Genomic DNA, 72,089 nt, shown 5'->3' on the forward strand with positions numbered 1-72,089 from the left:
TTGAATTTAATTTGCTTTGTCGATGCTCTCTATTACATCATGCAAGATTTCTTTGAGCATTTCGCTGACCTTCTCCTGGACCTTTTCCAAATTTATTATGACCCTTTTTGAACTACATTGACCAGTACTGCACAGACACAGTATTCCTGAATCTCTTATCTAGTTCCTCCTTTGGCTTGGTTCACTATGAATGAACCTGGTATAAAGGTGAGTTAATTACTAGCTTAATCTGAGTACAGCTATCAGCCCAAGCTTGACGTGGCTTGCTGTCCTATAAGATCTTTTGACCAAGTTAAGAAATCTTCTTGCCACGTAGTAATGTATAGTGACCTTTGTCCCATGGAGAAAATGGTCTCTGGATGGTAGAAGACAGGAAGCTGCCTTCTAGATGAAGTGGCCATTTCCACATCTTATCAGGGTATCAAGATATTGCCCTGTGAGGACTTGAAAAAATTGCTTATATCTTGCAATTTGTGAATTTGATCACTTATATTCCATGGTGATAAACCTCAGTGTTGTACTACCCACCTACCTAAGTTGAAATGCAATCATCTAGGCTTTTATAAGAAACCAAGGGCTCTATCTTTTAGAAGGTGGAATTGCCTTAAAATCCACAGTAAATTGGAAAAATCTTCTTAGATACTCAGCTATGGCTTCATTTTCAAGGCCTTCAAAGCTGCTTCTATGACTTTGGGCTCTTTCCTGGAACTGTAGCTTTGGAGATATGACTATATGTCTCTATTATATCCTGTCTCTGTCCTCAAAGAGTGTGCTTAACCTCCACAACCTTTCAGACTATAGCTCCTTTCTCTAAGATGAGGAATGATCCGAAACCCTCTGGGGCCACTTCAGAAGTACAGAGATGAAGCCTATTCAAAATCCAGTTGTGACTAGATCGGTAGACAAGTCTTTGAACTAGAGGCTTCTGTCCAGTCAGGGCAATAATCGTACTGATACAGTAACAATAGCAATAACAATGTAGCATAGGCTAGCATAAGCTCTGGCCCACTATCCCAACTCCCACATACATTAGGAGATTGAATCCCTAGACTGGTCACTAATTCCCTCAAGGGTGCTGGGGGCAAATCTAAGGAGTTGTCAAACCTACTAACTTCCTTATGAGCTCCCATCCTGTGTGTTTTCCCCAATATCATTCAACCAGTTAAAATCTCACCAACATCAATTAGTTAATTAACATCAATTTCCCTTTACAAAGGGATATTGACTGAGAAGGTATAGCAAGAATCAAAAAAAGAAGCAGCTCCCAGAACAGGGGCTCACTCTATCCTTTCCAAATCCACATGGTGCCTGGGAAGAGTGATCTCAAATTTAAAGTGGATGCAACCAACTATTCCCCATGCAACCTGGAGCAAGGGGACAATTTCCTGGACCAGGGAGTTCTTTTCTCTCTTTGCAATGTCTCTACCAAGTTCATTTTAGAGGATGATGTGCCTCACATGACACTATTGTTAAATTTTCAGTGTGAGCATTTGCATCTTAGAAATTAACAAATGCTACAAATCAGGGCTTGGTTTATTGTGTAAATGAGTGTTTAGAATTAAGGAAGTGATGGAGAAAATGTTAATAATTCAGATTATATTTAGAAAATTACTGAGCTGGGGGCAGCTGTGTGGTACAGTGGATAGAACACTAACCCTGGAGTCAGGAGGACCTGAATTCAAATCTGGTCGCAGACACTTACTAGTTGTGTGACCCTGGGCAAGTCAATTGCTCAATTGCCTCAAAAAAGAAAAGAGAGAAAGAAATGTTTTGAGCTTATTTTTTCCCTATAGAACTGGTTAGAAAATGTTTACCAGCGCACCATTGCTTCCAGCTCTAATCCTTTAATCCCATAACACTGCAGGACTGGTATAATCTTTGAGAAGAGACTTTGACTCAAAATCTACTTGGAAGAAGAAAATAAGAATGAGATGTAGGCAGCAGGGGAGGGAGCAGTGTCTCAGTATCAAATATCAGCCCCTCTAATTTACAGGACAGAATTCTTAAGCCTCTGAAAGTTAGCTAGTTTAGAACCTTTCCATCACACACTTATCTGCCACTTGTGGACAGCTGAGGCCACCTGAGTCCTGAATCCTGAGACAGATTCTCTTAGAAAATATTTAGTTGACACTAAAGTCAACACTAAACAAGTTCCAGGGGTAACTCTCCTCTTGGTATGAAGCACCACCTTCCTAATATTTCTACCTTGATAGCTGAAACAGCACAGCTCACTCCTTTGAGTTATGTACTGACCTCTCCACGTTGTGATTTAAAGCAAATGTCCCTATGAGGCATTAAATCCCTAAACTATGTTGTGAAGAAGTTTATCAGCTGCATCTTCCTAACAGCCAGTCATAGGGTTAGAGTTTTAGAGCTGGAAAGGACCTTAGGGGTCATTGAGTCCACTCCCTCATTTTAACAAAGGAAAATGAAACTCAACAAGACAAGATTCAAACCCAGGATTTCTTGCCTGCAATCTGGTTTATTCAATATATCACGTTCTCTCTCTTGTTCATAGAAATAGAAATTGTGATAGACCAGGAGGAGGAGACTTCAGAACCTAGAGCCCTAATGGAAAATAAGCATGCCTGGGTAGGGCATTTCAGGAGGGGTCTCCTGAGGGTGCTGGGTACCTAAGGAATAGGATGGAAAGACCAGGTAGTTGGAAGCAATGAAGTAAAGGGAAGTTCAGGACAGAAAAACAAACTCAACCTCCTTTAGGAAATGCTTAGTGGAAAGACACTGGATTTAGAGTTCAGAAGACCCAGTGTTTGAATCCAAGCTCTGATCCTTAACAATTGGATAGCCATGGATGATCAGTGAACCTCAGTTTCTCCTATGTATAAAATGAGAGGCTTGGTCTAAGTGAATCCTAACATGCCTTCATGATATCACAGATGTAGAAAACTTAGAGAATTTAGGAAACTTAGAGATCGTGCTATACAATCCTCTTAAAGACACAGAGAAATTAAGAAATTCACCCAAGGTTACATAGCTGGTAGAACTAGAATTTTGATCAAGGACTTCTGAGTCCTACATTAGCACTGTCCATTGCATCACACATGAATCTGTGGGAATAAGGGTAGGTGTGCACTACTGACAACACAATGAAGAAGAAACTCTTTGGTTACCCTTCATTAAAGCAGTGTAGAAATGTGGGCTATTACTCATCTAAAAATTGCCCAGTAGGAGCTGGATGAGTATTTCTTCACTCAGTGAAACTGTGGTTGTCCTGAGGTCCTCCCTGAGGGAGATGACAGCATGGCACACTGTGGAACTTGGACTTCAGTTTTCATTCTCTAACGTCAATATCATCAAAGTCCAGGGCTAATCTGACCTAGATAAGAGCCAACCGCTCTGGTGAGAACTTTTGGTCACAAAATAAGTACAATTACCTTGAGCTCTGCTATGCCACATTCTGACTGTTAATAGAAGAGATCACAGATCTCAAAGAGAGGGGTAGCATGGTATAATGAATGGGACCCTACACTTGGAGTCTGAAGGACTGGGTTTCAAATCTTGCCTCAGTTTCCTAATCTGGAATGAGGGTGTGAATGAAATTGATAACTGCTAAGATTCCCTTTTAGTTCTAAATATATAATCCTCTGAATGGGATAGTTTTCACCTTTTCTTGCCTACTAACCATTGAAGCAAATGGAGCCGACTTTGCACAGTAAAAATGTTGAACAAAACAACCATGCCCTATGCCAGCTCCATGGCAAAAAATACTTGATTTATCCATTGGTTTCTACTCTTGGGAAAGCATTAAGACATTTTGCATTCAAAAAAACCAAAGTTCTTCATAAGGAGGCTAGCTTGTCAATGGGATCTGAGAGTTCCTTTGGCCTCAGCTTCTCCTTTCTGCCTAGAGTGTACCAGAGTCCCATTCTCTGAGACTCAGCTTATTGGAATTGTGTATCTAGAAGACAGTGTGAAAATTCATCCAGTCCTACTCTCCCCATTATACAAATAAAGAAACTGAGACTGGAGGGAGGATATTCAATCATTTGACCAAGATCATATAGATGGCTAGTGGCAAAGCTAAGATTAGAATGCAGGATTTTTGAGGTACTCAATTAAACAAGCATTTATTAAACACATCCTGTGTTCCAAGCACTGTTCTAGGTGCTAGATATTCAAAGACAAAAGAAAAACATCTCTTGCCTTCAAGGGACTTATATTCTCTAGGGCCTTGGGGGCAGCATGAATATAGAAATTTTTTTTTAAATTCAGAATTTTTTTTGGCACTTAGAGTCTACATGATACAATAAAGCCTTTTATCCTATACTGTTTTATATCTGTTGCATGCATATTTGTCTTATCTACCCAACTAGATGGTAAGCTTCTTGAGGGCAGAGATTGTATCTTCTTCCTCAAAGTCTAGAACAGCAAAAGTTGCACAGTAGGCATTTAGGGAGTGTTTTTTGTTGAACTAATGTAACGGAATTTTTTCTAGAGTTTTTTCCTCTGGCTTATCACCAGTTTAGCTGCAAGGTGGTCAGAATCTGGCCATAGCAATTCTCAGAGACATTCTACCAAGTTGTAGAAGGGTTGCTGTTTGCATGAGTGCAGGAAACTTACAATGATGACGCCTTGGATTCTTTGAGTATTAAAGAAAACAGAAAATACATATATAGTGAATCTTTTTTAAACTAATTTGATTCTTTGAAAGGGAAATTCTCACCTACCTTTGTTCTTGTGATATGGGTTGTTCCTAGGGGAGTTTGATCTGGATTGTATGCTCCTAGATTTAGTTCTAAAAGAAACCTTAGAGGTCCTTGTGTGGAAAAACTGAGGCACAGGTAGATTAAGTAATCTATTTGGGGTCAAACAGCTAGCAAGTTTCTGAGGCAGGTTTTAAATATAGTTCTGATTCCAAATACAGCACTCTGTCCACGAGGCCACACAAGTTGGCAGTTGGCCAAGCAAGGGTAAGTGGGCATTAATGGGGAAGTGAGAAGCAAAAGATTTTTTGAAATTCATATTGGGGCTTTGACTTAAGTTCCTGATAAAAATAAAATCTTCCTTTCTTCTCCTTTCCTCATCTTATCCCTTCACTGTGCACCATGACTTCCAAAGAGGACTAGGGATTCTCAATAACCAGCAGTATGAGACTAGGACCCTATAATACAGAAATCACAATAGCTCTGGAAGAATAATAACCAAGTCTACACATAAGAAAGATTCATTTGACAGTTGCCAGTATGTGAAATTTAGATTCCATGGGTAGATTGTGAAGGCTTAGTGTCAGGGAAGAGAAAAAAAAAAATTCCCAAATAATGAAAGTTAACCAGAAGTACAATGGGTTCCTTTAAAAGGTAATGGATTCAGGAGATCATCCTGCATAATAATGACCAACTGTGAAAGACTTGGCTACTCTGATCAATCAATGATTCAAGACAATTTAAAAGGACTCATGATGAAAAAATTCTATCCACTTCCAGAGAGAGAACTGATGAACTCTGAGTACAATTAAAGTATAATTTTCTCATTTTTTTTCAATGAATTCTCACTTATTTGAGGACATCAGGCAAAATTTTGTTGGCCATGTTATAGTGGAGATTCTTCTTCAAGTATAGGTTAGACTTAATGGATAAGGAGTCCCCTTCCAGCTCTGAAATTCTGGGATTTGGTGCAGGTGATAAGACCTTTTAGGAAACTGTTGCTTGTACTAATCTGGTGGCAGAGATTTTGTGGAGGTTGTTAGTGGTGGTCCTTCAGGAAGGTGATGCCATGACGTACAAGTGAATTGGATTTAAGTGAGGGAGGACTGTGAAAGTCGCCAGCCTCACTTTCTCCTCCAGAGTCATCAGGGTCCAGCTGCAAGATATAGACCAGGACAACTGGAAATGGCCTTGGATGCAGAATCAAAAGGAAGTAATATCTGTTTGAAATATGAGGGTCTAAAGAGAAGGCAGAGTCAGAATGGAGAGGATGCGCAAGTTCAGAATGAAAATGATGGTGATGATCATCAATACGTCAATCAAGCATTTATTAAGTATGTTAGATATTGGGGATCAAAAGACAGAAACAAAACAGTCTGTGCCCAATAACCTATCTATACTGATGGAGGAAGCAACATGTAGGCAAATGGGTTCATACAAGGTAGAAATAGAGTACAATGCAGATAACCTTGGAAGGGAAGGTTCAAGTGACCCATGCATCTCTAACTGAACATGGCCAAAACTGAGCTCATCTTCTTTCCTCCAAAACCTTTCCTCTTCCAAACTTTCACATTACTATGACTCACATCATATTGTCAAATACTGCCATTTCTATGTTCATAATATTTCTCATTAGAATCTCAGTTTATGATTAACCTGATTTACAAGTAACCAGATTTACATATGCTTTAGTGGAGGGGAAAAATTTTTTGCAAAATGTGTCTTGCAGGAACAAACAAAAATTCACAGTATGAACATCAAAATTTTATTGAAAAATATCACCCAAATAAGGCTGTAGCACCAAGAGCCACGAATATATTTAACCATAATGCAATGTCACATTTATGTGACATTCTGAAAAAAATGTCAAAAACAAGTATCATTAGATAGATTCTCAGGCAGAAGCCAATGTAAAGAAAAACAAATCAGTGAGTCAAAATATGAAAGTGATTCTAAAAATTCTAAAAACTGAAAAATAAATGAAGCTCTTACTTTTAGTGAAAGTAGCATAATGGATAACACTCCCTTAGTTGAAATCCCTTACATTCTCATAGAAGGAGATTCTACTTCCAAGCAATAACCTTTCCTCTTCCTCCTTATTTGTCTCCCTCATGCTAGCCACAACTCTTCTCAAAGGTAAAGGGCAGGTTAATTTATTTTATTTTCAGTTTATATTGGGCACTGATCATTGCTATTGTATTTCAGGAACATTATGGACAAAAAACTTACTTAAAATTATAATTATTTTACATGAATATTTTTGGGGACGTGGTACCGATCATCCAACTTTACATTATTTCCTGTGGGAAAATTCTCTTTGCAAAATGAACAAATCACATGACAAACAGAATCTCAGAACGAATTAAATTCATAAACCAAGGTTCTACTGTATTCCCTTCTTTTTACTCAATAAGTTACCACCTTAATTCAAGCCCTCCATTACCTTTTACCCAGATTATTGTAATTGTCTTCTAATACCTGTCCCTGCCTCAAGTCTTTTCCCACTTGAACCCCTCCTCTCGATAGCTGCCAAAGTGATTTTCCTAAAGCAAAGGCATAAATAATGATGATCAACTGTGAAAGACTTGGCTGCTCTGATCAATCAATGATTCAAGACAATTTAAAAGGAGTCATGATGAAAAAATCCATCCCCCTCCAGAACCCCTTGTTCAAAAAACCTCATGAGCTTCCCATTACCTCCAGAACCAAATACAATATCCTCTGGTATTTTAAGGCTGTTAACAACCCTTGTACTCTTCTCATAACAATACATCCCTCTATGCACTCTAGAATCCAATAATGGCAAAATTGCTGTTCTTCACAAGGTTTGGGCAGCTAAGTGGTAGCAGACAGTTAGGCGGCACAGTGGCCTAGAGTCAGGAAGACCTGAGTTCCAATCTGGCCTCAGACACTTACTAGCTGTGTGACCCTGGGCAAGTCACTTAACTCTGTTTGCTTCAGTTTCTTCATCTGTAAAATGAACTGAAGGGAGAAATGGCAAAGCACACCAATATCTTTGCCAAGAAAACCCCAGTCTGAAAACCAAAGGAGAGATTAATAAAATTGAAATTAAGAAAACTATTGAATTAATAAATAAAACCAATAGTTGGTTTTATGAAAAAACTAATAAAATTGATAAACCTTTGGTCAATCTGATTAAAAAAAAGAAAGAAGAAAACCAAATTACTAATATTAAAAATGAAAGGGGTGAACTCACCTCCAATGAGGAGGAAATTAAAACAATAATTAGAAACTACTTTGCCCAACTTTATGCCCACAAATTCGTTAATCTAAACGAGATGGATGAATATTTGAAAAAATACAAATTGCCCAGATTAACAGAAGAGGAAGTTGAATACTTAAACAACCCCATCTCAGAAAAAGAAATTGAACAAGCCATCAATGAACTCCCTAGGAAAAAATCTCCAGGGCCAGATGGATTCACAAGTGAATTCTATCAAACATTTAAAGAACAGTTAATTCCAATACTACATACACTATTCTTGAAAATTGGGGAAGAAGGAGTCCTCCCAAATTCTTTCTATGATACAAATATGGTTTTGATACCCAAACCAGGAAGAGACAAAACAGAGAAAGAAAATTATAGACCAATTTCCATAATGAATATAGATGCAAAAATCTTAAATAAGATTCTAGCAAAACGAATACAGCATCTTATCACGAGACTAATACATTATGATCAGGTAGGATTCATACCAGGACTACAGGGCTGGTTCAATATTAGGAAAACTATTAGCATTATCGATCACATCAACAACAAAGCTAACAAAAACCACATGATTATCTCAATAGATGCAGAAAAAGCTTTTGACAAAATACAACATCCATTCCTACTAAAAACATTGGAGAATGTAGGAATAAAGGGAACTTTCCATAAAATAATAAGCAGTATCTATCTAAAACCTTCAGCAAGCATCATATGCAATGGGGATAAGCTAGATGCATTCCCAATAAGATCAGGGGTGAAACAAGGTTGTCCATTATCACCACTATTATTTAATATGGTACTAGAAATGTTAGCTGTAGCAATTAGACAAGATAAAGATATCCAAGGAATTAAAATAGCCAAAGAAGAAACTAAGTTATCACTCTTTGCAGATGATATGATGATTTACCTAGAGAATCCCAGAGATTCAAGTAAAAAATTACTAGAATTAATAAACAACTTTGGCAAAGTTGCAGGGTACAAAATAAACCCACACAAATCTTCTGCATTCCTATATATTAGCAACAAAGTCCAACAGCAAGAGATAGAAAGAGAAATCCCATTTAAAGTTAGGGTAGACAGTATAAAATACTTAGGAGTCTACCTGCCAAAACAAACCCAGGGATTATATGAACACAATTACAAGACACTTTTTGCACAAATAAAGTCAGATTTAAGTAAGTGGAAAAACATTAGTTGCTCATGGGTAGGCCGTGCTAATATAATAAAAATGACAATTCTACCCAAATTGATATACTTATTTAGTGCCATACCAATTAAACTATCAGACAATTACTTTCTAGAGCTGGACAAAATAATATCAATATTCATTTGGAAAAACAAAAGGTCCAGGATATCAAAGGGACTAATGAAAAGAAATGCTTGGGAAGGTGGCCTAGCGCTACCAGACCTCAAACTGTACTATAAAGCAGCAATTTTCAAAACCACTTGGTATTGGCTAAGAAACAGAGAGGTAGACAAGTGGAATAGACTTGGCACTCAAGATGCAGTAGGCAAGGAATATAGCAACCTTCTGTTTGATAAACCCAAGGACCCCAGCTTCTGGGATAAGAACTCATTGTTTGACAAAAATTGCTGGGAAAACTGGATAACAGTGTGGTGGAAATTAGGCATAGACCCATACCTGACACCGTACACAAGAATAAAGTCCAAATGGGTACATGATTTAGGTATAAAGATTGATACCATGAATAAACTGGAGAAGCAAGGAATAGTGTATTTATCAGATCTATGGAGAAGGGAAGAATTCTTTACTAAAGGAGAGATAGAATGCATTATGAAATGCAAAATGGATAACTTTGATTACATTAAACTGAGAAGTTTTTGCACAACCAAACCCAATGCAACCAAAATCCGGAGGGATGTAGTAAATTGGGAAAGAATTTTTACAGCTAAGCTCGGGGATAAAGGCCTCATTTCTAGAATATATAGAGAACTGACCCAAATGTATAATCATACAAGTCATTCCCCAATTGATAAATGGTCAAAGGATATGAACAGGCAATTTTCAGAGGAAGAAATTAAAGCTATCTATAATCATATGAAAAAATGCTCTAAATCACTATTGGTTAGAGAGATGCAAATCAAAACAACTCTGAGGTACCACATCACACCTATAAGATTGGCAAACATGACAGAACAAGAAAATGATAAATGCTGGAGAGGATGTGGGAGAGTTGGAACACTAATTCATTGTTGGTGGAGCTGCGAGCGCATCCAACCATTCTGGAGAGCAATTTGGAACTATGCCCAAAGGGCTACAAAAATGTGCATACCCTTTGACCCAGCAATATCGCTACTAGGACTATATCCCCAAGAGATCATAAAAATGGGAAAGGGTCCCACATGTACAAAAATATTTATAGCAGCACTCTATGTAGTTGCCAAAAACTGGAAGTCAAGGGGATGTCCATCAATTGGGGAATGGCTGAATAAATTATGGTATATGAATGTAATGGAGTACTATTGTGCCATAAGAAATGATGAACAAGAAGACTTCAGAGAGGCCTGGAAGGACTTATATGACCTGATGCTGAGTGAAAGGAGCAGAACCAGGAGAACTTTATGCACAGCAACAACCACAGTGTGTGAGAGTTTTTCCCGGTAGACTTAGATTTTTGTAATAACACAAGAACTTCTTACCAAAAAAAAAAAAAAATCCCAGTGGAGGATCTCAAGGCAAAATGCCTGCCACACTCAGAGAGAGAAATATGGAAGTCACTCACATATTGTAGCAGATCATGTTTGTGTATGTGTATGTGTTTGTGTATCATGTTCTGATTTGTTATACGATTTCTTTCATTTATCTTAGTCTGACTACATAGCATGACTATAGTGAAAATATACTCAATAGGAAAGTATATGTAGAATCTATACAGAATTGTATGCAGTCGTGGGGAGGGAGGGGGGTAGTGGGGAGTAGGTGGGGAGGGATAAAATGGCAATTGTATGGCAGTGATTGTTAAACATTACAAAATAAAAAAAAAAAAAAAAAAAGAAAACCCCAGTCATGAAGAGTCAGACATGACTGAAATGACTGAACAATACACAGGACACTACCACCCAGGCTCGCCCCCTGCACTGGTTGTCCCCCATGCCTCAAATATTCTCTCTCCTCCTCTCTGCTTCTTGAGATGCTCAACTTCTTTCAAGACCCAGCTCAAATATAACCTTCTATAGAAAGTCTTACTGATCTCCACAGTCACTTGAACCCATCCCCCCACCCCAAGATTACCTCAGTTCTATTCAGTATCTATAATCTATGAACCTGTTTTCTTACATGTTGTTACCTACATGAGTATAAAAACTTCTTGAAAGAAAAGGCAGTTTTTGTATGCTCTTTTTCTGCGTCCCCAATGCTTGGGGATTATATACCAGTGCCTATATGTAAGTGCTTAATGAATGCTTGTTAACTAATTGATGGAGATGAAAGGCAATATTACTAATGAATCCCTGGGGTAAGAGCAATTCTGTAAGGTATCTGTGAAGTCTAGGCTGGTTTTTCCTTAAAAGGTATTGAAACCATATTTCAAACTTAATTGTTACAGTTTCTAATGCCTTGGATCACTGACAAAGCTTGCTGGTAGCCTAGGTGCAAAGAATCCAGGGCACAAGAAATCATCTGGATCTTCTCTCAGGCTTCTGACCAATTGACCAACCTGACCACCCTAAGCACAGGGAAACTGCACTCAGGTGGGTGTGTGCTGTATCCTTGCTGAACATCCTTTTCTTGCTCTGAATGTTCTTTACTTGTTATGACTGATTAATCGATCAATCAGCAAGCATTTATTAAGCTCCTATTTGCCAGCATCTTCTCCCATTCTCCCTGTTGGGGTGCCCTCCCTTTTTTGAGGAATTGCTGAAACTGGCAGTATCAATTACTTGAAGACCCTTGGATTTGTGAACACTTACAAATACATTGAATGCTAGGGTGTTTTCATTATTGAAATAATTTCATATATGCCCCTACCAAACCTGAGTCCTCCATGTGGCCATATAGTACTTGAGACTTTGTCCTTTGCCATGTGTCACTGTAGCTATAGGACCAAGGAGGGACTATGCAATAGCAGGACACGATCCACACAGTCATTAGAATGCAACTCTTTGTGTCTCTCTTATGGGCAAGCGTTACCTTACCTTCCCCTACAAAATAGTAGCTCTAATACAGCTACTTAGCCAGATATATGGATCTTGTAACCCTCATTACCTGAGTGATGGGAGTCAGGCATGTGGGAGTCAGTGAGCTCTGGGACAGTGACTGCATTTGATATATTTTAAGCTATTTCTTATTTAACTATTTGGTTGTCATCACGTTACTTTCGGTTTTCAGTATATCTGGGGAGTTGTTCCTGTTACTGTATGACATCATCGGAAATATGTAGACTGATATTTTAAAAAAGGAGGGGAGGGACAGATTCAGCATGTAGGACCTCAAGAGCATCACTGTAAAGAGTTTTAACCCAATGCTGAGAAAATGCTTGGGGGAGCAGCTGGATGCTGTTATATGTGAAAAGCATGTTGCAAACCCTAAATAAAGCATTAGAAAAATGTCAGCTATCATTATTACTGTTATCACCATTTTACACAAGATGAAACAAAGAGATTGAGTGACTTAACTATGATCACACAGCCCATGTCAAGCTGGGTTCACACCAAGCTCTTCTGACTTTAATTCCTGTTTTCTTTTTGTAAACATCAAAGTAAAGTGAGTCTAAGGACACTTTTCATGACTAATGACTAGCTGTTAACAGTCAACATAAATATTACCAGATGAGCAGCTATCTGTAAAGGAAATGTTCAGTTGTAGGATCACTGCACCTGCCACAAGATTAGAATGATACATTATGGAATTTTGCACTGAATCCAGAAGCTAAAAGAATAGGACTGCCAAGGGTTCACAAAACCCAGGACCTTGAAGTAATTCATGCTCCTGGTTTCAGCAACTCCCACAGCGGGAGGACACCTCCATGGGAGGATAAGGGAGGATGTGGAGTTTAGGAGTCTGATGTTTTCATTATGGTTGTTTGAGTTACTGATATGGAAATGATAGTTCTCCCTGCAGATATTGATATAACTTACCCTGGGAACCAAAGAGAGGGCTGACTATGCCAGAAGCCCTGTCTGAATCCCTTTTTGTGTACATTCATTTTTCTTATTCTGACCCACTTTAGTGAATCTCTGCCTTATGGTGCTTGCTGAAGATGACCCTAACACTTTATCCCTAATAAATATTCCCTATTTGAAAAGCACAGTCTATTGGGGCAAACAGACTGAGCTTTTCAAATAGGGAATATTTACTAGGGGCAGGGGATTTAAGATGCTAAATAGTTAGAAGATGAGAATTCCTCAGTCTGGAATTTAAGTGCACTGGTTAATGAATCCTTTTCACCCCATCCCTTAAGAGAAGGATAATTTTGAGCTAGGAAATGCAGGTTGCTCAGTGCAGTAGAAACATTGCTGGATTTATGATTAGAAGATCTGGATTCAAATCCTGACTCAACCATCTTGGGGGGCATAAATTTAGTCATAGAAGGGACCTAAGAATGCCTAATTTAACCAATCCTTTCTAAGGAAATAGATCCAGAGGCCAAGGAAGTGACCAAGACAAGATTCGAACCAAGGTAAAGACTGCATGTCCAGCACTCCTGCCATGGGCACCATGCTATTCCCTGGACCAAGTTAAGCAACCTTCCCTGGGGAGCTTCACTGCTTTGCTCTATAAAATGAGCCTGGAAGAATTCAAAAGAGCAAATGCTTTGTATTTACTTGTAGCTTAGTCCAATGTACTTTGTTCTTATATTTGATTATTACTATATCATATACAGAAATTGAATTCTAACAAAATAGTTGTCACAATGCAGAAGTGATTCCTGTCGTTTAATATTCCATGCTTTAGCAGCCCAAAGTAGGCAGAAATCAGGGAAACTTAACCTTAAATAACAGAGTTGAGAATAGTTATGAGACTGTCAGGTTCCAAAGAGCCCTGACATAGAAATCCAAAAGCCTGGGTTTTAGCCTGAACTCTACCACTGAATTGCCAGGTAACCTTGGGCAAGTTACTTAACTTCTATGTTTCATATTTTTCCATTTGCCTGTGTTGATACTCTTTGCAATTTCCACCTCACAAGATTGTTTTATGTTTCAAATAAAGTCAAATCCATTATACTTTGCAGATTATAGAAGTACCATACAAGTATGAGTATGCAACAGGTAGAGTGCCAGGTCAGGAGTCAGGAAGACTAATCTTCCTAAGTTCAAATCTGGCCTCAGACTCTTACTAGCTGTGTGACCCTGGGCAGGTTATTTAATCCTTTTTGCCTCAGTTTTCTTATTTGTAAAATGAACTGAAGAAGGAAACGGTAAACCACTCTATTATCTCAGCCAAAAAAAACTCCAAATGGGGTCATGAAAAATCAGACACAACAAGTATGAGGGATTATCATTATTATCATTAATAATATTGTTCAAACTCAGAGCCCATAGAATTTCAGTAAAAGCAATGAAAATCTTGATTAGGGACTGAGAAAACCTTCTCCTCTTACCTCTTCCCTTTTATTTGACCCTCATGTGGCTTTCTGTGTAGAGGAATCAGTCAAAATCAACCCTCTATCTCAAGAATGGGCCAGTCTGCTTTCGTTTTTTAATTTTTTTCTGCATTTGATAAGAGGGTGAAATGGTCCCTTGGGAAAATATTATTGTTTCATTATTTTGACTGAGCAGTGCCAAGACTATATGAATTGCCCTGCTTTTGTATGTTTGTCCTTCACTCTCAAAGAGGACCATGACATCAAGATGATGGCATGACTTGCAGCTGACTTTGATGTGAGGGAGGGAGGGCTGTGCAAGGTCACCAACCTCACTTACTCCTCCTGAGCCATCTGGGTCCAGGGGCCTGATATTCTGCTGACTCCAGCTAAAGGGAAATTCTCCTCTCCCATCACCTGCCAGTTTTTCCAATTGTTCCCCAAAGTTCCATGGACAATGTGGAGAAAGTTCAGAGGAGGTGGTTCTTATGATTTCCTTGCAACAAAGGACTGACACCTTGTTTTAGGACCGAAGCCTACAGCTTCATAAAGCCATAGAATTTTAGGGCTGAAAAGAAGCTCTGAGATCATCTGGTCCAAGCTCCTCATTCTACAGATGAACAAACTGTGTCTCAGAGAGTCAAAGTAAGACTCCTAAGGCCACTACTTCCATTAGGGGAGGAACTAGGACTAAAAGTTTTTTGTTTTTTTTTTTAGAGTATTTAATCACTCATCTAATCCATACAATTATTGGTTGTTAAACTTCTGGTTGAATTTAGGGAGAACAAAGAAGTGGCAACAGGTAAGAAAAAAATGCCTGTAGACCAGAGACTCCAAAATGTATTTGGCCTACTGCCCCCTTTTCAAGAAAAAAACATTACTCAGTGCTCCCCATGGAAATCTACTTTCTTTAACCCTTTAATTTTTAAATATTTGGGTTTCTTTAAAAAGCAATTAAAAATGATACATCTTAAATTTAATAATTTATTGTAATTTTATATTTTTTTTCCTGCATTGCAATTTTGGTGATGCAATATTTCATCATGTAACCTTATAGTACTGTATCGTAAACAAGTCATGACACACACATTCCTGCTGATGCATGCTGGAGTTCCCAGCAATGCACCACATGCTCACTTGCCAAAACTTGCTGATTAAGACCTGTTGGTAGACTTGACCACTGATTGGTTATAACTTACATTTTGTGTTTATTTAGAAAATAATGTAATCACTGTGACTTTAATTCTCTTACACAACAGATGAAACATGGAAAACAGCTTTTCAAAATTTTCTTATCCTCTTATCTTGTCTTCCTGCCTTCTGCTTCCATCACTTCCTTATTTTTATTCAACACCTCAGTAGCACCTGAGCTACTACCACTCACCCTGGATTGCTCCAATAACCACTTTGGGAACCTCTGCATCCAGATGACCAGCTTTAACTATTCAATCTCCTCCTTTCTTCTGGTCTTCTTGGCTCTGAGGCTAGGTCCCTATACACTATGCTACATTGTTTATATAAAATTTATTTTTTATTTCTTTAGAGACTGTTTCTACTTAATTTTGTGCAGTTTAGAAACAGATTTTTTTTTTAATTTTAGAAAAGAAAAAGGTGAAAATTTAGTTTCCAGAATTGGTATTTTTAAGTCAATGTGGAAAACTTTTTTTTCAAAATGATATTATGGAACATAAATGAAAAATTCTACAAAAATCATTAATCTCAGGAGCTGTTTTGCTTATGAAAAGAAAATTCTGTGCATAATTTAATATTTGTAGTAGTTTTAAGGCAAACTGACATAGTGAGAGCACTGGATTTAGAATCAGAGGATTTGGATCCAAAACTTTGCTCTATCAGGGACTACCTGCATGACCCTGGGCAGTTAGGTGGTACAGTGGATAGAGCCCCAGACCTGGAGTCAGGAAGACTCATGCTCTTGAGATAACATCTGGTCTCAGACACTTCCTAGCTGTGTGACCCTGGGCAAATCCTTAACCCCATTTGTCTCAGCTTCCTCATTTGTAAAAATGAACTGGAGAAGGAAACAGCAAACCACTCCAGTATCATTGTCAAGAAAACACCAAAAGGGATCATGAAGGGTAGAACAAGACTGAAACGACACAGCAACAATCACAAATCTGACCATAAGCAAAGCATTTTATCCCTTACAAGCTCAGTTTTCATCATCCATAAAATGAATAGGGCAGATGATCTCTCAATTTTCTCTTCCAATGAAAAATTCCATACTTAGTCATAATTACAAATAGTTCTCGCTTTCTGTAAGTGCATTGTTCTGTAGACCTCTACTTTTTTACGTAGTGCAAATTTTCCCCTACCCACTTACTTCACTTAGTCTATATAGCAAAAATATACACAAAATAATACCTTTATGCAAATCATAAAATATACTAAAATGCAGACATATTAAATACTGAACCATGATAATAAACAGAATTGTGACATGAAAGGTAAAGTTAATGATAAAGTACGCATGGTACCTTTAACCTAGATGTGCAGTAAAGCCCTTCTCCACCCACTTCACCTAGTCTTTATCACTGGTAGTTGGCCATTCAACTTTCTTTATAAAGTTATCATTTCCCTCATGTATCTGTTGATAGAGAGCAGCATTATCTTCTCCTAGTCTTTCAAAATTCTTTAAGTAAAGTCAAATTCGCAAAATGCAAATTTATATAAAGCAAGAATTGCCTGTGATCTTAAAATGTCTTTTAAAAAGTCTTAACATTATATTTATAAATTTATTGATTTTTTCTGCTAATTTGACTTCTATTTTAAATACATTTGATTTACAAATGTAAATACATTTACATTTGTAAATAACTTTACAAAATATGTCTATATCGGAAATACATTTACAAAAAATACATTTAAATGGTAAGCATCTCTTAATTTTTGTCCTTTCCATAAATGTACTCAGTAGTTCAAAACATGATTAGTAACTAGTAGGTCTGTTTTCTCCCATCCCTAGTCCATCAGAAAGATTGGTCCACTTTTCTGAGACCACAAAAGAAGAGCCTGAAGTCATGGCTCCAGAAGCTCTTATCTTCTCTCGGAAATGCCAAGCTTTCAAAACCTCTAGAGGAAGGGTCCAAAGGGACAACACTTATCATTTCTCAGGATTACAAAAGTCAGTATTGGGACTGCTTGGAGCAGAGCCTCAAGGTTGCCAGACAGATAAAAGAAAGGCATTCTGAATGTCAGCTCCCAGGGAGACTGGGGTTTAGAGTGAACTAGGAAGCACCTCAGTGACCACAAGCTATAGTGACTATAGCCTCTTGTCTCAAGGACTTTAATACCAGCATGCAGGTCTACAAAAATTTCTAGATAGGTTTTATTTTCCATCCTTCATCTCCTTCCCCCTACCCCTGTATCTGAGCCATAGCTGTCACTGGGGTCCCTGCCTGGGCTGGATTTCCCACCATTAGGGAGATTTATACCTTAGAATTGAAAAGCAGTGTTGGCTCTTAGAGTATCATCCCCATTCTCCTACAAAAGTCTCTGAGAGCAAAGCAGGGAAAAAGTTGGCCTTCCACACGTGCATAGTACAACAACACTGGTGTGACTTCTGGGGCTCTGAAAAGGCTTCCTTTGCCCCCAGATGCCTTCCTTACCTATTGACATTTGACTGAAACTGCCTCTCCCAAAGGACGGTCTTTTATTCCATAGATAGAGAGAAGACTCCACCAAAAGGAACAGACCCTCGAGACTTTCAGTCAGGTAAAATAAAAGCAAATTCACCCTCTCCCTCCCACTAGAAGAGGAAATAGTGCTATATTTTAACCTGATGTTTAAGGGACTTATGGAAAGTCCTGTCTTGAAAGCAGGTGTTAGTCAGTGGAAAGCATATAGTTCCAAGACAATGGAAGAAGAGGGTATAAAGTCTTCCAAAGAAGAGATAGTATGATCATAAAAGGGAAAATGGAAAGGAGAAAAAAATATATTTTGAACACCTACCATGTTCCAAGCAGTGTGCTAAGAGCTTTTATAAATATTATCTTAGTTAATCCTAAGAACAACCTTGTGAGATTGGTACTATTATTATCCCCATTTTTCAGATGGGAAAACTAAGGCAGAGAGTAATTTATTCAGGATCACAAGACCAGTAAATATATGAGGCAGAATCTGAAGTCAGGTCTTCCTGCTTCCAGCCCAGGCTTTATCCCCTGTGCCACCTAGAAGCAGAAACACAAACTGCCTTGACATTTTATCAGGCTAGCTGGAGAAGAAAGTGTTTTAGAACTGGATCATGTGATAATTCCTGAGGATTCTAAGGATCTGACCATGAATGGATAATTAATGATATTTCCGTGATTTTGTATCATTTTTTTCCCTTTAAAATAAAAAAAAAAGGCTAAGATTCACCCACTCATTTATATTCCATCATTTGGCAACAAATGCTTTTCCAAATGAGTGATTCTCAGTGAATTCATATCCACCTTAGGGAGGGGGAAGTAGAGAGCCCACACATAAAATCTTATTTATCCAAATGGTATTTATTAAGGGATTATAGTCCACAGAGACTTCATGAGGGCTTAACAAGGGAGGGACACTACATATCTCTGAATCAGATTTCACTTAAAAGGTATATGTAATTGTGGGTGAATAGCACAGTTGCAGATATAGATTTCTTAGATTCTTTTATTTTGTAAAAGAAGTCTCATCTTTGACACGTACCAGTCAGATTTTCCTCTATTCCCAAGGGTTCTAGGGCAGTGATTGTGGATTAGCAAAGATATTCTCTCTCATTTCTGCTCCCTAAATACTCCTTGGTTTCTTTTGCTACTGTTTGGTCTCTGCAGTGGTTATCAGACTCTTCATGGCCCCATTTAGGGTTTTCTTGACAAAGATCCTCGAATGGTTTGTCATTTCCATCTCCAGCTCGTTTTACAAATGAGGAAATTGAGGCAAACAGGGTGAAGTGATTTGCCCAGGTTCACACAGCTGGTGTGAGGTAATATTTGAACTCAGGAAAAGGAGTCTTCCTGACTCCAGGCATAGCACTCTATCCACCATATCACATAGCTGCCCTTGATGTCCTTAAACATTATAATTCATTGACAGGGCAAAGAAGGAAGAAAAGGAAAGAAGGAAAATATCTGACTAATTCTCATGGCTTACTTTTGAGTTGGTTCTCAAAATGAGAGGAACTTTGGTTCTCATGGTCTTGCTTACATTTCGAAAACATTTCCAGAGTCCAGGAGCGCAGATGGAGTGGTTGGTATTATTTTATCTCAGTTGAGCTCTCTCTATAGCAAGGCAATTCTTTATCCTCAATCCGTGATTTAGTCTCTAGCACACTCACCATAGGAACTGTTCCAAACATTTTCTGCCCTCAAGCCTTCCATATCAATCCTCTCTGCTGAGGATCTTATGTCATATGGTTGCTTTAAAAATTGAAGCTGTTCTGCGTAAGCCCTCTCTTCTCTGTTTCTGCTTATATCACATCCCTCTGACATAACCTTCACTATCTCCTATTTTACCCTGGTTTCTGATGAAGAACTTGGCTTTGCCAAGCCAGTCCCTTCATAGTACACTTGATCTCCTCCCTTCCTATTTTCACTGGCAGGTCATCCCCACTAAGATCTTCCCTTCTAATCTCCAATCTCTGCCTATCTACTCGCTTCCTTTCTACTGTCTAAAAAAAGTCCATTTCTTTCCATTCCTTAAGAAATCCTCACCAGATTGATGCTAGCTATTGTCCTATATCTTTTCCCTGCTTGCCCAATATCTTACCTCCCTTTCTCAGCTAAATCTTCTCTATTTTTTCAATCAATAAGCATTTATTTTCCCTCCCTCTTACCAACCTCCCTCCCTCTTTTTTTTTAAAAAAGAAAACCCTTGCCACAAATACTCATAGGAAAGCAAAACAAATTCCCATATTGGCCATAGTAAAAAATCTCCTTTTGCATATTTAGTCCATCACATCTCCTTTAGGTAGTGGGTACCATTCTTCATCATTAATCCTCTGGAATCACGGTTGATCATGAATAGATCAGAATTTTTAAGTATGTCAAAATTTTTCATTTTTCCCTTTGTCCCAGCAATACCAGTTCTAGGTCTGTATCCCAAAGAGATCGTAAAAATGGGAAAAGGACCCACATGTCCTTTGTACACATGCACAAAAATATTTATAGCAGCACTTTCTGTGGTGGTAAAGAATTCGAAATTGAGGGGGTACCCATCAATTGGGTTATGGCTGAATAAGTTGTGGTATATGAATGTAATGGAATATTATTGTGCTATAAGAATGATGAGCAAGTAGATTTCAGAAAAACCTTGAAAGACTTATTTGAACTGATGCAGAACTGAGCAGAACCAGGAGAACATTGTACACAGTAACAGCCACATTGTCTGATGACTGACTTCAGTAGCTCCCCGTTGCCTCTAGAATCAAATACAAACTTTCCTTCTGCATGTAAAATGCTTTACAATCTGGCTCCTTCCTATTTTTCCAGTCTTTTAAAACATGAATCCTCTCTATATGGACTCTGTGGTCCAAAATCCTACCTGTAACCCACATACAGAGTGCCATCATCAATCCTTTACATTTCAGGCATGGGAGACAGTATGAAATACATCCCATGCCTGAAATATTTTTCCTCCTTACCTCCATCTTTTATAGTCCATGGCTTCCATCAATACTTAGCTCAAGCTCTGCTTTCTGCAGGAGACTTTTCCTGCCCCCCCAGCTATTAATACTTTCTCCTCCAATATTAAGGGGTATCTACACTATATGTACCTCATTTATTTGTTGTCCCCTTCACTTATCTATGTCCCCAGTCCTTATCATAGTTCAAACAAATAATAATTGCTCAACAACTGCTTGTTAATTGGTTAAGTTAAACCCTGGAAGAGGTGACTATTAGCTCATAATGAACGCCATGACAAAACAAAACAAAACAAAGAGCAAAAGTACCATAATTTATTTATGGTGTGACTTTTTGATATAATTCAACTCTCCAAAATCTGTTTCTAGGTTCTAAAGGCATCATAAGCAGGCTACCATTCACTTGGGGTCTTTTGCTTGCTAGTGGATCTTTCTACTTCAAATTTTTCCCTGTTTCAATCCATCTTCCATTCAGCCACTAAAGTGATTTTCCTAAAGTGAAGGTCCACTCATATCACCGTTCCACCCCTCTCTAAACTCCAGTGACTTCCTAGTAGTTTCGTTAGCATTTGGAACCCTTCATCATTTAGTCCTTTCCTACCTTTTCAGTTTGTTTACTCCTTCCTTCCCCACACGAACTCTTTGATACGGTGGCATTGGTCTCCAAGTTATTCCATGAATAAGACGTTCTCTTTCTCCGTTCCCAGCATTTTTTTTGTCTCTTCACTCCCTGCCTGGAATGTTCTCCCTCCTGGGCTTCATGATTCCAGAGAGAGTAATATCTGTCATCCCATGGAATTTTCATAGGACTGATTAACAATTGACTCCTGCTTTAAACAAGCCCCATGAAGAATTAGCAATATCTAGAAAGAAAGTAAAATAGGATTACCTTATTCATTTCGTAACAGGACTCTTCATTTTACAATAAGATTTTTTATAGGTTTCCTCCTCAACATTGTTTTAGGCATATACAGCAATATTCAATGTATGAATCTTCAATTTACACGTAACTTTTCAGCAACACATAATGGGCTATTGATGTTATATTAAATATATATATATAAATATTCTATATCAAGGGATATTATTTGACCTATGTATATGTATGTATATATTATATATATATTCATGAATTATATAATTATATATTATTAATTTCACATGTTACATGTGTTTATGTATATACTTATATGTATAACTAATTTCCTATATAGTTATATTTCTGAGGATATAATTTGGCCTATGTATATGTGTATAAATGTGTGGCACTATATATGTGTATATATTTATAATTCTGTATTATTAATTTCCTACATAATTATTCTATTTCTAGGAATATGATTTGACTTATGTACATGTAATGTGTGTGTTATACATATTATAAAAGATTTGGCTTATGTAACTGTGTATATAATATATTGCATATGTATATATAATATATTATGATTATATACAACATATATTTATATTTAATTATATACCATCCATATTTTATCCTATAAAATCATCAAATATGTATAACAAGTCAAATATAATATTACATACAAATCATATCCCAACATACAGAATAATTATATAAGATATAGAATTATGTAGAATAATTATATAATAATAATTACTCAAGAAATTAATATAACACCAATAGCCCATTAACACTAGTCTTATAGAAAGATGCTCCTGCATCCCATTTTATATGATGGATGTGTTGTAGAAAAGGTATGTGTAAATTTAAGCTTCATATATTGAATACTATGTTATATGTCTAAAATTGCTGTTGAAGAGGAACCCTGCAAAGAATCCTCTTGTAAAATGAAAAGTCCCTCTAGAAAATGAATACATACATATATACACAGGCCACATCATATAAAATTTATATGTGTGTGTGAATATGTATATATTGCATGAATTATATGTATATATGTAAATGTGTGCCTATGTATATGTTGCATTAAACAATAGTTTAATTGCAATTTAATTACAATTACAATAAATTAATTACAATTAAAAACAATTAAACACTAGTCTATTATCTAATTTCCTTTCCTGAGTCAACATACATATACAATATGGCCCATGTATATGCTTACATATACATACATACACCTATGTATTATATGATATGATCTGTTTGTGTGTGGTTAGACTCAGTGGCCTTTACTCTCTTTCAGATTAAGATCTCTGATCCTATCCCAAGGTGGAGTGGGCTGCCTTGGGAGAGAGTGGGTTCCCCTAACTAGAGTTCTTCAGGTGAACTTTGGATGATTATTTGCTGTGAACGTTCTTGAGGGCACTTGTGCAGAGAGGAGCAGGTTTCTTTTGGTGGTCCATTCCAGCTCTGAGATTCTGTGATTGTGTAACTTGCCCTAGGTTTGCACAGCCAGCAAGAGGAGGAAACCCAAGTTGAATTCAGATCATCTGACTCTCAAATTTACTGCTTTTTTTCATTCCACAGTGTTGATTTTGGTCCTTCTCCCTTAATGATGCTATTTTTCTACCTGGAATTTCTTCTCTCTTCTTCTCCCCTTTTGCCTATGTTACTATTTTTCAAAGATATCTCAGATCACACACATATGTATGTTACATGAGGGGATGGGGAAAGGTAAAAAGCATTAATTGAGATCTACTATGTTATGAGCACTTTTCTTGATTTCTTCTTTTTTTAAACTAAGTTTGCACTGATTGGCCATACTGTTCCATCAACAGAAATATAAGGAAACTAAGAACACTGCATCACATTCTAGTAGTCTATTATCTCATTTTCTCTCCTGCATCAGTAAGTTATTCATTATGTCAGTATATGATGTAGTGTATATTCCAGTCTTATTCATTTTTCATGTGGATTAGTTTTATTTTCTGAACTAAATTTTAAGTTCCGGTGGAAAGGACCAGGTCTCATACTTTTCTTGTATATCCCCCATATACTAATATAGGAATTAATATAGTGCTGGGCACCTTGCAGGTGCCCAGTTAATATTTTTAGATGGTTGATTAATTAATTGAAGGAAATCTGTGGAATAATATCCACCTTGAGGTTCTAAAATGAAGGCAGTTCTTTAGTTGGATAAAATGAAACAGATGGGAGCCTATTTGGAGGTAGGGGGATAGATTAAAGGACCTTTCACAGTATATTTCCTCCTCAGGATCCTAGGATTTAAAGTTTTAGTGAAGGATGAGTCAACTCACTATTCCACTACTGATTCATGAGTCTAGTGATTGACTGACAAGTGAACCAGTTTTACCTGATCATTTGTGTGTGTGTGTGTGTGTATGTGTGTGTGTGTGTGTGTGTGTGTGTGTGTGTGTGTGAGAGAGAGAGAGAGAGAGAGAGAGAGAGAGAGAGAGAGAGAGAGAGAGAGAGAGAGAGAGTTCCTCCATCATTGCCAAAGAAGACCTTGCCATCAGAGAAATAATGACATGACTTGCTCTTGACTTTGTTCTGAGTGAGGGAGGGCTGTGCAGGTCACCAGCCTCACTTCTCCGCCAGAGCCACCTGAATCCAGTGACCAGATATTCATCAGGATGACTGGAGATGGCCCAGGATGAGGCAATTGGGGTTAAGTGACTTGACCAAGGTCACAAGCTAGTGAGTGTCAAGTGTCTGAGGTGAGATTTGAGCTCAAGTCCTCCTGACTCCTGCACTGGTGCTCTATCCACTGCACCACCTAGCTGCCCCTGCCTGATCATTTAATCTTAAAGAAATTGCCCCACATTAGGGTTGTGGTGTTTACCATCCTACCCTCATTAGCCTAAAGGAATCCTTCCTTTGCCTTTGGAGAAAGGGAGGGAGAGGGGCAGGATTAGGGTGACTGTGTGGGTGTGGACAGAATTGGGTAAGAGAATATACCTCACTGAAAATAGCAACAGAATGCAGTAAACCCAGGATCTGGAAAACCATTGTCCCCAAGATAAAAGGTAAAATGGTTGGGTATCTTTCTTAAATTTTTTCTTTCATTAACTCCAAGCAGCTAATAGATCTTACCATTCTGGACTTCTTTGTTGGGTATGTTCTATTAAGTGAGTACAAACTTGGATCCACTGATAAAAAATGTCCCAAGGGAAGTCTCTTGTGACTTAAATAAATTTAGGACCTGTGAGCTGTTCCAGATGTGATATCCACCTGAGAGGCTAAGGTAAATTAATGGATGACTGAGCCATATTAATTACTAATAGGATTAAGGCAAGAAATTGGGGAAGAAAATGTTAGTGCTCACACATATCTGCTAACTCATCCACAAATTATCTTCCATGGCTCCTGTCAGAGAGAGAATCTGGAACTCAAAGGAATCTGAGGCTAACCCATTTGTGGAGTGTCTGAGGTCCCTAGATTATTATGAGGAAGATGGGGTGTTATTGGATCTAATTTATTCATTATTAATGTTGGGTTTAGGACTCCACAATTTCCCAGGTGGGGTTTTCCTTGGGGATCCCATGAAATTAAGGTACTGACCTTTTAATACTTTTGTGTGTTACATTGTGGTGATAACTACCAAGTTAGCCTACCATCCTTAGTTCTAGGTAATTCCTCACTTTAGTTCACTTTACTTAACAACTTAGGAAAATATTGACTTTTACTGGATGTATATTCAGTCATTCAATAAACAGTTATTTATTGAAGGCATGTGATGTGCTCAGCATTATGCTAGGACATATAGAATAAACAGAAAAATGGAAACACTTGAAAATTAGGAAGTTATTTGCTGAACTAGAATCTCTCTCATTCACTCAATGTCTCTTTTTCTCTCATCCTTTGTTACAGAGGATTGCTCTACTTAAGTGGGACTAGATGATTTCTAAAATCTCTAACTTTAAAACCCAATGAGTCTTTAACTGTTGCCTTCAAGTAACTTCCAAATCATCAATTGGAAATTCCAAATAATCTATTTGGAAAAACAAGACCAAGATGTGAAAGAATGAACCCTGTAATACAGAAATATGATATCAAATGTTAAATGAAATGTTATAGGGATTCAGTAAAGAGGGAGATCATTAAGAGATGAAGTAATCAGGAGACTTTATGGGAGGAGAGGTCATGCTTAAACTGAACCTTGAAAGTACAGATTTAAATAGATGGGGAGGTTGGGAGAGACCATTTTTCAGTTTTTGTCCTACGTTATCTCAATATTCTCCCTTCTCCTTTGCTAGTAAGCCATTGTATGGTTTTGGAGAACCTCGACTAGGACTAGGACTTGCTTAGCTTAATTCTCATTTTTGCTTACCTTCCTAAGAAGTCTGTACCAACCTGGAGGATTAAACTGATGATATTCAGAGGTGTCCTGACCAAAATTGTCAATCCCTATTAGCATCTATGGGGTACGAATATATGTTTAGATACATCTTTACAATTGTTTCCATTATGGGACCCAATTATCTTTGTTCACATGTACTTGGGATGACTAATATCTCATCCCCTGGTCCTGATTGCCAGCCTTGAGTCTTTATAAATGTATATATATACATATATATATATAGTTAATATTCCATTTTTTATACCACAATCATTTTTTTTGCTATCTTTCCCTTCCATTTGTCCACTATTTCTTTTTTTTTCGCTACTACAAAAACTGTTATGAATAGTTGGGTATATATATAGAGACCCTCTTTTGGTTTTTGACCTTTTTGGGGGTATAAATTCAATCATAGCAGCACTAAGTCAAAAAGAATGAAGAATTTAGTGCCATTTATTGAACAATTCCAAATAGTATTTCAGAATACATAGACCAATTCACAATTCTACCAAGAGTGTATTTTTTTAAAAATATTCCTATCTTTTGACTTTATTTCCCCAAATATCCCTCTACTTTCCCTTACTCATCAAACCATACCTTATAAGAAGTAATTTTTCAAAAGAAGAGAAATCAGTTTAGCAAAACTAACAAATATCAACCAAGTCCAACAGTATATGTAATATTTCACACGCATAGTTCCCCATTTCAATAGCAAAGGGAGGGATGTTATATTCTCAGATAACTTTTTCATGGTCAAGCTGGGTCATGATATTTACACAGGATTCAGTTTGGATTTATCTGATTCCTGGTTTGTTGCTGGTTTGTCATTCTTTCCATTTACATTATTATTGTCATTATGCGTACTATTTTCCTGGTTCTGCTTACTTCAACTTTGCATCAGTTCATAATGTCTTCCCATGCTGCTCTGTATTCTTTATAATCATTTTCTTACTAATACAGTATTGAGATATGTATTATGAATTTAATAAATACTCTATCTTCAACTACCTACAGCAACATTCCATTCCATTCACATATCACTATTTATTTCCCCACCAATAGGCTTTTGCTTTCATTCCATTTTTTTACTACCTAAAGAAGTACAGCTTTAAACATTTTTATATAAAAATATAACATTTCTTCCTGTCATTGACCTCTTTAGTGTATATGTCAGCAATGGAGTCACTGAGTCAAAGAGAATGAACATTTTGGTCACTTTTCCCGCATCATTTCAATTTGTTTTCTAGATTATCTGGACATCAATAATTTGTTAGCATGGCCATCTTTCCACAATTTCACCCACATTGACTATTTCCAGATTTTATCATTTTTGCCCCTTAGAGACAGTTGTACTTCAGCATTATTTCATTTGTATTTATCTTTTCCCCAGTTTTGAGCATTGTTCTTATAATTTTTTATAGGCTATAATTCTTTTGAAAATGTTCTAGCCTTTGACAACTTTGTTGTTATCCAGATGTTCAGTCATGTTTGACTCTTCGTGACCTATGGACCATATTACATTCTATGTTCCACTTTCTCCTGAAGTCTGTCCAAGCTCATGTTCATTGTTCCCATGACACTATCTATCTATCTCATCCTCTGCCATCTTCTTTTGATTCAGTCTTTCCCAACATCATTTATTGAGAAAAGACTTTTGACTTTCTATGTCCATGTTAATTCCCTGACTCAGAGATATTTCTTGCAAAGATTTTTTTTCCTACTTACTGACTTCTCTCCCTGTTCATTATTGCTGTTTCCCTCCCAGCCTGAGGTCTTTCTTTTTCTTGGCCTCATTAAAGGGGCCATGCCCTGGCTACTTCTTAAACAGGCCTGTTCAATGAATGGGCATTGCCTCACTCTATGTGAGTACCTGCAAAGACCTTGGCCTAAAGGGCTCAAGGTGTCTCAGTGCATCTTGGGCCATCTCCAGTCATCCTGATGAATATGTGGTCACTGGAGTCAGATGGCTTTGGAGAAGTGAGGCTGGTGACCTGCACAGCCCTCCCTCACTCAAAACAAAGTCAAGTGCAAGTCATGTCATCATTTCTCTGATGGCATGGTCTTCTTCGGCAATGAAGGATGAACAAACACTCTAGGCTGCACTGATTTTGTTAACATAGAAGCTTTTAAATTTTCTATAACAGAGATTGTCAATTTTTTCTTTTATGAGCCAGCTTGGTGTTGGACTTTGAAGATGCCCAAATGTGAATTCCTACATCATGTTTCCCGGTCCACTTCTGCCTTCATCCCTTGTTTTTCAGTTTGTAGCTAAGCCTTTATCATTTTCTCTGCTTGTGCTTGACTTACTTAGTCACATTTGGATTCTATTTCTGAACAGCTGGGCAGTTTTTTTCTCCCCTGCTTTTACCTCACTCAAATAACTGTTTACTAAAAAATGAATACATTGTTTTACATTCCCTTCAGATGCTTCCCAACAATTAGCATACATTACCATAGATTTCTTAGAGCTATGATATTTGATCACTATGTTTAAAGATAAGAAGTATAAGACCCATTCAAAGTGGTAATTGAGTTTGTTCCCAGCTACTGAAAATCCTGTTTATTCAAATTCAACCCATCTTTCCCTTACAGTAAGCTTAGAAGAATGATAACTTGCAATACTATGCATGTCCTGTTTTTCATACAAGTAGCTATTGATATAATTAATTCACCCATTTCCTGAAAAAAAAAAATTAAGTCATAGCTCCAATGGGTCATACTCTACATTTTGATCAGAAATATCTAGCATTGAGAATTTTGCAACTTAACAAAAATCTTTCTGGTGGTAACTAGTTTTCTTGCCTAGATCATGTCAAATAGGCTCCCTATGTACAGCTACCAGATTAATTCTCACAAACCACTTTAATCATGTCACTGTAATAGTCAAACCTTCAGTGGCTCCCCTTTGCCTACAGGATTAAATAAAAATTCTTACTTTGCTTGACATCCATTCACTGGAAAAGAGGGAAATAAATATTGATTAAGCACCTGCTATGTGCCAGATAGCACACAGACAGCTTCACAAATATTATCTCATTTGCTCTTGATAATCATTTCATTTGATCTTCAGAACAACTCTGTGAGGTAGGTGCTATTATGATACCATTTGGGGGAAACTGAAGCAGACAACAGTTAATCAACTTGCCCAGGATTGCTCAGTTAGTAAGGATCTGAGGCCAAATTCAAACTCCTGACTTCCAGTCTGGTGTTCTATCCACTGTACTATCTAGCTATCTAGGCAGCCCGCCTCTCCTTCCAAACATGGCCCATGACTCCCCTACATGAACTCTACCTTCTGGCCAGGCCTGTCTGCCTATTTTCCTGTGGATGTACTTGTATACTCCTATTACCTTCATTTAGACTTACCCTGACTTCCTCCTTCCCAACCTAACATTCCATTCGCTTCCATTCATTTAGCAAGTATCTAAGCAACTACTGTTTGCAGAAGAAACAACTGAAGTCTTATCTTCTTTGTACAGTTTCCTCGATTAACCAGCCCACAGTGACTTTTCTCTTCTGTGACTCAAAGCATTTACAGACTGATTCATTCATTTAACATTCCTATTGTGAATTAGCCTCTCTCTCTCTCTCTCTCCCTCTCTCTCTTTCTTTCTCTGTGCATGTGTCTCATTTTCTCAGACTGAATTCCACTTGAGGGAGTAGACTGTGTCTTAAACTCCATATTCTCACATACAAACAGTACATGCTCTATAAACCTTTGCTTATCCAATTGGGTGTTGATTCCCTAGGGTAATTCAACACTTGATATATGACTTCATGCCCAAGGGGTCATCCTTGCCTGCTAGTCCAAAGCAAAACATTTGCCCTCATGACCATGCAGTATAGACTTTAAACATTTTTTCCTCCTCAAGTACCAGATAAAATGTTTCAAGTTATGCCTTAAAAGGATCCCTTATGAGAACACAGTCAGCAAACCATAGTCAAAGGAGTTATGGCAACCCTCTTCAAGGGTCACTGCATGAACCAGGACCTTCCCTTGGTGACTCTTTGCCAAGCTTGGTTTTTCATTCACCTGCAGTACCACTGAACTTTGCTAATAAAAGTAAAGTTCTTTGGAGATTGTCCTTCTGACCCTCGAACTCTCTTATCTATCTCCAAAGTCATAAACTATATTCTAACAGGATATAAAATAGCACATTCTAACTCATTCTCTCTACAGCTCTTGTTTCTACAACTTGATATCTGTTCCAATTGGAAACAGTGTCTGAACCAGCCACAATGTCTACTGACCAGAATGGAACCTGGGAAATGGAAAGCAATGAAAACTTTGATGGCTACATGAAGGCATTAGGTAAATGTGAATACCCCTAGGGGAAAGGGATTGTCTGGAAGGGAAATGCCTTATCTAAATTGTAAAGGAAAATAGAAACTTTGGGATAATGGAAAGATCCCTAGACTAGCGGATCAGGAGACTTAAATTCAACTACTGAGCATGTCACTTATTTGCTGTATGACCTTCAACAAGTCATTTCCCTTCTCTGGGCTACAGTTTCCTCATCTGTAAAATGAGGACTTTGGAACAGCCCTTCATAAAGATTCCTCTGGTAACTTCAGTGTTTTTGTTAGATTCAAGTTACTGTAAAATTCCTCTTCTGAGCCCAGAACAACTGGTTAACTAAGTTTACCTTATAAAGGGTGTTACAGTAAGGCTGATACATGTCAAAACTATTGCTTGATTCATAGAAGGGAAAGATCAGTCAAAATGTATTTTTGGAGTGGTGTAGACCAGCTGACTGGTTTGCTTGTCGTAAATGTAAAGTATGCCTAGAATGCTAAGAGTCAGCTGGTCTCTGACTCTGGGCAGAATCTGACTCTGGGTAGAATCAAGGGTCAAATCTGTGTCAAGGTGAAGCAGTCAACAAATAAAGACAACTTCCTAAGCAGCCAGTTGGCTCTGGGTAAAGCCAAGTTTCTTTTCAACTTCATCTATCCTTTAAACATTAACGATTGTTTTAAATGCAAAGATATTATAATAGATTCTGAGGAGCTCTAGATCTGTGATTTCATTGTCATTGGGAACTCCAAATGAGGAACTTCCCTCTGCCAATACAAATTTGGAATTGCACCAAAAGTTTCAGTGTCTTGTTAAGAGTCAGATGTGTATACATGTCAGGGACAGGACTTAGATTTTCCTGATCCCAAGGTCAGCTCTCTGTTAACTATATTGTATTGCTCTCAGCATGATATTACTACCTTGTAAGGTTTCGAATGATCAAAAGAAATGAAATGAGAGTAAAAATTAAGTCTATAACAACAAGAAAGAAATGAAAGTCTGAGTGTGTCTGAATTGAAATAAATGAATTTCACCTCTGATGTTCACTACCTATATGACCTTGAACAATTTACTTAACTTTCCTGGGTCTCAGTTTCTTCAATGTAAAATGAGCAGACTAATTGACTTTGGAAGGCCCTTCCCATTCTAGATCTAGGATCCCTTTGGTCCTTGTGAGCTGGATGATATTATATCCTATTAGAGCTAGGAGAGACCCTATAGATCATTTGGCCCAGTTGTCTCATTTTTATCAGTGAGAAAACTCAGGTTTAGACAGGCTAAGTGATTTGGCCAGTCCCACAGCTAGCAAAAGAGGGACCCCCGTGCTTTGAATTAAAATCCAGCAGTTTTTCTTCTATAGTTTATTCTCTTCCCTATTCTAGAGGGAATTCCAGTTCAGATAGGGATTGGAGTAGAATGATATCCTTTCCAACTTTTATATTCTGTACCTAACCTCAGAAACTGTTATGGAGAATGCCATTGGCAATTCTCTTTGTGGCTTCTATATTGCAAATCAATGACACCTTCAATTTGTTATAGACCACCAGCGGCCATCATTTCTTGGCTGAGTATGCTATAATAAGCTATATTTTACAATGTACAGAAGCAGAATATTATTGAAATCATAACATTTCAAAGGAAAGTAATACATATTGCTGAAGTTTCAAATTTCATGGCAGGGGGGAAGAGATTTATTGCATAAAACTGGGAACCAGGAGTCCTGGATTTTAATCCCACTTTTCCCATGGATGTACTCTCTTTCTTCTAGTCCAATGATTCAGAGCAAGAATTAGATTGTGAGGCAGTGGAATAAAAATTAGTCTGGAGGTCAGGAAACCTGAGTTCATGGTTCTTTCATCAAATCACTGTGATCTTGGCCATTTAATCTCCCTTAGCCTTCATTTCCTTATTTTTCAAATAGAGATAATAACTCCTCTGTCTACCTGATAGGCATATTGTCAGATCAGTCAGTCAGCAAGCAGAGAGGTAATATTTATGAAAATTTATGTGTGGTTTAATACCAAATCTTATACAATGGAAATTACTTTTATTATGGCTGTTTCCATTTCTCTGTAATTAATAAATCGTCTAACTTTCATGCACCTGAGTCTCCACAAAATAGATTGGTGACTTGGCCATTGGCCAGTGAGTTTAGCTACTCTAGAGAGTTTCTGTTGATAATTCATGAACACAAATTCATTTTGGTTTCTTGATTTATTCAGCTACATCATCTGTACTGTTTAGTAAATTGTTCTTCTCCTAACTTTCTGTGTGCAGTGGAGATTTAGCCTTGATCAAAGTTGCTTTTATTGTGAAATAAGGGCCATAGAATGATAGAATACGCTATATTCACCAAAGGAATAATATGAAAATGGATTCCCCAGTGTCTGTTGGGAAAGGGAGATAGGGCAAAAGAAATGACATCCTCATGGGATCTTAGACATAAAGCTAGAAGAGACTTTTAAGGCCTTCTATGTCCAAACCCTTCATCCAATAGATGAGAAAACTAAGATGTCACAAGGTTAAGTGACTTGCTCAAGGTTATACATGTAGAACGTAGCAGAAACTCTGGGCCTGTGATGCCAAGATTTGCTATCTTTCCATTCCACCTTCATTTCTTCATTTCCTTCAGTCCTGATAACATGGTAGCATAGCCAGAATCCTGATTCTGCAATGTGGAAAGTCTAGGTTCAAATCCCACCTCAGATACTTATTAGAAGTGTGGGCCAGGGCAAGTTACAGTACTTCTCTTTTCCTCATCTGTAAAATGGGGATAAAACTTTACTACTTACTACAGGCATCTATTCTCTTGTCTCATGAAAAAGGAATTGAGAGAGAGAGAGACAAAGAGAACAGCTACATACCTGTTCTTTTTTTCCAAAGATGATTTCCCCAGTGTACTGTATTTATAAATGAGTTATATGAACTATAGAACCTCACAGGGTCAGCTGAGGATCAGACAAGAGAATGTATGTAAAACTGTTCACAATTTTAAAGTGTTATATGTTAATTCTTTATTATTTTCTAGTCTTTTCTTCTTTTCTTGCGACCAACCTAAAAAATGAGTTGTCTCAAATACTTGAGATTCCACTAATCTAAGCCTGTCAAGTGTTGTGGCTGGCCACAGAAGATCCCAACCTATAAAGTTTGTCTTTGTTGCCTCCAGCCTCCTCGCCTGGGACCCTTTCTCTGTCTTTAGGTCTGTCTCAGGACACCAGGGCCTTCATGCTAAACTCAGACCCTGTAGTCATAGAGGTAGGTAGATCTGAAACTGACATTTGGAACTTGACTAGTTTTCCCCTACAAAGGGGATTTAGATTTCAAAGAAGTTGTCTGCTTGGGAACTGGTTTGTGGGTTTGTTGAGAAGGGCCTGGGGGCAAGGGGTGCAGTTCCAAGTCCTCTTCATATCAAAGGTCACCTGTGTGTGAGCCCAGCCCTTCTGGTAGGAAGAAAATCACCTTTAAAATGTGAATGGTCAAGTGCATCCTAAGAAGCAATGATATAAACATGCTGGGACTTGTATGTATGTTGTAGAGCTACTGGTAAGTAACAGGAGCGTGGGCTAAATTTAGATGCTGTTCTGGTGCACAGAGTTTAGCCCACAAATGGTAATGCTTCTGTAAAACCAAATCCTTTCCCTAATTCAAAAAAGTAAAACTAGCAGCAGACTTCAGCCTCTAAAAATGATCTCTCCTTATTATGATGAAAAAGCACGTGGTTAAATGTGTGCAAACTGGGGAAAGTAATCCAATGAATCCAATAAACATTGATTAAGTGCCTACTATGTGGCAGGCACTGTGCTAAGGTCTGTGAGAGGGGCAGGGAGAGGGAGAGAGATAGACAGAGAGAAACAGAGAGATAGAGAGAGACAGAGAGACAGAGACAAAGACAGAGAGAGAGACAGAGACAGAGAGAGACAGACAGAGAAAGACAGAGAGAGAGAGAGAGAAAGAAAGCAGGGGTGGGGTGAAGGTGGGGTCCAGAGTGAACAGTAGATGCAAGGTGGAGGAAGCAGAGTCCAGTTTTTGCCTTCGATAAAGGAAAGCAATGGGAAGAGATAGGTATGATGTCAGGATGTCAGTCAAGGACAGAGTTAGCCCCATGGTGATGGACATAATGAGTTTAACTTGGGAGGAGCATTTTTCCACCTGGGAGAGCTTCAGATGCATGGCAAAGTACCTGTGCTAGCCACCCAAACTGCTTTTCCAGTCCTCCTTGGTGATAATGGTGGACGCTTTAAGTGGTGTTGGTTATTCATTCATTAAACATTTATTAAGCCCTTACCTCATGAAAAATCCCTGCCCTAAAGGCTAAGAAATATGTGAAGTTTAGATAAAACATAGTTCTTGCCCTTCTGGAACTTATAGGGAAATAAGGAATAAAAACATATAGCTAATGGGGCTTCAGAAATTCTCTTTGCCTTAGGGAAGGATGAGTATTAGCTAGGACAGCAAGGTGGATTCAGTACATACAGCAGATGGGCCTGGACTGAGGAACCTCTGAGTTCTAGCATGGCTTTCGATACTTACTAACTGTTTTACCCTGGGCAAGTCACTTGGCCTCTGTTTGCCTCAGTTTCCTCAACTGTAAAATAGGGATAGTAACAACATCTTATCTCCTGGGTTGTTGTGAGGATCAAATTATATTTGTTAAGTGTGTAGCACATAGTAAGCCCTTAATAAATTCTTATTTCTTTCCTTCCTAGGAAGTAGCAACTGAGACACTGAGATAGAGGAAGAAGTGATACATCCTAAAAAAAGAAAGCTCACTTCCTTATATATAGCCTTTCCCTTCAGATCTAACATTTTGTTTTGTAGATTTCTAATATTCTGATCATGAGTTTCATTTACTGTGAAGACATCACCTAATGAATAGGATCCTAGATTTGGAATGAGGAAGACTTAGATTAAAATCCTACCTCAGATACTTACTAGCTATATGTCCCTCAGCAAGTCACTGAACCTGTTTGTACCTCAGTTTCTCATCTGTAAAATGAAGGGGTTGGGCTTCCTAGTCTCCGGTACTAACTCTCCCATCCTATGGTTTGGTCTCACAAGATATGGATTTGAATCTTTGCTTTATTAATGACTTTTGAGACCCTGGGACCTTATTTAAACTGCATGGTGTGTGAATATATGTGTATGTGTGACTGTGTATGAATATATGTATATATATATATATGTGAATGTGTAAGTGTATGTGTATGTGAATGTATGCATACATCTTTGTGTATATGGGAGTGTGTATGCTGATGTATATGAACGTGTGAGTGAATTGTGTATAGGTGTGTTGACGTGTATATATCCGAGTGTGTGAATGTATGCCTATATGTGTGTGAATGTGTGCATGATGGTAGAGTAGGAGCATGCTCATTCTAAGATTCTGGACATAAATGTGTAGGCTGCAAAAAGAAATGGCATGGAAATAAGGAGAAGATTAGTCTTCCACTCTGTTTCTCACGAGTTTAAAGATGTTCATGCTTTGAGTATTAAGGAATTCAGGTTCAAAGGCCATTCCAGCTGAGCTTCTGGATGTTGGCTCCTCTCTTAAGCAGACTACACAGGGATGTGGGCTCTTTAATTTACAAAGAGCACTGCCCTTTAAAACATGAACCTTAGCTTTTTTCTACCAGCACATTACAGAGCATTTTCATATTAGGAGGCCAACCAATAGATCAACTTTATGACTTGTATTGTTCAAAATGCAGCTATGAAAAGTATGCTTCAATGAAGTCTCTCCTGGTTGGGTTTTTGGGGGATGAGTTTGTGTGGCAGCTACAAGAATTATATATTACTCAGAAGTAGTTTGCCTTTAGACTCTTTCCTCTGAGATCTAAATTCACTTTACCTGGCTATAAATCAGGTGCAGAGATATCTTTAATCCCTAAAAGCAGATAAAATATGTTTGATAACCATTGGACTAAAATACCAAATAAGAGAACCAGTCCTTCTGGTAAGTGGGGAAACAAAATGATTCTGTTCAAGTGTGTGCAGAGGGGTTGGTGAGGAGTGCGGGCGGTGGCGGATTTGTTGCAGTCAAACTCCCTCTCCTTTTGATTAGCAGCACCATGTCAATAGAAAATTTGGTGCCATTTTCCTGAGGAAGTGGAAGGTGACATGATTAACTCACATGTCAAAAAGCTAAAGGGTAGCTATCAGGCCAAGCCATTTTTCATTCCCTAGGGGAAAAAAACAAAACAACTTAAAGCCTGCACTATGTTTTCATTTACATAGAGCTCCATTTTCAGAGTTCTTAGGAGCTGGTTGGAAATATTGATTGCAGTTGGCAGTGCATATTGGCCCGACCAGGGCAGCTTGAGTCAAGGGAGAAAGGTATATAATTTTGGTTCCTTCGGTAGCCAGGGGCAAGGACTAATTTTTATGATGTGCCTTTTTTTTTTTTTTTTTGAGATCATACTTAGCAGATGCATAGAAAGGCCAGCATAAAGTCTGAATCTCAGTTTTGACAAGGCCTTCAAGGGTCTTTTCCCCTTGGGTATTTGGGGTCTCTGATATGTTCAGTTTTTAGTGCTTAACTTCCTCATAAATTTTAGTCCAATTATGAGAGTAATGATGATACTGATAATATTTTTTCCCTAGTGTTCTCTCCCCTCCAGACCAAAATGAGAACAATTTTTTGTCATTACCGTTGTAGCAATGGTGTTGTGGAGAAAATCACTTCAAAAACCTTGAAGGCTATATAACAATATTGTTCTGAGGATAATGACGAAAAATTGTTCTCTTCTAGAGAGGAGAGACCTATAGATGATCGAGACAGTGCAGGTGTTTTACACATGGAGAAACAAGTTCACAAAAAATAAGTGATTTGCCTATGGTCACACAGTTAAGCAATATGAATTTTGATCTTCCTAAGTAATGGATCTAGGATATGGGCTATAATCTCCTCATTCTAACTCTGATACTCTTTCTACTACACCCCACTGCTTCTCATTTTTGAGCAGACCTCTTTCCTATCTTCCATCTGAATGCTGGGTGAACTGAATCTCCTTTTCAACTTCTTAACTGGTTTCTGAATAGCCCAGTTCACTGGAGCTCAGGTCTTAGGCCTCAGCTCATCAGGCCTGCTAGGCAAGTTGAGGCTGTGTCTATTTGATGCCAAAATGATTCCATCAGTTTGATGAAACATTGAACCAAACTTGTTACTTGAGTTGTATAGACAAAAATATCCAGGAGACTGACAGCAGCTGTGGAAAAGGACAGGTAAATGTAAAATCTTTTCTTTGATTATCTAAAGTGAATAATCATTTGAGTCAAGAAATCATTTTTAATGGTAAACACTAGACTAGACTCTATCACGCCTGACCTACAGCACTTCTCCCCCTCATTAGAAAATGAGGGGGTTGGATTAAATTACCTCTAATGCTACTTCTAGCATTAAATATATGATCACTGAATGGTTCTATAGAATGCCAGTGGAAATAGAGATCAAACTATATTGAAATAATTGAGGACAGTTTCATAGAGGAGCTGGAAATGGAGTTGGGTCTTATAGAATGAGGGCAAAAGAGATGATTCACGAAAAGGGAAAATAGTGTGAGTGAAGTAGTGTTGGCAGGAATTATCTGACCTGAAATAGTGAATAAGGAATATCTGCACCACCTAACATAGAAAGTTTGCATTGTGGAGTAAGGAAGAGTGGAGAGAGACATCGTTATTCTTTATTCTTTGGCTCTGGGACAGGAGCAGAGGAATATTGTGAGTGAGGATAAAAATATTGTCCTTTTAATATTTTTCATGTCACCTACAAAGGTAGATTTTTCAGTTCTTAGAATCTGGAGGCTACTTGTCATTGAATTTTTCAAGGAATCCTTAGTTTAAAGTCCAAAATACTTGATCACTTTACTTAATAAAGGGTTTTTTCCTCCAAAGAGAACAATAGTTATGTTCATGCATCTGTGTGTGCGTGCGCGCGCGCGCGCGCGTGTGCATGTGTGTGTGTGTGTGTGTGTGTGTGTTGTGTTTGAGGGGAGGGTGGAGATGAAAGGGAAAACATTTATACAATTCTAATGTTAGGCAACCCAAATGAACTATTTAGAATCTGCTACATAAATGCTAGTTGTCAAGGACAGAGATATTAGAGGTAAAAAGAAGTCAGAGATTGTGTCCCTATTTCTCTTTTGACCCTGCAGGCTGTGATACTTCAAAGTGTTACTGGATGATTCCTTAAGCCAGGAAGTTGTCAAAATGAGCTGACAGAGAATTGAAAGGGTTTAAATGTGTTTTCTCCAACTGGGGCTGGTTTTAGAAAGAGCCCTGGGCATGGGAAGCAATTGGTGTTGAACAGGGATGGCATGTGATGGCAGCAGTAAGATAACTTTCATCCATCTGAGTTAGGAGTAAACCTCCAAATAAGTAGAATTGCAGTTCAGCTAGGTCACAGAAGTCCCTGTGGCAATGGGGGGAAGGACAGATAATAAAGTCACTCATATCTCAACAAGACAGAGGAGTTACATAAACCAAGACAGTGTTTTTTAGGTTTCAACACATTTAAGAGTAGAGCAAACCCAGTACTGTTCAAGAACAATTCCAAAACTTCTCCAAAACTATGATCCAACATTTTATATGGAATCAGAGCCATGGTCCAGCCAGCCTAGCATATAGTCTCTTATGGGAATATCAACATACTTGTGGTAGAAAAATATTATAGATCAGGTCTAATGGAGGCTAGTCTGGTGTTTCAGGTTAAAAATTGGAATGAAACGAGATACTTGTAGATCTTGTTGTTTACTCATTTTTCAGTCATGTCTGACTCTGCATGACCCCACTTGGGATTTTCTTGGCAAAAATATTGGAGTGGCTTGCCATTTCCTTTTCCAGTTCATTTTATAGATGTGGAAACTGAGGCAAACAGGGTTAAGTGACTTGCCCAGAGTCACATAGCTAGTAAGTGTCTAAGGTTGGATTTGAAGTTGGGTCCTTCAGACTCCAGGTCCAGTGTTCTATCCACGGTGCCACCTAGCTGCCCACTTGTAGATCACCTAACCATTAACAAGAAGATGTTTACTTTGCCACAGCAGAGAAACGATGTTCAACAAGGATACCCCACTATTTCATGTAGTTATGTTGGTTTGCTGGTCAGGAGCCTGAGGAATGAGCTACCAGGAAGCTATATTTTAACTATAATTTAAGCTACCAGGAAGCTATATCAATGGCCCCAACTGGCACTGGTAGCCTGGCATTGATATTTCATGTGTTATTAATAGAGACTCCTTACTAATGTCTCCATCCCATATTAATCATTTGAGGTTATTGAAGTGTTTCCTAGGATGTTTATTTATTACTCTTCAACCCTCCACTCCCATACACAATATTTTTTTCTGATCCTCTTTTCTTAGATGTCATCAAGGTGATACCTATTCAGATAAAGGGGCCCCCAATTGTGGCTGTATGGTATATAAGCCTACCAAAGAATATAGGTCATGAGCCACCAATAATTTTATTTCTTTTACTTTGATAACAACCAATAAGGATAGGCATGATATTCAGCAGATTGGAGGAAAAGTCTCACCTTATTCTCTAGTATACTTCTGCATATTTATGTATACCAAATCATTCTTTCCTAAGACATCCTAAATCATATAAGTCTTGATGATAGTTTCAATACCTCTTACAGAAAAACTAGCCTAGCCTAAAGGCATATATTGCTCCCACCACTAAGGACAAAGTCATTTTCTCTAACATTAATCTCAAAAATCAGAGACATTTCCTTAAATGTCTCTAGAATTCTTTAATAAATAATCATCAAATATTTATGGCGATGAGTTCTTCCAGTTCTGTTCTCACCAGTTCCGTCTCCCAGCCCTGGTCATTTTCTGAGTCATAGTTCCACCTCTGTTTGGTAGACATTTCACTATAGAGGTTTCTCTGTCACCTAAAACTTAAGATGTCTCATATCATGCTCACCATCTTTCCAACAAAACCTGTTCCCTCTTTTGACTTCCTTGTCCTGTTCATTTTACAATCATTTTCCTGAGTAAGAGAATCCAGGCATAAAACCTAAGTCATCTCTCACTCTTGGGTTTTTCTTCTTTATGCAACTAGTTACCAAGTCCTCTCCATTCTTCCTGGCTGACCTTCAGCAGGTTACTTAGTTTACCTGATCTTCAGGTTTTAGATCCATAAAATGAGGGCTTTAAAGATAGATGGGTTCCAAAGTCCCTTCTAACCCTTAACATTCTATGATGCCATATCTCTCCAATCTGTCATTCCCATTCCATTCGTTTTTTTACTAACCTAAGTTCCCTTATCCATTTCACCTCTTGATTATTAGGCTTACTGTCTAACTTCTCTCCCTACTTTCAGTTTTGACCAGATTAATCACTCTAAAGTGTCACTATCATCAAGTCACACTCTCCTACTTACAACTTCCACTAGCTCATCGTTGTCTACAGAATACCCTGGCATTCAAGACCCTTTACAATTGTTTATTACAATATACTGTTCTCAATCTTTGCTTTTATTACCCACTGACATGAAGAAGTGAGGTTCAATGCAATCAGCCCTGAACTTAGAGATGGAAGAACTGGGTTCTAATCCATTTACTATCTCAACTTCCATTTTGGGGAAGTAGCAATCTCTGTAAACCTTCATTTTCTTGTCTATAAAATGAAGAGGGGGCAACTAGGTAGCACTGAAGTGCTGGGTCTGGAGTCATGAAGACCTAAGTTCAAATCTAGCCTTAGACACTAGCTGGGTGACGCTGTGCAAATCAGTTTTGCTTGCCTCAGTTTCCTCATCTATAAAATGAACTGAAGAAGGAAATGGCAAACACTTTGATATTTCTGCCAAGAAAAGCCCAAGTGGAGTTAGGAAGAGTCAGACATGACTGAAAATGACTGAACAACAACAAAAAAAAAATGAAAAGATTGACAACCTGATATCTGAGGTCTCTTCCAGCTTTACTGAAATATCAAAGAAAACACAATGAGTATAGAATCAGAGGTTATAAGATCAAATTCTTTTCTTCTACTCAGTACTTGTATGAACTTAGCCAAGTTATTTCCTCATCTTAAAAAGATTTTTTTTTTTATTAATTGATTGGACTCAACGATCTCTCGGACTCCTTGCAGATCAAAATGCTATTATCTTCTGAAGTTAGGAGAAAGAGTAAATAATGTGATGTAAAGGAATAATGGAAAGTGAGACAAAGAAAGATGATGAGGAATATTTTATAATCAGAACTACATGGGGTTACATGAAATGTTGTCAGAAGCTAAACTATTTCCTCAGTTTCTCAATCTCTAAAATGGATATGATAATAGATAAAATATTACCTATTTTATCTATAGATAAAATTATATAAATATAAAAATAGATAAAATTTTATCTATTATCAGATGAAACATAGTAACATTTAATAAGAGGGTATTGGTATAGCATTCTAGTTTCTCAGAGAAAGTTCAAACTCTTTTTACTTTTATCATAATCATTATTGTTCATACTATATAGTCAGCCCCAGAGTTTAAAAAAAAAATGAGACACTATTAAGCAGTTATTTTGAAGAAAGCTTTGAGGTTTTATTTGTTAGTTAAATATTCTTGAACAATTCATTCATATAGTTTATATTTATATGTGTTTTAGTATTTGTTGTAGCCAATATGGCTGAATAGCTGTATCTGGCTAGAGACCAAATTCTATCGAAGTCTACAAGGGAAGAACAATAAACAACTTTTTATAAATTTTTATAAACTTTTTATAAATTATTTGCTATTCCTAATGGGAATACTGGCCACCTTGCTGCTGTCCCTCAAACAAGACACTCCCTCTCTCACCTTCTAGCATTTTCACTGGATGTTCCCCATGCCTGGAATGCTCTCCCTCCTCTTCTCTGCCTCCTGGGCTTTCCTGGCTTCCTTCAAGTCCCAGCTAAAATCTTGCCTTCTACAGAAAGTCTTAATTCTAGTGTCTTCCTTTTTATCTGTCCATAATTTGTTCATACAGTTCTTTCTACGTCCTCTCCTCCGTTAGATTGTGACCTCATGAGGGAAAGGACTATCTTTTTCCTTTTCTTTGTACTTCCAGTGCTTAGCCAATGTCTGGCATATAGTAAGTGCTTAATATATGTTTATACAATGATTGACTAATTAATGGAAGCTCTGGAGGTTGGGAGGTGGGGGGAGGAGGCATAAAACCTTATTATGATCAGGGGTATTGACATAAGTTCTAGGTTAATTTGATTGCCTAGTACATATTGCAAGACCTGTGGATTTTATGCCTACTTTTGGAAATGCAAATATACTTTCATTTCCTAAGAATCCACCACTACATAAATAAACTAATTATTCAGTGCCTACTACTGAATGGTAAAATGAACTATTAACAATGCAGAACATCTTCACTAAACTGGTTAGGGAAAGAGACAGAGACAGAGACAGAGAGACTAAGAGATAGGGACAGAAACAAAAAAGAGATCAAAAGTGAGAGAGACAGAGAGAGAGAATACGTGAAACAAGTGTTCACTATGTATAAGACACTGAGGATGTACTGGACCTTTGATTTCATTGGTACTGGAAACTCCCAGGTGAGGAAATTCCCTTTACCAAAGCAGGTTGACACCTTCTCTAAATCTTAGAACTGCCCAGAGCACTGAGAGTTTCAGTCCTTGCTCAGGGTCACACAGCCAGTATGTGTCAGAAGCAAGGCTTGACTTTTAGTCTTCCTGGATCCGAGCTCACTCTATTCATTATTTCATGCAAAACATCCAATTAGCTTCAGAAATCGATGCTTTAAGAGAAACAGAATTGGTGAATTTTTTGTTCCCTGCAGCAGGACGTTCACTAGCCATTGACGACACTGGGAAAGTAGAGTTTATCTCCACTACCACCATCCCACCCCTACCCCCCAACTCCTAACGGAAGACAACTCCTAAATAATGATCTTTATCTCATAGATGTTGAATGTTGAATGTTAAGTCTAGCTGAGAGCATCATAAACTCAATATTCTCTTTGCCAACAGATATTGATTTTGCCACCCGCAAGGTTGCCAAGCACCTAAGTCAGACAAAGATAATCGCTCAAGATGGTGATCACTTCAAAACAAAAACAACTAGCACGCTACGGAACTACGAATTGGAATTCACTGTTGGAGTTGAATTTGATGAGTACACTAAAGGATTGGATAATAGACATGTTCAGGTACTAGCCTGGGCTCTGATTTTGCATTTCACACAGCATTTAATACAAGGGCAAGCTATTTGGAAAAATAACATGAACAATTAGAAGAGTTGGGGGTGGAGGAGGCAGAGCTTTATGGTGCTAGCAATGAACAGGGGAGGAAGAAGTTTTCCCTTTTTCCTATGAATAAACTGTTGCCCTTGCAAAAGTGGGTCATATATTAAAAACCAGACTCCAATTTCCTGAACTATTTTTAGATTATAGAAATACATGTGTGCATACACATGTGTGGATATGTATGTATGTCTATGTGTGTACATATAACCATATGCATATATTAACTAGGTGACATCATGGAGTTATATGTAAATGCACATATATACACACATACACATGTATACACAAAATACATGATATATACACACATATACACATGTGCATGTGTGTGCACACATATATTATACATACATACGTACACACACAAACACATATATAGTAACTAGGAGATGTAGTGGATATAGTGCTGGGCCTGGAATCAGGAAGACCTGAATTCAAATCTAGCCTCCGACAGTTACTAACTGTATGACCCTGGGCAAATGTTTTCTCATCTGTAAATAGGGATAATGACAGTTCCTACATCACAGGGTTGTTGTGAGAATCAAATATAACAAAAATTATAAAGCTCTTAGCACAGTAGCTAGGTGGCAGTGGAGAGAGCACTGGGTCTGGAGTCAGGAAGACTCATCTTCCTCAGTTCAGATCTGGCCTCAGACACTAGCTGTGTGACCCTGGGCAAGTTACTTAACAATTTTTGCCTCAGTTTCCTCATCTGTAAAATGGGCAGGAGAAGGAAATGACAAAACATTCCATTATCTTTACCAAGAAAATCTCACATAGGATCAGAAAGAATGGGACACAACTGATTAACAAGAAATACCTATCTATATATCTATACGTATATGCACATATGTATGTATGTATGGGCATAAATATATATGCTCTTTTATTATTAGTATTATATGGGGATATGTATATGTCAGTACATATATATATTTATATGCATATGTGGATATGTGCCTAACTATAAATAAATGGGCCAGTTATTTCAAGGGCAGATTAGTAGTGTCTTCCACCATCAGAGATGAGACCCTCAAAATAATTACAATAACCAAAGAAAGTATCAGCGTGGCATATAATAGTAATAAAGTAGGTAAGGTAGAGCCTCCCACAGGACTTTCCCCATATGATCATGTGTAAAACATGGTCATACTTTCAAAGTAACAATGACATGGTACAGCATGGAGAAGTGACAAAAATGAAATATAAAAACCTAGCAGTCTAAGACCATTCATTCACTGTAGAAGTAAATGTCTCTATGCATCTTAATAGTCCCAGAAGACATCAAATAATTTTACGTTCAACATGGAGAAATGACTGAGATTCATTGTGATTCAACAAACATGTCAATTCAACAGACCTTTATTAAGTCATTTATATACTCTCTAACTTTAGTTTCCTCATCTGTAAAATGTGGATGATGATAGCAGCTACCTCACAGGGTTGTTGCTGTTAGGATCAAAGGAGATAATAAGTGTGAAGCACTTCACAGGTCTTATTGTGCTTTATAAAATAGATCTAGAGATGGAAGCAACCTCAGAGGATTTCTAATCCAATACCTTCCTTTGACAGTAAAAGGAAACAGAGTCCCAGAGAGTCTCAGGGGATCACCTCTGATGACACAGGCAATAATTGTCAGGCAGGATTTGCATCCAGGATCTCTGATTCCAGAGTCATGAGGTATCATGACTACCAAGATGTGAGGCAATGTTATTATTACCACTTATATAGCATATATCATGAACCGTGTTATCTTTTCACATATCTCCTCAGCTACATTGCAAGTTCCTTCTGGGAAAAGGGTTGTATAATCATATTTTTTTGCATCCTCAACCCACACCCAATTACAACCCAGACTATCTAACACATTGTCTCACAAACAGTTAAAGCTCTATATGCGCTGGTGACAGCTGGTTTTGTTGAAACACTCCCTGCCTTCAGAGTGTTTGCAGGAGCATGTTATTATTATATTATTAACAAAATATTATATTATGATGTCAATATAACATATTATCAGGTGGATACATATACACAAGTCCAAAGGAAATAAAAAATAACACCAAGTAATTCCAGGAGAGAGAGTGCACAACTAAGAAGAAACATCTAAGTTGAGTTTTGAAGGAACCTAATGTTTCTTACAGGTAAAGGTGAGGAAGAGGTATGTGTCAGACATGGGAGTCTGCTTCTGCAAAGACACAAGTGATGAGATCCTGAGTCATCAGGAAAAAGCTCTGTTTTGATTAGTGGGTTCTGTTTAACAAGGTTAAAACAAACAAATAAATAAGCACAAGCTTCATTTTTTCCTTTTTTTTTTTTTTTGGAAATTCACTTCTATAGGAAGTGGGATAGGTGAGGAGTTACTATGTTATGAAGAGTGAAAACTAATCCATCAGAAGTTGGAACTAATGCCCAAACTTGCCAGAGTATTTGCATCATTCTTCTGTTCTAATGTCAGCTCAAAATGAATATTGTACATCATTTAATTTATTTTCATTCCTCTTCAGATCTGGCTGTCTGCTCACTAGAAATTAGGTCAGTCCTCTAGCCTTATTTTTTTATGACCTCTCATGGTACGCCAACTCTTTCTCTCAGAATAATCAATTTTCCAAACTTTTTGCTGATGATGAGGGTATCCCATCTGTTCATAACTATCCTACCTCTTCCTCAGTCCTTAATAGATTCCTTTAAACCTTGTTCACCCTCAATATCAGCTGCTAATTCTGTCAAGCATATGAAATCCTCTTTGCAGTATGTCCTCTATTTTGTCTACAACAACCAGAAAAAGAGTGGGGGGAAGCTAGGTTAGAGACAAGATGGGATGTGTAAGATTCTCCAAGAGCCCCTGAGCAAAGATCTAGATTCTATCTATCCTATCGTTTGCTATCCACTTTTATCCATTTTATTAGTGTTCTGCCTGAAAGCATCTTCAAGGGTTATAAGCCTCTTTATTTCAAAGGCAGATTCTCACACTTGGGAATAGAGTGGTATACTTCTATATATACATGTGTGTACATATGCACATACATATATGCATATTATATATACATATGTGTGTATTTATGAGTACATACGCACTTGTTCAGTTACTCAGTTATACCCAACTCTTCATAACCCCCTTTGTCCGTGAGGTTTTCTTGTCAGAGATACTGGAGTGGTTTGCTGTTTCTTTATCCAACATACACATATATGTGTGTGTATATACATGTATATATGGGTATTTATGTATATTATGTATGTTTATATAATACAAAAATATTATGTATTATTATTTTTAATCATACTGATAATTTCATTTTAGGGAACTGCCAGTGAGGCAACTCCACCAATTGTTCCGCAGTTTATGTTTTAGACATTTGCTTGGGGTCATTGAGAGGTCAAATCTAGATTTTCCTGATTCTGAGCCCAACTCTCTACCCACTGAACAACATTGCCTTATGAGACATTATATGAACATGATTAGGAGATAGATAGTAGAGAATTGCCTGAGGCACATAAAAGTTAAGGGACTTGCTCAGTAGAATCATATTGAGGTCTTTGTTGTAGTGGAAAGAGTTCTACACTTGGAGGCAGGAAGACCTAAGATTAAATCTGACTTAAAGTGCCTATTAATTGTGTGACCATGGGCAAGTCATGTGGCCTCTTTAAGCCTCAATATCCTCATCTGCAAAATGAGGAAGTCGAACTAAATGCCCTCAGTTCTAAAGTTATGATCCTATATAGATTACTTTCTTAACAGCAAGGATAAAATGGTAGTATATTTCTAGCCTGCTCTTCATAGTACCAGTCTTTTAAGTACACAGCAACCAGTTCCAGGACAAACTGAAAAATAAAACAATTCCGTTATGAGATCTCTTTTTCACTTACTTTTTAATATCAATTTTCCGTCTTGTGCATAGATACTCAGTGCCTGCCTTCATACTGCCCAGAACCTCTCATGGCAGGACCCTACTCAAGCTTGTCTTCTGAACAATTTTCTGTGTTCCAGATCTTTCCTTCATCCTATTTCCCATCCTAATATAGTCATCCTTTATTCCTTTCCCTAAGGACTCCACTAAGTAACCTGATAATCTTGTGACCTAATTTTCCCAAAGGTGTTAATGTCTAATAATGGTTAGACATCTGATCACTTTCCAGGTAGGGTATGTATTTTATTAACTGCCTTAATACAAATAAATAAATTTAGTGGTGGAGATTTTAGGTACTGCAACAGGACAGTGGGGAGAGATTTTGGGGAAGAATGCCTTTCTTTCCTGGAACCCTTCAAATTGCACACGTAGGCAGTCATCTACTCTGACCATGTGTGAAGCCAGCTCTGTAAGCACTCTCAGTTTGGAATGATTATCCTTTATCTTCTTCCTGCAAGATTCTAACTTCCATCTGTGTTTATAACCTCCTTTCCCATCTGCTCCTATGAAGATAATTGAGTCTCTTTCAAGTGTTCTGTGATATGGGAGATGAAGGGTGCCATATAAAAATGAATTGAATGGTCGTATATTGAATGTTATTAAAAAAGTTTCTTAGACTCCCTCCTACTGTCTGTTTCACATTGGAAGGAAGGTATTAATGTTGTAGCTACTCCTGTGATTCATTGATACCCAGTTACTTTCTGGCTAGAATAACTTCAAAACTGACTGTTCTAGTTTGGATTCTTGAAATAATAAGTGAAGGCAGTCTCCTTATTGAAAATGACTATCATTATTGAATATTATTATTAGAGGGATTCAGATAATATAATCAAATGTGCAGATTTTTTTTTTAACGTAAAATACAATTTCAACAAAATCAGCAGTCACCAGTGCATCTAGAGCTTCCACGGTTTGTGAGACAATGTGTTAGATGGTCTGGGTTGTAATTGAGTATAAGTTGAGGATACAAAAAAAAAAAATGATTATGCACTCTTTTTCCTGAAGGAGCTTACAGTGCAGCTGAGGAGATAACATATGAAAAGATAATATGATTCATGATATATACTATATAAGTGGTAATAACAATGATGCCTCACATCTTGTTAGTCATGGTACTCATGACTCTAGAATCAGCGATCCTGGATGCAAATTCTGCCTGAGAGTTATTGCCTGTGTCACCTTAGATGAACCCCTAAGACTCCCTGGGACTCTTTTCCTTTTACTGTCAAAGGAAGGTATTGGATTAGAAATCCTCTGAGGTTGCTTTCATCTCTAGATCTATTATCATACAGCACAGTAAGACTTGCGAAGGGCTTTATACTTGTTATATCATTTGATAGGTAGGTGCTAATATTATCCACATTTTACAGATGAGGAAACTAAGGTAAGAGAGTGCCTAAATGACTTACCCAGGTTCTATATCCCATGCCATACTGCCTCTCACAGACAGTAAGGTACAGATAATGAAGGTGGTAGCAGATAAGTGAAAGGAAAAACCATTATGAGATGGATGGTTGAGGATATTATTCATGGTAAAGGTAGACTTTGAGCTAAGCCTTGAAAGTCAGGTAGGATTTAGAGGGGTAAACTAATAGAAAGAGTACTGTCTACCACAGTGTGTGTGGATTGTTTCTGATAGACCTAGCCCTTCACAGCAGTGCAAGGACCTAAAACATTCCAAAGGACTCGAGGCAAAATGCCATCGACATCCAGAGAAAGAATTATGGAATCAGAATGCAGAGTGAAACAGACCATTTTCTCTTGTATTATGTTTTGTTTTCCTCATGTTTTCTCCCTTCCTTTTTAATTCTTCTATGCAACATGACTAATGTGGAAATGTGTTTAATAAGAATGTATGTGTAGAACCCATACAAGATTGCGTGCCATCTCAGGGAGGGAGGGGGAGAAAATTTAAAACATATGGAAGTGATTGTTGAAAACTGAAAACATAAATTAATAATAATTTTAAAAAAGAAAAAAGAAAGAGTGCTGTGCTATGCTTGGGGTACTGAAATTAGAGTCACTTGACCTGTGTTCAAATCATTTTGATGCTTACTATCTTTATGATCTTAGGTAAATCATTAACCTCTGTGGGCCTCAGTTTACTCATCTGTAAAATGAAGTTGGGCAAGATGACATCTATAACTCTTTACTCCCAGATAGGTAGAAAGGAAAAGTAAAGGTATTGAATATGGGGAGAACATTGAACAAAAGCACAGAGACCAGATAGAATTGGTAAACTCCCTGATATGTGAGAGGGAGGGAGGAGTAGGAAAGACAGTATTTGGACCAATTTGACTGGAATGTGTATAATGGGAGAGTGGGAAAGAAGATTTAAAGTGTCAGGATCTTAAATGCCTGAAGTCCAGACTTTATCTGGCAGATAAGGAAGATAGTGACAAGAAGGAATGACTGAAATATCCTAGAGGAATTTTAGCAGTCATCTTGCATTAGTTTGCCCTGGGAGTTCCTCTCATCTGGATCACCCTGACTCTCTGACTCTTACAGACTCTAGTGATCTGGGAAGGGAATAAGCTCGTGTGTGTGCAGAAGGGAGAGAAGAAAAACCGAGGGTGGAAGCAGTGGATTGAAGGAGGAAAACTGCACTTGGTAAGAGTTGATTTTCATTCACTCTACCCATATTTTTCCAAAAATAAACCACAATGTTTACCCAATGAGGCTCCTTAATGAGAAAAAAACAGCCCTACTCTACTCTCTTGAGTTCCATCCAAAGGCACATCATCACACAGACCAGAAAGCTGCTTCTATCTCGCCCAGGGGAATCTAGGAAACAATTTCGATAGCAGCTTCGGTGAACTGTTGCATAATTTTTAAAACTCTAAATGCTGAGTTAGGAATCTAAGATTCGAGGAGAAGAGCAAGGGACTTGCAAAAGACCATCTGGATCTGGGGAGAGAAATGAACATAGAGCTAAGGCAAGTCTGAGGAGAACCAACAGAAATATCCTGCTGTCTGGAAAAGAGAGCTCAAAAGCAGGAACAAAAAGGAGAATCAGAATCACCAACATTTAGACATGCAAAGAATCTCAGAGGTACAGCCCCCTCATTTTACAAATGAGGGAAACTAAGGCTGAAAAGCAAAGTGGTTTATGTAAAGTCACACAACAAATTAGAAGCAGAACTATAAAAGAGAGAGTTGGGAAATCATCATAAGATATAGGATGCACAAGGTCTACAAGTGGGCAGCTATGTGGTGCAGTGGATAGAGTGCCAGGGTTACAGTCAGGAAAACTCATCTTTCTAAGTTCATACTAGCTTTATGACCCTGGGCAGGTCGTTTCACCCTATTTGCCCCAATTTCCTATTTTGTAAAATGAACTGGAGAAAGAAACGACTAACCAGTGTAGTATCTTTGCCAAGGAAACTCCAAATGGGGGTTACAAAGAGTCAAACAGGATTGAAAACAACTAAAAAAAAAACAAACAGAAATACTCTATAAGTACACATTTTGAAATTCTCTTGATCAGAGAGAAGCTATGTCTACACATCATAAAACATCTAGTCAGTTTAGTAGGGGAAAAATTAAAATGTAAAAAATAGCTGCTAGTGTCCTGAGAATCCAGAATCTGATTGATGAATTCAATTGTTCCTTTTTCAATTCATTGCGATAGACTGAATGAGTCTGATATAGACTGAGTGACAGCAAAAAAGTAGTGACAATCCTAACTATCACTTTTGCTTCTTTGAAGTTCTCTCCATTAATCTCCACTTCCATAACTTTACCCAAGGCACTGGTACAGCTGCTTCCACCATTCAAGGCTACTGTGCTTTCCTGGTTCTTTTGGCCTAGGTGTGGACAAAGTCTTCTCTTTTTCATTAGCTGAGAAAATGTCAAGTTGTCTCAAAAGGAACCTTAAGACAAACTAAATTTAAAAGGCACATAAACTGACAAAGCATAGATTTCACATCCTAATTTTACTTTAGCTTAGGCAAAAAATGGCATTGTTGGAACAACTTAGGGGGTACTCGGCCTTTGCCTATTTCTTACTCTTTCCTGTCTTAAACGTCTATATTCTTGAGCAAAGCTTTGTTTTTCACCTGTGTGTCTAGGCTAGCCTCTGGGCCTAGTCTCACCAGAAGAAGTGTGATCTTGAGGGTAGACACCACTAGAGGAGAAGTTTGGATGCCTTATGCAAGCTCCCTCCATCTACTAGCTAAAGAGTTCAAGGATTTCCTCTTGGAAAGCCTTCGCCTTGGGTTGGACCTTCCATTCACGCTCTTTTCTCCTTTCAGCTGCTTTCAGTATTCAATTTTGTTGTAGAGTACAGATGAGATGACTGGTGCATCCAGGGCCCTGCTCTTCTTAAACCTTGGCTGTACTCAACCCTGCAGGTTCTCTCTGATGTCCCATTCAATAGGATTAATAGTCTTTCAGAATTCTATCATAACAGTTTTATAATATCAAAAACTTCAAATATATAATACCAACGAGCAACTTCTACCATCAGCAATTTATTTTAATCCTGAAATTATTTATTTATCAAGTTCCATACTATGAGGAAAGCACTTTGTTAAGCACTGCTGTATCTCTAGTGATTCACATTCCAACCTATGTGTGTGCATCCATCTAGGCCGATGGGTCAGGGGATATAGTACTGGATCCAGAGTTATGAAGACCGAAGTTCAAATCTAGCCTCAGGCACTAGTTTTGTGAGTCTGGGCAGGTCATTTCTGTCTGCTTCAGTTGTTTTCTTTTTTTTTAACTATGAAATTGATACTAATAATAAGACGAACTCCCCAAAGTTGTTGTGAAGATAAAATGACACAGTTTATACAAAGTGTTTTGCAAACCTTAAAATACTACATGAACTCTAGCTATTAGCCTTATCAGTATCTTTCCATACATTTGACTTAGCTAGGTCAACCCAACGTATGAGGCACATTCATTGAATCATGTTAACACTGTGTAGCAGGGGTTTGGGATTAGAATTGGACCCTTTCGATGATATGTGGACTCTGGTTTCCTCCTAAAGGACATATGTGCTCAGAAGGGGCCAAGCTCCATGGGAAGTTCTCCAATCTAATACCATGCTAAGTTTTTATGGATACCAGTGGAGCATCTGAGCCATTCAGATATCCCTCATCCTCACTATGTGATCAATCTATCTTTTTTTTACAGTCTTGTATTTCTCTATTGACAACCGTTACACTAGTTCTCCTATATAGTTTCTTACATTGTAGTGTTTTATGGTCTACTCATGTCCCGTGTGTGCTGCTCCATTTTTTGTTGGTTTTTAGGGGGATGCAACTTCTATTGTTCCTCAACAACTTAAAGAATATTGGTATTGAAAAGATGGGTCTTTGTTCAGGAAAAAACTTGGGGTTATCATAAGAACTGGGTAATCTCCCCAAGGTCATTCGGGCTATTCACCCTCCTGTACAATTCAGATCTGCTTCAATATCTATTTCCATTATCTCATCAAGATGGATGTGTACTATAGGTTGTCCATTCTGCTATATGTTGAAGTCTAGACTGTAGATAGTCTTCATTCTTCACTTGGTTTTCCTATGTGGATAGTTCAGGCAAACTCTTTTGTAGTGTTTGCAAAAAGAAACCTCCAACCAGTCAACCAATTAACAAACACTTATTAAGTTCTTAGCATATGTCAGGCACTGTACTGAATGTTAGAATACAAAGAAAAAGCAGAAACAGTGTCCATCCTCAAGGATCTTGGGGAGAGGGGAAGTATACATAAGTATATACAAGACGCAAAGTAAGTCAATTGTAAAATAGGTACTAAATAAACCAAAATCAAACAGGATCCAGTGCCACAATGCCTGTACCCATCAGGGAACTAGTGGGTTTAGTATCATCCAAATGTATTTTTCTTATTTCAGTCTTGCAATGTTACCTTTCAGGGTTCAATTTTCTTAAGGAAAGAACTAATAATAAGTGCTTTAGTTTTGGCAAAGTGCTTTACATTCACTGTATCTCATTTGATCCTTACAACAACTCTGTGAGGTATATACTATTATTAGTTTCATTTTACAGCTAAAGAAACTAAGGCTAAGAGAGGCTGAGTGACTTGACAGAATTCACTAGCTAGTTAGTCTTTGTGGCAGAATCTGAACTCAGCATTCTCCTGTTTCCATGTCAGCACCACCTAGCTGCTTCATTTTTTATATGACTCTCATAGCCGCTGGTCTAGAAGTACCATTCACTTTGCATTGCATCACGTAACTTGCTGGGTTAGGAATAAATCCAAAATGGTTTTCTTTTCTCCTCTTTTTGGGATGTTGCATATTAAAAGCATTGCAAAAATGTCTGCCCCAAGGGGTTGAATTTTTCCTTCACTTCCAATGTTTGTGGGGATTCTAAGACTCCATATCCCTTACATTTTCAAAGGGTCATTACGAGTAACATAAAGCCCACTTTCTTCTATCTAAACCAAAACCAATGTCCTAGTCATCTGACAGGCAGGGCTTTAATACCTTTCTGCAACATAAATCCAAAATTTGCCAATAGTTCCTCTGGGCAAAGTTCTAATTATCTACCTCCCACATTGGGCTGAACTCCCTTACAAACACAAGACCTAATGGAGTGAAGGAACATCACTCTATTGAGCAGCTTCTCCCTCTCCTTTCACTTTTAAAAGCTTTTCCTGCTCTATTTCCTACCTTCTTGGTGGCTTCATTACTTCTAATAAATTACACCATGTTGTTTTAATCATAGAGTATCAGCAATTCCACCATTAGAGCTTGATTTCAATACATTTTTCATTTTTAGAGTGGTAAAAGCTCAATCCCCAAGTCAGAACCTAATCACCACGATCCTGCAGTGTGTGTTGGTTCACTGGATTCATGAAATACACATTAACAAAAGCTTCTGAAAGTCTTTCTTTTTCCTATGGTCACTCACTTCATCTCTCCCTGCGAAATCAAGAGTCACAGGCCAACGCACCAAAAGGGAATAAAGTCTGCTTGCTCCCCATTAACTGGTCATTTTTCATATTGTAGGAGCTGACATGCGAAAACGAAGTGTGCCATCAAGTATTTCAAAAGAAGTAACAGCTGACCAGGAAACCTATTGAATTACCACTTAGGAATTATTTCATTTGTTTTGTGAAGGAACTGCAGATCCTCCTACTCTTGACAGCACCTCAGGAATGTGTCTGTGTGGAGTTTAAGCAGAAGCAAATGTGTGAGAAGGCCAAATAAATATTTCCTCATTGTGAGTCGACATTACAGTTGTAAAAAAAACAATGTTTTTTTAAAAAACTCAATGAATTGTCTTGAAAATCCTGTATGTCACTTCATGTCTAGAACTAAATGTTTAGGTAAGAAGTTCTGTGTGTGTGTGTGTGCGTGTGTGTGTGTGTGCGTGTGTGTGTGCATGCGTGCGTGTGTGTGTGTGTGTGTGTGTGTACATTTCATGGACTCTTTTGGCCAGCTGGTGAAGATAATTGACGTCTTTTTAAATAATGTTTTTTTAATACATAAAATGAAACACAAATGATAAATTATAAAAATCATAAATTCTAAAAACTAAAACACCAATTATATTGAAATGAAATGTACTTTTCCCCCAGCTAAGCTCATGGACTCCATGAAATTTAATGGACCTCAGGTAAAGAACATCATTTTTCTAAAATAAGATAGATTCTTTGATAAAGTAAGCAGATGTGTAGATGACCTAATCTGAAGGATCATGAATAGATCCTCTTCAACTACCTTATAGTACTGAAGAGCTGGCAGAGACCTTAGAGATCTTCTAGTCTGACTTCATCATTTTACACATGAAACTCAATTCCAGAGTCCCCAGATCATACTGCTACTCATTGGAAATGGGAAGCTAAAACTCAAGTCCCTAAAATGGAGGGGGGAGGATTGGATGACCACTAAGACCTATCCTCATTCTAGATTCTTTGATCCACCCCCTTATTCTTAGTTCAATGTTCTTTTGATTGCATGAACCTTGTCACTTTCTACTGTAATCATATCTTACTGATTTTTAATGTTCTGCCAATAGAGATTCATTCCTTTGTGGTGAGCTTTATCTCCAGGCAATTGTGTTTTTATGTGACTCCACCTCAAAGGGGAAATCTATTAAACTCTAGATTCATAAAGCTTATTAATAATTGCTAGACCTCTTTCTTCCCTGAAGGGAAAGTGTGAAAAGGAGGGGAATGTGAAAGCATTAGCCATTCATTGGAAGAAAGAAAAAAAACAAAGAAAGCTTAATTTACTTAATTTTGCCATGAGACTATGAGCAAATCCCTCATCCTTCCTGGGCCTCAATTTTTCTGATCTACAAAATGAGAGTGTTGGACTCAACTAAGCTGAAAATCTATAATACTAGGATTCTAGATGGTCACAGATGTCCCTTTCAGTTCTAGATCTATGATAATATGAGAGTCAGTTCTGATCTGGAAATCAACACTAAACACTTCATAAAATTCCTTTGGTTACCAGCAGAAGAGAAACAGGAATTGACCTGGTCTCCAGCGACAGAGATAGTGCCTGGGGTGACTGCACACATAGGCAGAGTGGGAGGAAGGGGCGGATCCTGCTTGATGAGGATAATTTTCAGAATTCCTGATTGCTGAGTGAGTGTGCCCAGGGTGAGGCCCCAGGAGGATTAGATACATAGACCACTTTGGAAAGGCCTGAGGGATGGCCTTGGGAACATTTCCAACACTTCTGAAACTCCTCAGCCCAGGCTCTAGCCATAAAGTTGAGGACAGGAGGCCCAAATGCTCCCAGTGTAAAGCATCCTCAGGCTATTCTGGAGCCCCTTTACAGCCAGAGGAATAATTGAGCCCTTGCCTGAGTTCCTTGTATTTTCTAATTAATTTAGTTCTAAGCCACTAAATCTACAGTTCCAGGGGTCCGGATGAGTGGACACTAAGTAATAATGCCTTCATATTTGCTAGATTGCCTGCTGCTTTTAAAGCAGTCAGTTAATTAATCCTAGCAGTTTTCCATTTCAGCTGCTGGGTAAAGAAAAACAGCCAGAGAAACCTCCAAGGGCTGGAGTATGGGACTGGCAAAGGCTCTTGGGCACAGAGCTACTGAAAAGGCTGGCACTCTGTACCACAAGTAGCACGGTGAAGTAAAATGATCCCTGAAATCAGAAAGCCTGTGTTTGAATCCCATCTCTGCCACCTGAGGAGTGTATGGCTTCCCACATCTCTTAATCGCCTCAACTTCCAGTCTGTAAAATGAAGAGGGGTAGACTTGAAATAAACAACATCTAAATTCTATTCTAGCTCTACACTCTGTAAATCCCTAATTTCAGCCTGACAGTACATTAAAGAGATTTAAAGCAGCCTTGTAAAGTTGATGAGGGTCAGCCTTGAAGTCAAGATGATCTGGATTCATGTCCAGATCCTGTCTGTTACACCCTGGGCAAATAATTTAACTTATTAGTGCCTCCCTTAGTGCACCCCCTTCCCCTCCCTCCCCCCCAGTAATTCTTTAAAACTATAAGTTGCTAAACAGCTGGTGATCTGCCTTGGTAGATGTCTCCTCACCAGGGGCTCCAAAAACCAATGAAATCATAATTCAGGTTGGTATAAAAACAACGAAAAAAGTACAATGGTTTGCACATAGTAGGTGCTTAATAAATGTTTGTGGAGTTGAATTAAGCTATGTTGGCTCTTCAGATTAGATGGCCCCCTGAGGGCTGAAGAAGGAAGGAGGGAATGATTCAAAAAGATGTGTAGAGATAAACCACTCATTTCACAGTTTGGGGGAGGATGAATCCTGCCTTCTTCCCCTTCCTGATTATTTGAAAGAAAGCTGAGAATTTGATTGCCTCTCTCCAGATTTGGAAAGTATTTGAGATAGCATTTTACTCACCAGAAAACCAGGGACTGAGAAAGTTAGTGCTTCAGTTCTAGTGAAAAAATCAGGTAGTTGGGTAGTTTATCCACAGGCACAGTTCTTTCTAGCTTTTCAACTGAAAAGTAGTTGAATAGATTCAGGTCCTGCTGAAAGCAGAATGATACAATGGAAAGAGCCCTTAATTTGGTATAAGAAGATTTGGATTTGAATTCTAGCTCTGCCACATAAGAGGAACCTGACCTTGGATAAGCCATCAATCAACCAACAAGAATTTCTTAAACATGCTACAGGTCAGTCACTGGGCTAGGTACTGGCAATAGAAATAGAAAGAATGAAACAAGCTATACTTGGGCATTTAACTATTCCATGCCTCAGTTTCCTCATCTGTAAATGTATAAGTTGGGCTTCCAGCTTCAAATCTATGATTCTACTGAAACCTCTCAACAAAAGTGTGAAACAGGTAAAACTTGTTCTGAGTTTCCTTCCACTGTTCCTTCTTATACTCCTTTCCCCATTCTGAAACCTTCTCCCATTCCCCCAAAAAACTCTGCCCCAACAATTCCCAATGCTGTTATGCTTATCCCCTTGGGACTCAGTATTCCAATCAGGTCTTCCCTCATCAGTGAGTGCCCAGTGATTAGAATTTAACCCATAGAATTTAATTTATATGAAATAACCTATACTAGAATTTAGCTGTTTTCTTCTGCTAGACTTTCTAATTTCCTTGGTGTCATGTTGATAGGAATGGGATCTGAACCCCTAAAGGAAAAAGGCCATGTCATTGGGATCTGGATCCCAAAAAGAAAAAGCCCTGGACTTTCCCTTATGGTGCTAGTCCCTGGCATATGCCTAGGGCACCAAGCCCTTCCCAGTTCATAATCTTTTCATTGTGGCCCTCATTGTCTGCACTTAGCCCCATTCTAGACCACCACTTCTTGATTCCATATAGACTGCTTCCACATGGCCCAGGTCCCTGGTGTTCCTTTGGGCACCTGGCGCATATAGGTACTTCTCTCTTACCTCCAGGTCACCCCAGAATACTTGGTTACTCCTAGATTTTCACAATCTTTCTTGGTGCACCTTGCCACCCTCATTGAGTTGCTCAGATAGCTTAGGAATCTGGACCACTTACATCAGCGATTCTATGTTCACATTCCTCATGAGTTTAGCCAGTGACTCAGATTCAATCTGGCCTCCTTGGCAATGCAAATGTCACAATAGTGTGGATTCTTAAAATCTTGCCTACCCCAATTGCTGTTTTAATAAAGCTTGTCTTTGACTGAAAGAAGGCTTGAGTTCATTTCATTCGAGGCAGGATCTGTGTCACTTGCCCTTGAATTTAAGGGTCCCAACACCCAAAGACCTCAACAATGTTGTCCACTGATTTCTCCTTTAGAATCATAGGATTTAGTGTTAGAAAGAGATTTTTTTTGTTCCAACTCTTCTAATTTAGAAAAATAAGGAAGCTGAGGCCCTAGAGATGACAGTCCCACTTCCACACAGGTAATAGACCCATATATTTGGTCTACATGGTCAACATTGAAGCATAAAACCTTAATGGAAACAGGTAGGAGAGAATTTATTGGGTTAAGGAACCTTTCTAAAGTCTATGCAACCACACCACTTTGATGATTGGATATTCATTTTAAATAAAAAGATGATCTTATCTTCCTACTCCATATGCCATTTCCTTCTTTCTTTCTCTCTCTCTCTCCCTCTTCCTCTCTCTCTCTCTCTCTCTCTCTCTCTCTCTTTCTCTCCTCCAACTATCAGCTATATAATTCAAAGGTTGGTAGGCCTATATCCTCCAGAACCTATCTGGTGGAAAGGAAAATAAGCCAGATAACAGGATCAAGGCTCAACCTGTATAATAAGTGCTGGTAAATCTTTAACAATAGATCTCTAGAAAAACAAAAAAGTGTGTTGTGAATATTTTTATAGTTTGATCTGAATTATTAACATTTTCTCTATCACTTTCTTAACTCTAGACCATCAACAAAAACAATAAATCAAGCCCTAAATTGTAGCATTTGCCCATTTCTGAGGTGTAAATGTTTGCACTGAAAATCTAATAATTGGTTCCTTTAATATCCTTGAGTTTTTGTTCATTTTTGGAATTGTACTATGTTATGGAAATATTGCTCTATTCCATAAATTTAAAAAAAAAGAAACACTGCATGAAATAATCTAGATATCTACATTTTAACATCATATGTGTATATAAATATTATACATACATGTGTGTGCATGTGTGTGTGTGTGCGTGTGTATATATATATATATATATATATATATATATATATATATATATATATATATATATGATGTCTAGGAAAAAAAGAAAATCTAATAATCGCTTTTTGAGAGACATGATAAGGTCTCGCTCCAATACACCCCTAGTTGCCTGCTTTTGGAAGTTCTAGAAATAGCAGGTTGCCCAGCTGACAGTCATTTCTCCAACCCCTTTCCTGTTTGCGTCAGTTTTCTTTCCAAAGTCCTCAACCCTGCTGAAAATTTATCAATCCATGTGGCAGGTCCACTTCATGTCCCAGGAACTGTGTGAGCAGAGCCTGAGCACACACTCAACAAGCATTTATTAAGCATTTAGTGTTTGGCAGACACTGCGCTAAATGTTAAGAATCTAAAGAAAGGTTAAAACATAGTCCCTGCCCTCAAGGAGCTCACATTTTAGTAGACACATTAAAACAACTATAAAAACAACATAAAATAACTATGCCTGTACATATATATGCAAATACATGCAGTATAAATGGGAGATAATCAGTAATCTAAGAAACTAGCCACTGGGGGAGTGGGAGAAGAGGTGGGACCCAAAAGGCTTCCTGTACAATGTAGGGTTTGAACTGAGTTCTGAAGGAGGGCAAGGTAGTCAAGAGACAGGTGAGGAGAGAGAGCATTCCAGGCATGGAGTCAGGGCAAAAGCATGGAGTCTACTCTCAAGGTTAATGAGCTGATGAACCTTTAGAGGAATTGAAACACATTCCTGCTGACATTCTTGCTGTCAAGGAAACGAGAATACATCAAGAAGTTGCAATGAGATAGAGGGCCAGTTTTTAACTTCTCCTCAGAGGGCTAAATAAAGAGTTAGCAGCGATGAAGCCACCATCATGCAGCCATCCACCCTTCTCCCCCAATCCCATCACATCATGGGATTCTTCCCCTTCAGATTGCTCCCAATGAGCGTAAGCAACAGGACCACAAGGAAATTAATTTCCCCAGTGTTAGCTCAAAAAAATGGAGCTTGAGCAGATCTCCCAAAGGAAAGAAATATATATTTTTGGTGACTTCAGTATGAAGGTGGGAACAGAGGAGGAGGATGAAAAATATGTTGGAAAGTATGGTTTGCAATTAATATATCAAAGAACAGCATTTTGTAGGTGACTCGGAAGCCTGATGCCTAGATATCATGAAAACTTTCTTTAAGAAATAGAGTCCAAAGACCTTGAACATGATAGCTTCAGACAAAAGATCCTAAAGTGATATAGATTATATCTTAATAGCCAAGAAATGACTTGTTCCTGAATGGGAAGTCATTTCATAATCAGGTATCTATAATAATCAAATTGGTTTGTTAAAACAAATGGACTGATTTGAACAAAGTTCAAGACTGATATCATATTAGAGTAAAGGTTAAAGATGAGGAAAATATGTTTTTTCTAACTATATTAACTCCAATTTGACCTATTTAAATAAACTCTTAAAAACGAAAAATGGATAAAAGTAAAGACATTGACTCTGATCTGATATTAACACTGATGTCAAATGATTGACATTTCTTTGAGAGGTATAACCAATACACTAGTGTGTGTGTTCATCCTTTGTTGCTGAAGAAGACCATGCCATCAGAGAAATGATGACATGACTTGTACTTGACTTTGTTTTGAGTGAGAGAGGGCTGTGCAGGTCACCAGCCTCACTTCTCCTCCAGAGCCATCTGAATCCAGTGACCAGATATTCATCAGGATGACTGGAGATGACCCAGGATGAGGCAATTGGGGTTAAGTGACTTGGCCAAGGTCACAAGCTAGTGAGTGTCAAATGCCTGAGGTGAGATTTGAACTCAGGTCCTCTTGACTCCTGTACTGGTGCTATCCAATGTACCACCTAGCTGCCCCAACCAATACACTATAAGGAAGTCAAAAGAGCAATCAACCAGCAATATATAAAGATTCATGGCAACCAAAGGCAACATTGCTTTAGAGAAGTCATGTCAAACTCAAATAGGAATTTATCCCTGCCCACCATATATTGACTTAGAAAACCATGAATTTCCATTACCTGTATTGTGTTAGCCATACTTGGGAGTTTTTGACTTGCTGATGGGCAGCAAATTTAGACCTCTGCTTTAGGATATAAGCTCATTTGCAAAATGAGTAGGAAGAAGAAAAATTATGAGCAGTACTGTCTAATAAAACAGGGGAAATTAGTGGAGGAGAACATAAGTCTGTAGAAAGTAAAATTTCAGGTTATCCTAATAATATTTATATATGGAATTAGAACAACAAATAGATATTAAAAAAGAGATGTGTCTGTAAGCATTTCTCTATTAATACCACTACTAATGATAGTGAAAAAAGTATATTCAATAAAACATTTATTAAGCACATACTATATGCCAAGCACAGTGCTGAGCAATGGGAATACAAAAAAAAAGGTAAAAAGACAATCCCTGCCCTCAAGGAACTTAGAATCTATTGTAATAGAAACATGAAAAAATATAAAAACAAATTATATATAGGATAAATGGGAAATAATTAACAGAAGGAAGGCACTAGAATTAAGAGGATTTGGAAAAGATTTCTAGTAAAAGATGGGATTTTAATTGGAAATTAAAGGATGCCACAGAAGTAGGTAAGCAGAGTTGAGTAGGGAGAAAATTCCAGGTGTAGAGGGCAACCAGAGAAAATGCCTAGAGCTGAGAGACTGAATGTCTTGTTCATGGAATAGCAAGGTGGCCAGTGTCACTGAATCAAGGAGTACATTTCAGGGAATAAGGTATAAGAAGACTGAAAAGATAGGAGGGTGTTAGGTTATGAAGGGCATTGAATGCCAAACAAAGGATTTTGCATTTGATCTTGGAAGCAATAGGGAGCCACTAGTGTTTATTGAGTAGTGGGGTGTCATGATCAGACCTATCCTTTAAGAAAATCTCTTTGGTGACTTAACGGAAGATAGATTGGAGTGCGGGAGAGAATTGAGGCAGAAAGAGCCATCAGTAAGCTATTGCAAAAATCCAAGCAAGGGCCTGCCCTACAGTCGTGGCAGTGTCAGAGGGGCATATTGGAGAGATGTTGCAAAGATAAAATTAACAGGCCTTATCAACAGACTATTGAGGGATGAGAGATAGTAAGGAGTTAAGGATGACTACTAAGTTGAAATCCTAAGGGAATAAAAAGAGGCTGTTTCTGTCTATAATAATAGGAAAAATAGGATGGGAGTAGGGTTTAGGGGAAAAGATGAATTCTGTTTTTGATATATTTAGTTTAAGACATCAATTGAATATCTCATGTGAAAAGTCTGAAAGGCAATTGGGAATGCAAGATCAGAAGTCAGCAGAGAGGTTGGGGCAGCATAGGTAGATTAGAGAATTGTCAGCATAGAGATGGTAATTAAAGCAATTTTTAATATTCATTTTTAAAAATTTTGAGTTCCAAATTCTCTCCCTCTTTCCCTCCCTTCCCCTGGAAAAAAAAATAAAGTGGAAAATAGTATGCTTGGATCTTCATTCATACTCTATCAGTTCTTTCTCTGGATGTGGATAGTATTTTTTCTTATGAGTCCTTTGGAATTGTCATGAATGATTGTATTGCTGAGAATAGCTAAGTCATTCACAGTTGTTCATCATACAATATTGCTGTTACTGTGTACAGTGGTCTCCTGGTTCTGCTCCCTTCATTTTGCATCATTTCATGTAAGTCTTTCCAGGTTTTTCTAAAAGCATCCTGCTCATCATTTCTTATAGCACAATGGGATTTCATTACATCCTATACCACAGCTTGTTCAGTCATTCCCCAATTGAAGAGTATTTCTCAATTTTCAATTCTTTGTCACCGCAAAAAGCTATTTAAAATATTTTTTATAGAAATTCGTCTTTTTTTTTTAAAAAAATCTCTTTGGAATGTGGACCTAGTAATGGTATTGGTGGGTCAACGGATATGTACAGATTTATGGCCCTTTGGGCATAGTTCCAAATTGCTCTCCAGAATGGTTGGATCAGTCCACAATTCCCATGTGATAATTTTTAAGGGCTCTCAGGGGTCAGTTTTTAAGACATCTCAAATAGGGAAACATTCTCCCCCAAAATGGGGAAAAATAGTCATGGATGGTTTGATCATCTTTTTTTTTTAAGTGACCAAGAAGAAATCAGGAATTACTTTCTATACCTGCTTTCTCACAGGTCTATAGAAATTCTTGGTCTTTATGAGAATTATTTTGACTCATATTGAGGTTATTCTTGATGAAAATATGAGGTGAAAGCAATCAAGCTCTCACATCCACAGCAGCCCACATTTTCCCAGTCACACAATAGAATGTAATCCCTCTTTCTTGAGGGTGAAATATCCCTTGAGGATTTCACTTTCTGCTACTTTTTCTTGGGAATGGTCCTGGCTCTGACCTGGAAACTTTATCTTTAAGGAATGTTATCCATGTCTACTCCTGGGAGTTCTTCACTCCCAAAAATTCATACACACACACACACACACACACACACACACACACACACAACTTTGCAGATTTCTTTCAACTTATGTCCTATACAAATGTTTAAATTTTTCTCATTTTTCAAAGTAAATCGAACTACATTTAAATACAATGGAGAAAATTAATGACTTGCAACCTATGTACCCTGCCCCTTCATGTCTTTTAGTAGATTGAGTCTCCTGAACATAAGCCTCTTCACCCAAAAAAGTTCAATTTAACAAGCATTTACCAAATGGCCTCCTACATTGCAGAACACTCCTAGAAATGGAGGAGACACAGAATTTGTAAAAGACAAACACTCATTTTCTACAGCCTTTGAATCTTGGCCTGGTAAGAACTATCTCTGCCTCTGTGTCTCCTTTGAATCAAGTTTCATTTTCAAAGTTGATATTTGCACCTGTAGAACTAATTCCACCATAGAAAGCCACTTAAAATAATTTATTTGCATTCCCTCTAACTGGTGATTTAACTTCCATGTGGAGAGTCTGATATAATGGATGGAAGCATTTGGGCTCCTAATGCAGATTTCTCCACTTGAACTGGCTCTTTTCCCTTTTAATTTGTGATTGATTAGAAGGGCAGAGGTTGAGAATAGTTTAATTTTGGTTTGCTGATTATACTTGATAAGTAGATGGATACATTAGAAGATTAAGTTTATGAAAATGAGATATTAAAGAGAAAAATAGAATCAGGGAAAATTTTTAAGAGGTGAAAAGATTTTATAATTCCTTTTCTGAGCCTTGCAACTCACTTTAATTAAAATATGTGCTTTGGTGTTTCTGCGATTAAGTAAAGTGAGAGCATAACAAATGGCAGTCATATGTAAGACAGATAGCAGAGGTAGAGAGAATTGCAGAATTAGAATTGGAAAAGAGATATAGTTCCATATTATAACCCAAGTGAGAATATCTACCCAACTGTATGATCTGATCAGTCTGTGTTTTGACAAATGTGACCTTTCCCAAATGCAGAAAGGATCTTAATTCAATGCTTAAAATACAGTGAAGTTAATAAAAGAAAACAGTATTGAGCCAGAAAAAAAGTAGATTACTTTATTGACTTGTCTTAACACTATTTTCAAAGAACTCAATAGAAGTGTTTTATTTTTATTAACCTCATTATTTTAAGATTAAGAAGCAATGAAGCAGTGGGGATCTCCACTTTATTTTCTTCAAGATTTTCTCTGGAGTTTTGGCAAGTCTCCTTGATGAATGAGAGATGGTTGGCCAGAAGTAGTTGAGCAAATATTCTCATTTGGACCTTATTGTATGGTTGTCCTTTACGCTAAAGATAATAATTTCACCCCAGGTGAGTGATTATAAGAATTGTGGTTAGCCTCTTTTTCATCAAAACTCTGCAATCTGACCAAAGTACTTACCTTTCCACCCTCATCTCCCAATATTCTTCTGTATAAACCCTCTGCTCCAACCACACTAGTTTAATTTCTTTCTTTCAAATACAGAGCTGTAACTTAAAAGTTTTATGTTCAGGAGAAGTACCATAAAATGTACCTGAAATAAATGGCATGGACTATATAGTAATTCAGGAAGAAAGAGGGAGAGATACAGGGTTTGACAGAAATCCTGGAACACCAATGTGATGCCATCACTATGAAGGCCATAGCAGGTTTGGAGAGAGGATATTGTGGGAGGGAGCATTCTCCCTAATCCTCAGCCTGGTACCTTTCTATTTAAATTATTCTTGCTAATTTGTGTAAACTTTATGTCTATACCCCTTGAAATATGGTAAGTGTTGTCAGTACCCCTTAAATTTCCTGCCCTGGGGCATACTCCCAATCATCTCATCCTAGATATAGTCTTACAGAAATATGTCCTTTACATTCTTACTTCTATGCCCTTGTGCGTACTGGTCCCTGAGGTGTATGGGTGTTCAGGGAGGACTAGCACATCTGGCATAAGGGCTTGCCAAGTCCTTTTCAGGGCTGTTCATCCACCTTTAGTGTCCCCCAGTTCTCACCTATGGCTCCAAGAAACTGTAGCCTATAGAGTGGCCACACTCCAGTAAATCATCTTGGTAGATGGGCCAAACCAGGTTGAGAGCAAACAATGAGCTTTAAACCCATTCTTGAGTTAGGGGGAGGGGGGAGGTATCTACCCCAAGCATGTGAAGACTTCCCTTGGTAGAATGGGTGAATGAATTTTTTTTTTCCAGTGGCTATGAAGACAGCTGAGCACCTATAGCCTGGTCAGACATTGACAACTTAAAGGTCATCACCACTCTCCTTGATTTTTGCCTTGCCATTAGACTTTGACGACTGGAAGAGAGAGCGAGGCTAACAACACTGAGCAACTCTGACTCACTTAACCAACTCACACTCCAGTCAAGACATCACCCATTGTGGTTCTCTTTGGAAATGAAGGATTAACAATAACAACTGGTTCTCCAAATCCAAAATTCACTATTTCTTCCTCTCTGCCTATATGATTTCTAATCATCCTTCAAAATTTCAATCGAATTTCATCTCTTCTGTGGAACTTTCCCTGAGCGTTCCAGCTCTCTATCTACTACCACTCTCAGAAATGAGAGTGCTTTTATTCTACTGATGTCTTCAGAGCAAAAGGAAAGGAGGCTATTAGAGGTGGTGGTGTTATGAGGCTCAAATGAGATAATAAATGTAAAATACTTTGAGGACCCTACAGTAAATGCCACTTGTTCTTATTATAAATAGCCTCCAGTCTAGTGATGACCATTTCCTGAGCCTTCTGCTGCACTTCTGCTGAGCTCACGTAATGTGTATAGAGAGACACAGAGGTGTGCTGGGAAATGGTTAATGACTAGGCTGGAGAAGTAGAGCAAAGTATGCACACATAGTTTTAAGGATAATCTCCATTATCAATGCTTTCTAAAATCTAGACAATCAGTAAAACCTTAAACCAAACCTTGATTTGTAGTAATTGCTGATTTCTGAAGTACAAATGCTCACAATGAAAACTTAGCCGTAGGTTTTCACAAGCAAGTTACTCTGCCTCCAACATGTGCTTGCCTAGAGGACTATACTAGGGAGTGAAAGAGGAGGAGGGAGGTGAAATGCATTATCTTACAAATAGGGATGCATGCAATGAACCACGTACAGAGAGAAAGCTGTTGGGGAGTTGGTATCCCATGAATCTCACTTTCATCTGAACTATAAAAAGGAAGATAGAACACACATTAAAAACACATATATAGCATGGCATGCAAATAGGAAACAGGATAGGATAGGGACAGAGTGGTTTAAGAGAGAAAACAAAGTCATTGAAGCAGTAGTCATAAGCAAAATAAAATCTAATGTCAGAGGGTGAAGTAGAAAGAGAGAATTAAAAATAAAGAAATAGCAAAAACCTGTTATAAGGGGTGGGATAAGGGGAAAAGAGAAGATACAGATCATGTCATTTATAGATCACAAGGGTCAGGTCAAGCAAACTCTTCTGTCGGTACTTTCTTCTTTATTATAAATAAGAGGGAGGGGGAAGAAAGGAAGAAAAGTACAAGAGGACAGGATAGAGGAAATGCGCATTCATAACTGGAAACATAAATGGAATGAATTTACCTATAGAAGCAAAATGTGCTGAATTATTTGTTGTTAATTAATGTGTGTTTCTTTCTAGTAGGAGATGCCTGTGCTGCAAATAGATGTGTCTTTCTTTAAGAAACACTGCTTTTTCTTTCCTTATCACAGATTTGTTCCATATGAAAGTTGCATATCATTCAAACTTTGCATGGATTGAGGTTCACAGGACTGCAATAAAGGCTATAACTGAGTCCAGGACACTTTTCTGGGGATCCAGTCTCACCACTTGGCATTAATTCAGTGATACTGTTGAAATTAATTAGGAAGATAGAGACGTAACATGATTACTGCTCCCAATACCCAATGCCACATTGGCACAATGCTCTGATGGTTAGTTTGCTGGAGGCCATGCCAGGAGCACATTATACAAAGAGTTAAGAAAAAAAATTTAATTTTTAATTAGGTTGTTTTTCTTAGTCCTCTTAAAGGTAATGTCTTTTTTTTAGGGGGGGAAAGGAAGGAAAGGAATAAGCATTTATGAAGCATTTTCTTATTATGTGCCAGATACTATGCTAAATTCTTTACAACTATTATTTCATTTCACCCTCATAACAAACCTGTGAGTTGTTGCTATTATTATCCCCTTTTTACAGTTGAGGAAACTGAAACAAAGAGCTTAAGTGACTTACTCAAGGTCATATAGCTACTGTCAAAGACCAGAGTTGAACTCAGGTCTTCCTGATATTAGGCTTAGCACTCTATCAACTATATTACCTAGCTGCCCATCTGATTGAGTAAATATAATTTTCCCTAGCTTGAGACAGCTACCAGCTACTGTGTAACCTTGGGCAAATCACTTAATCCTACCTTGCCTCAATTCCTCACCTGTAAAATGAGCTGGAGAAGGAAATGGCAAATCACTCCAATATCTTTGCCAGGAAAAACCCATAGGCAGTATTGAAGTAATAAAAGGTTCTTATTCACTCATTTCAGTTGTGTCTGACTCTTCATTAGCCCATATGGGGTTTTCTTGGCAAACACAATTGGAGTGGTTTGCCATTTCCTTCTCTAGTTCCTTTTACAGATGAAGAAATTAAAACAAATAAGGTTAAGTGATTTGCTCAGTCATACAACTGCTAGAAAGAGTCTGAGGTCAGATTTGAACTCAGGTCTTCCAGACTACAGGGCCAGTACTCTATGCACTGTGACACCTAGCTTGACACAAGGTCACACAGCTGGTAGCTGTCTGAAGCTAGATATGAACTCATGAAGATGAATCTTCCTGCTTCTAGAATCCAGTGTTCTATTCAACTATCTGCCCTAAATCAGGAAGACCTGAATTCAAATCTGGTCTCTGATACTAACTATATGACCTTGGGTAAGTCACTTAAATTCTGTTTGCTTCAGTTCCTGCAACTGTAAAAATTTAAAAAAAAATTTTAAAGGGATAATAGTAACACCTACTTCACAGGGTTGTGGTGAGGTTCAAATGAGATATATTTGTAAAGAACTTAGCATAACACCTGGAACATAGTAAGGGCTTAATAAATACTTTTCATTTCCTCCCCTCTCCACCCTCAAAGAGTACTTTACCTTTAAGACAGCTAAGCAAAACCACCTGACTACAACTGAAATCACATTATACTTTCCACTTTTCTAGTTTACTACTTGTTAACAGAAAGAAACATTGCCCATTCACTGTTGCACTAGACCTGAATTCTGTTGCCTCTCAGGTGGTCATTATTTGCATTATTGTCATCATTGTATAGCTTGTTTTTTTGGTTCTGATTTCTTCACTCTCACTTTATACGAATTTTCTGTGATTCATTGGTTTCTTCTAAAAGTCATGCCCTATAGAACACTACTATTCCATTACATCTATGTACCATGCCATAATCTGTTTAACCATCCCCCAACAGTTACACACATTGTTTACAGCTTCTTTCTGTTGGGTGTGTTTTCCATTGGGTTCCCATTACACACTTCCTGATAGGTGCTCTATCACGTTAGCTCTCTTAGACAGGCTGCTCCTGTTAAACCCAACATGCTTCCTTGTGAAAAAAATTTAGCATCTTGTCCATGAGATGTTTTATTACAGGTGGAAGTTTCCCACTGGTGATATTTGAGATGATGCTCCCCAAAAGTGCCCTCTCTCCTGGCTTCCTATGCCATCCATGTTATGGCCCTTTTGTGAATGTTAATGTACTTCCAATTTCAAATTCCACTAGGAACATTGAAAGTCAATGTCTGGGCCATGTGACTCAGCCAGTGCTAGCTTGGAGCCATTTCAAAAGCTCCAGAAGCTTTAAGGGAGAATGGCCTTTTCAGAAATGCCAGGATAATTAGAAACAATGGTGCTGTTTTCTCTAATCAGGGCAAGGTTCTGGAGATTACCACAGCATTGATTAGAGAATCAGCTACCTCTTCTTAAGTACATGTTGGTTTAGACAACGGGCTGGTCCAAAAGTGACTGTGAATTCAAAGAACTGACTCTTGGGACCAGGCTTATTCCAGATAAGTGACCGCTCTTCAGGGGTCAGGTTGTCCAAGTCGCATCTTATGCTGCCCTCAGTATTCGTATGTGGTATTATATTCAAATAGGAAAGCAATAATCAAAGAAAGTTGGTCTTTGGGTAAATGAAGCTTGACTTTAAAAAAAAATAATAATGAGATTAAACGATACTCTCCAGGTCACACAAATAGTAAATGACTATGCCTACTAGGTGTTCAGATTTTAATCTTTTAGAAGACAAGGGGGCATCTAAGCTGAACCTTGAAGGGAGCGAGGAATTTCAAGGAGTATATAGGGCGAACACTCCAGGCACAGGAGATAACATGGGCAAAGGCATGTAGGTGGGAGAAGAGATGTGATATAAAGTGAACAGCGTGTTTATCAGTATGGCTGAAACCCACAGTTTAAGAGAGTGATGCGAAGTCAGTCTAGTAAGATTAGTTGGAGCAGCGTATAAAAGGCTCACTATACCAGGCAGAGGAATTAACAATATAATGAGGTAGAAAGGGAAGAACCTGCCATCCTTTTTTGATAGATGAGAGAACCCATATCTAAAGGGGTCAAGAGGTTGCCCAATAGCAGAGCTGCATTTAGAATAATAGAACTCTAGAGCTGGAAGAGACCACAGAGGTCTCTGAAGTATGAATCCCCTCTATAATATCCTTGATAGGAAACTCAGTACCTGGTCAGAGTCAGGATGGATCTAATTATTAAGAAATTCTTATTATTGGTTCAAATCAGTCTCCTTACAATGTCTACTCATTGCCTCTAGTTAGGCCCTGTGAGGTCACAATAAATAACTCTTAAATCTGTCTTCTTCAAATATTTTAAATCAAGTATCATGTTTCCTCTAATTCTTTTTTCTCAGGTTAAGCATCCTCAGTAGCTTCAGCTCTTTCTCAGAGAAAGTGATTGTACATCCCTTCACCCTCCCAGTCATCATCTTCTAAAACACTCAACATTATCCATTTCTTCCTTAACAAGTAGTTTCCAGAATGTAGTAGTCCTGATGTGATCCAAGCAGAGCCAGCTACAGTGACTATCACCCAGGGATACACTGTGAAATATTTAACAGCTGCCTCTGAGGAGTGGGCTAATGTATAGACCACTCTCTTCTAAGTTTAATCTGCATCATTAACACATTCTCTATCACTTTCTTAAGTCTAACTAAGCACCAAAATAATAAACCAAGCCCTGACTTGTTGGATTATACTGATTTCTGATGATTAAAAAAATTTAAAAATCACAGAAAATTTAAAAATCAGCTCTTAGAGAGCCAGTTTTCTGACTTCAGTGGACTCCAGTACACCCCTCCCCCCTTACCTGTTCTGGAAGCATTGCTTCTACTAATGAAGTTTACAATTAGTATTTTGGGAACTACATCACATTGTTGATTCCTACTAAGTTTTTAGTTATTTAAACCATAAAGACTATTCCCCCATGAACTGCTGTCTAGATACATCTTTTCCCTCTTTTACTTCTGTGATTTAAAAATCTAGAAATTTTTTGTTACTATTTAGTTGTTTTTCAGTTGTATCTGACTCTCTGTGACCCCATTTGAGGTTTTCTTGGCAGAGATACCAGAGTAATTTGCCATTTCCTTCTCCAGCTCCTTTTACAGATGAGGAAACTGAGGTAAACAGGTAAAGTGACTTGCCCAGGGTCACACAGCTACTTGCTAAGTTTCTGAGACTAGATTTGAACTCAGGAAGAGGGGGCCGGGTGTTCTCTACACTCTGCAACCAACTTCCTCTAGAACACTTATTCCTATTCAATTTCACCCTCTCTTAACCAATTCCAGGCAG

General features: G+C 38.0%; 1 protein-coding gene across 2 annotated transcripts; it reads left to right on the plus strand.

Annotated features, from left to right (window-relative positions):
* Window positions 1-24,912: 24,912 nt before the first annotated feature.
* Window positions 24,913-54,994, plus strand: RBP2 (retinol binding protein 2). 2 transcript variants are annotated; one of them, XM_072613519.1, is made up of 5 exons: window positions 24,913-24,969; window positions 30,463-30,594; window positions 43,553-43,731; window positions 50,241-50,342; window positions 54,710-54,994. In XM_072613519.1, exons 2-5 carry the CDS (start codon window positions 30,522-30,524, stop codon window positions 54,758-54,760), a joined length of 405 nt encoding a protein of 134 aa, XP_072469620.1. In that variant the 5' UTR covers window positions 24,913-24,969; window positions 30,463-30,521; the 3' UTR covers window positions 54,761-54,994. The 2 variants fall into 2 exon arrangements, with proteins under 2 accessions (XP_072469620.1, XP_072469619.1); XM_072613518.1 differs by lacking the exon at window positions 24,913-24,969 and having other exon boundaries at window positions 30,357-30,594.
* Window positions 54,995-72,089: the final 17,095 nt, after the last annotated feature.

The sequence above is a fragment of the Notamacropus eugenii genome, chromosome 5 (assembly GCF_028372415.1).
Source record: "Notamacropus eugenii isolate mMacEug1 chromosome 5, mMacEug1.pri_v2, whole genome shotgun sequence".
Lineage (NCBI taxonomy): Eukaryota > Metazoa > Chordata > Mammalia > Diprotodontia > Macropodidae > Notamacropus > Notamacropus eugenii.

Bases quoted from the DNA above. Each gene is read 5' to 3' on its own strand.
- RBP2 (XM_072613519.1), top strand. From the start codon at position 30,522: ATGTCTACTGACCAGAATGGAACCTGGGAAATGGAAAGCAATGAAAAC. The intron at 43,732-50,240 runs GTACTAGCCTGG...TGACTCTTACAG, and splicing joins TGGATAATAGACATGTTCAG to ACTCTAGTGATCTGGGAAGG. The intron at 50,343-54,709 runs GTAAGAGTTGAT...TTCATATTGTAG, and splicing joins AAGGAGGAAAACTGCACTTG to GAGCTGACATGCGAAAACGA.